Source organism: Carassius gibelio, chromosome B24 (assembly GCF_023724105.1).
Source record: "Carassius gibelio isolate Cgi1373 ecotype wild population from Czech Republic chromosome B24, carGib1.2-hapl.c, whole genome shotgun sequence".
Lineage (NCBI taxonomy): Eukaryota > Metazoa > Chordata > Actinopteri > Cypriniformes > Cyprinidae > Carassius > Carassius gibelio.
Window position 1 is genome coordinate 19,792,790 of NC_068419.1, and position 72,089 is coordinate 19,864,878.

Sequence of the window (72,089 nt, forward strand, 5' to 3'; positions counted from 1 at the left end):
GCCTTAATTGTCATTTGTGGACAGTGTCATTGTCTGAGTCTGTTCGACGCCGGTAATAATCATTTGTTCAGTAGAGTCTTGTATTAAATGGAGACACTTTGTGAAGACACTTCTGCTGCTAGAGGAAAGAAATGATGCAATAAATTGGGAATCAAACTGAGCAAATTATCAGCCTTGGAGTACTAATGCATTGTCTTCAGATGATATCATGATTATTAAGGACGGGGTTTGTCTGTCAAAACATCTTAATGACCTTTTTATTGCTAATGAAAGAAAAGCATTTTCTGATATCAGCGCGCTCTAATTAAAGTTTCGGTTTAAATGATGTGGTCCAGAGCCGTGAGCACAGCCCAACATGCCTGGGCTGATAAAAAGCTCTTGGTTATTTCATTTAGAAAACATTAATTATATACGATTTCATATATTTTAGGTTGATAATAGCATTAATTTGTTTAGCATCTATCCGTGTCTTACTGGTTTCCATTTTTTTTCTAACTTTCCGATTTAAAATCCTCCCAAAAAAAATAGCTACCATGAAAAACTGCACATGTAAATGACCTGTGATCTCTGACCTTCCTGCTTTTAAATGATAAATTGAATAAGTGCATGTATCACATTGAACCACTAGAGGACGCTGCTGCATTGCATTGATGGATAGTGTCACGTGCGCAGTGTGACATAAACCTTTGCATTGCCTTACAATCTTGAAAGTTATGATAGCCTACTTATTAACAGCTGACTAGGAAATGAGAAAAACCTGATATATTGTTTTTTGTACTTGTCTTGCCTCTTGTCAGTCAATATTGTTACATTAGTTTTGGAATTTACGTTTGGAACAGAAAGGTTTGAATTAGAGATATGATGACGTGTCCATGACGTCAGTGACATTAAATCAAGCCAGGCTCTGATAACATAAACACAATGCTGGCCCATCTCAACCTTCCTTAAGGAGGCCTTTTGTGTGGAGCTTAAATAAAGCCTCTTTTGTTGGAGCAGATAAAGGTCACAAAACCTGTGATCGATCTTACATTCTAAACGGCCGCGGCTTGTTTACAGAGATATTGTCACTGCAGGAGATATTCAATAGCTTTTGTAGATCTACAAGTATATTACACACACACACACATGTTTACTTAGCTATCTTAATAGGGACATTCCATAGGCGTGATGGTTTTTATGAAAGTGAAAGTGAAGTGACATTCAGCCAAGTATGGTGACATACTCAGAATTTGTGTTCTGCCGAAATGCACACACACAGAGCAGTGAACACACACACACACTGTGAGCACACACCCAGAGCAGTGGGCAGCCATTTATGCTGCGGCGCCCGGGGAGCAGTTGGGGGTTCGATGCCTTGCTCAAGGGCACCTAAGTCGAGGTATTGAAGGTGGAGAGAGAACTGTTCATGCACTACCCCCACCCACAATTCCATCCAGCCCGAGACTAGAACCCACAACCCTTCGATTGGGAGTCCAACCCTCTAACCATTAGGCCACGACTTCCCCAAATGCTGTACAGACCGTATATTCTATCGCCCTACACCAACCCTACACTTAAACCTACCCCTTTTGGGAAACTTTCTGCATTTTTACAAAAAAAAAAAAAAAAAGGAAAAAAAAAACCTTTGTTTACTTTATTTTTATACCAGTTTTACAAATTATGCCTTCCCCAAAGGGAGTCTTTTTGAGATTTTGTTAGGTTTTGCTCCCTTTTGGGAGCAAATTTGTCCCCAAAATATGGTTAAGTACAGTTGGTACACACACACACACACATTCACACATAGGCATAATTGTTTTAAAAGAGTGTGTTTGTTTTATACTGAATCATATTTTTTGTTTTATGTAACCCAGCATAACTCACAGAATTTCAACAGTGTATTACTGTTCTTAATTACAGTTGCTTAATTGTAAACATCATCATTGTGCATGCTTAGCAATAGCAATATTTAAGCAATGGTCCATATTCCCAGTATGCCTTCTAAAGCACTATTATCCCTATCAATCCCATCTCCAGTGAATGAATTTCTAAGGACTCTAAATTATTAACATACATATATATTTCAAAATTAGCAATTCTTTTATGCCAACAATCATTAGGATATTAAGTAAAGATCATGTTCCATGAAGATATTTTATACATTTCCTACCGTAGATATATCAAAACTTCATTTTTGATTAGTAATATGCATTGTTAAGAATTCATTTGGACAACTTCAAAGTTTTTTTTTTTTTTTTTGCACCCTTAGATTCCAGATTTTCAAATAGTTGTATATCAGCCAAATATTGTCTGATGCTAATAAACCATACATCTATGGAAAGCTTATTTATCATCTATTAGATCTCAATTTCGAAGAATTGACACTTAAGACTGGTTTTGTGGTCCATGGTCACATATATCAGTGGCAAGCAGTGATTTCTTTAACCTGGTATGCTAATAAACTCCATGTCAGGTGTCGATTTTAAAAGTAGGGCTGTTCCAGGAATAGTCATTAGGTGGCAGTGCCTTCCAACATGACTACACACACATACAGAACACAGGTTTCTATGTTTAATGGGAACTTCCCATAGATGAAATTATTTTTTATACCTACTGTACAAACTATATGTTTTATCCTCTTACTCTAAACTCACCCATCACACAAAACGTTCTGCATTTTTAGATAGTCATCTTCATTTAGGATATAGTTTTTCTTATGGTGATAAAAATAAATAAATAAAAATAAATCACCACAAGGTCAAAAATGACTTTTATTTATATTCTTGTGGGACATTTGGTCCCCATAATGTAGGGAATACCCGGCGTGCGCACGCACACACACACACACACACACACACACACACACACACACACACACACACACACACACACACACACACACACACACACACACACACACAATTTGTCAAGCATGGGGAAAACAAATGGTGAAAATCCATCTTTTCACACTGAGGACATTTGAGGGACTCAAACACAACTATTAAAAAAGGTTCAAACATTCACTGATGCTCCAGAAGGAAACAAGATGTACTGGAAAGGGGTCAGTATGCAAAAGATGCTGGAAACTGATGAATCTGCAGGACCTGGATGCATCTTCTGAAGAACTGTGTCAAGTTTAACTGTTCAGTATAAACAAGGTACTCGTGAACAACCATCACAAAACAAACAAACAAAAAAGTTGTGGATCAACCAGTTAACCACACACAGTAATAAGAACCCAGGGTTCCCAAACTTTTGTTTTGTTTTGTCTTGTGGACTATATGTAAACACATTTTATGTAAAATATCAAGACAGTACTAAATAAAAAATAGTGTGTGTTGTACATGTACTTGAGCAGTATTAAATAAACATACTGTAACTGCCATGTCAGAAGCAGCTTCTGTACCATCTTTGCAATGATGTTGGATAAATAAATAAATAAATACATATTGATAACAGTCAATAATATTATGACTGATTGATTGATTGATTGAAGTAACTTGTGAACTTTAAGTATTTTACATTCCTTATTTTTTCCCATTAAAACTTATGTTAAATTTGAATATGATCAATCAAAAATCTGACTAACAACAACAACAATAATAATCATAATATTATTGCTCTTTTCCAGGGCTCAAAGAACTTTACAATCAACAAACATGAAATACATAAAAGAACAAGACAAACACAATAAACAATTCAGAATATACTTTATTCTCCACAAACAATCATGAAATTGTTTCATATGCCAGAGTTTAGCAAATGTATAGACTATATCTGAAAATTAACCATGGTTGTTATCATAGAAAAAGTTTTTTTTTTTTTTTTTTTTTTTTTTTTTTTGCCATATCGTATACCATTTGTCTAAGCATAGGTTTATTACAAATACCATGGTTAAACTATGGTTAGTGTTTAATTATTACTTTGCATGCAGTATATAAACCTACAAAATACAAACATAATATGTGGTTATTCAACACCATGATGCTGAATACAGGGTATTGTACATATAACTTTTTTTTTTAATGAAAACAACTCAAACAGAAAGGTTCCATTGATTGACTAATGTGTAACCAGTTTAACGTGCACAGCCAATAAAAATAGAAATATGCCAGACAAAATATATCAGTCACTTGGCATCCATATCGTATTCATTTTTCATTGTCGTCCAAACAGATGTATCGTGCGGAATGACGTCAGGCGCTGAACCGGAAGCTGTTCCGCGGACCTGTGTTTGTGTGAGTGAGCTCGGTGATACACTGACAGCTGAGCGATACGATGTAACAGCGACGCGGGAATGGAATAACCTACCGATACACACGAGCACGAGAGCAGGCGTCGTGGATTAGGCTTGGTGTTGATTTGCTGAGGGCAGTCGTGATTGTAACCCGCTGATGTCGTTAGACGAGCGTTTCTCACGGGAGTGATCTTCTCGCAGATCGCAGCCCGGGTTTCATCCCGTCATCCGCAGCTGTAACGCCCATCTTCTGCGACGGGGCTCCGTCGATCAGTGCCGCTCGTTGATCCGCACACACCGGGACTCATGGGGAACAGCACGTCCTGCTGCGTGTCGTCCAGCCCGAAGCTCCGGAGGAATGCGCACTCGAGGCTGGAGCCGTACCGGCCCGAACCGGAGCTGAGCCGCGAGGACACGGGCTGCAACCTGCAGCACATCAGCGACAGAGAGAACATCGACGGTGCGTGTGACTCCGTTATTACTGATTTGTGTTCATTAACCACCCGTGAGAGCGAATAACGGCTCTCTCAACAGACAACTCCTCGTGACGGATCTGTATTTAAAGTAGCCACGGTGCTTTCTAGATAGTTTACCACGGTAAAACTACAGTATTAGTAAAGTACCACGTAAACTCCATCATTCCTACAGTATGGTATTACCCCACTGTACCACGATAACGCTCTTCCGTTTATCACACATTGCTATATTAATATCTCTATAAAAATGACCATAGTGCAGTAAAACTCGCTTAATCTGGGTTTTAACCATTATTGTCACGTTTTGTATGATATTCAATGCTACTACCATGTAATAATAATAATGCATTTTTTATCCTATTCATATACTTTGAACTTCTAGATATTTTTCAAAGAGTGATATAATATATTCCCATGGTAGAGTACCGTGGTATTATCATAGTAGAATATTATAGGCCTAGTGCTTCTTTGTGGTTTGTTTTACTCATATATCATTGACCGTACCACCAAAATGCAATATTTGGACATTCATTTTTGATAGTACTGATGATTTTTTTAGTACCATGTAAATGTCTTGGTTGGTCGAAGTACCGTGGTATTACCCCACTGTGCCATTATAATGCTCTTACTTTTTTGTAAGATAATGCAATTTTTTGACATGCACTGTTAATAATACCATGGTATTTTTGGACAACCATGTTAATGTTGTGGCACTCGAGTATGGTTAATACTATGGTATATATTTAAGGATCATGGTTTTACCATAGTACCACCGTAATTCTGACTTTGGTGTTACATTGATTCCTATTGTAGATTTCTAGCCGAATGATTTTGTGCGTGATCGTTACTACAGATAGAGTTGACATGTATCAGTTTTCTGAATCTGGCAGTAGTCTGGTCTGTGGTGGTCAGTTAATGGACATCTGTTGAAGTGGAGAGAGGATCCAGCTATGTTCTAATGTAATTTAACATCTAGCAGAAGATTGAGGCTAATGAGAGTGTCCTGTGACAGCAGGCAGAGCTCATGTACAGTACTGATCCAGGACCAGTTATGCTCACTATCACATTATATTCTTCGAAATGTAAAATCAATAACCAACATATGATCCTACTGAAGGTTGGTTCCATGAAATGTCTTTATATGTTGGTTGGTTCACATGCATTTCGTGACACTGCCATCATTTAGTAAAGGGTGATTAATGCTCAATTCATGCATTTTAATCAAGCTGATGCTACTTCTTGATAGAACTCATGGGTATTTACTTCAGACATTTTAAAACTTGTGGGTAATGTCTGTAGTAGACCTATTATAAGCTATGATATATTGTATACCTGTTATTGCTTTTACCATCATTTTAAATGATTTATTTTATTTTATTTACATTTTCGTTTAGCAATTTTGTTTTTGTCATTTTTATTATTATTATATTTTTTTTTAAGTAGTGTCTATGCATTTTTTAACATTACTTTTTATTTCAGATTCAGTTTAAGTTATTTTAGCATTTCAAGTTAAACTAAATTAAAATGTATTAACAAATTTAGAAATATTTCCTTTGCGGTTGCCTGAAATAAAATAAGTTTATTTTATTTCATGCCACATTTGTTTTATTTTCAAGTAACATTTTAATGTTTTTAGTTTTAATTTTAGCTGAATGTAACAGCCTTGTTTAGCTCCATTTTTTGTTATATAAAAATAATTAAAAACATCTTTATTCAGTATCAGCAATTACAAATGTCTGCCCATGTGCGCCCTTCTAAATTAGTCTCAGGTACACTTCTGAGGATGATTTAAAGTTTGTTTAAAGAAGCATTAGTACATCCCTAAATACACTGACATCCAAGTCCTTTTATTGCACACACCCATGTTACAGTGCACATTGAGGAAGTCCCATGCTTAATCACAGCTAGCCCACCCTTGGCAGCTGAGCTCTGCTGTGTTTTGGGGTCGGGGTCAGTCTGTGCCAGTCTCCTGTGATGGTAGAGGAGCTGTACTGTGATTAACACTGTCCATTGTGATTCAGACAGCTGCTGTGTGAATCCGCTTTATCCCACAGAATAAATCAGTGCTCTAGTTCTCATTCTCTCATTCATGAAAAGCTGCTTCATGTTATTGTAGCTGCAACATAATGCAATGTTTTTATCATGTTATTGCATTGCTTATATGTCTTATGTCTTATTCCGTGTTACCAAGCTCTTTTAACAGCATTTTATAACATAATATTGAGAAACACTTACAAAAAAAACAAAAACAAAACACGGAGGTTGGTTACAGTGAGGCTCTTACAGTCAAGTGAATGGAGCCAGTTTGTTAAAGGGGTCATATGATGCTTTTTTTTTTTTTAAAGATTATTTATTTTGTGTATTTGGTGTAACATAATATGTTGACATGCTTTAATGTTCAAAAAACACATTATTTTTCAAATACCGTACATTATTGTAGGTCCTTTAAGCCCTGGATAGATAACCAGATAACCAGCTTGTTAGAAGTGAGTAGGGCTGTCCCTTTTGTGAAAAAAATCATTTTAGATTTTTAAGACATAAGTGTTCATTGAATCGATTGTAAAATCTATTTTCCATGTCAAAAAAAAAAAGACGTTTCATTTTTCAACGTCAAATAACGGAAGAACGTAAAGAGAGCGCTGGAAACGCACAAGTCAGCAATATTTCTTATTTATTGGCATGAAGTTTCGTGCAGAGTAAAAAACAGCAATAGGAGTGCAACATTCTCGAAAAAATATATATGCAGAGGGGACGGCTGCCATAACAAAAGAAAAACATCACTGCAGGCTTCAACCCGGCTGCATTTATGATTTAGGCAATTCAAAACTCTCCAAGATTATTTTAAATAATGATTCAATCCATTTCAAACAACTGATCAAAAAGAAAACGCGCTCTGACCGCACTGATGTCCCAGCTACACTCAGGTACAGCTGCGCAAAGTGAGAGTATTACTGCCAATTTTCCACCACAAAAGCCGGTCGCTGTCAGCTTGCAGTGGTCCTTTTCATAACTCAGAATCTCCTGTGACCTAGATGCGCGAATGAGGCGAATTCACATCTACATCGCCGCGAGACCTCCAGACGAGACCGAGACCTTACATTGACTTAACATTGAAATCATTCGCGCTTGGTGTGAACTAGGGCTGCACGATATTGGGAAAAAATGACATTGCGATATTTTATTTTTCTGCGATATATATTGCGATATTTTTTCTTACAAACACAAATTGGGTGAGCACACTTACATTCTCATTTTAAATGATTTAAACATCGACACCATCGTGTCAATTGATTAATATTCACGAGGGAGAGAGAGCAAGAGAGCGCTCCTGTTGTTTGAAAATGGCTCGCTCTCTCTCGGTCTCTCTCTCTCGGTCTCTCTCTCTCTCTCGTTCTCTCAATTCAATTCATATTGCTTTATTGGCATGACATACAAAGGTACATATTGCCAAAGTATTGTAGATAGCAGAATAGAAACAAACAAAACTAAAATGCATATATTCATAAGAAAAAAAATTACATGCAAAATAAATCCATATACGTTTCTGTAAACATTGATGGTACTTCTAATGTTCAGAGAGTCTGTCTCTACCTGTCACTCTTGCGCGCTCTCTCTCTCTCCCTGTCTCTCTTGCGTGCGCTTTCTCTCTCTCTCTCTCTCTCTCTCTCGCGCGCTCTCTCTGTCTCTCTCGCACTCCCTCTCTCTCTGCCCTGTTAAACTTGCATGTGGTTTTCAGTCCTGTCAATGATAAACTTTCACTCTATGATGGTTTAGCTGTGCAATTAATCCGCAAATCACATTGGTCAAGGGGCCGGGGAGCAGCTGGCCCGTACAGTTAATGAATAACGGATCAATTACGACAGCCTACATCGCACATCCTGCGATGTGACTATCGTGGATTCGTACATCGCGATATCGATGCTTAAACGACACATCGTGCAGCCCTAGTGTGAACGCAGAGAGGTCGCTTTGGACGTCACTGGGTCTTATAGGCGCGTAAAATTGCTGGTATTTTCTGTCTAGCTTTCGCAAGGCATACTGCACTTTGGGAATTCTTTATTTTCTTTTTCTGCTTGTTTGTGAGTTTTGTTACATCTGTTTTTTTAATTGTTTAATTATTTTAAAATAATAGTGTACATATTTGGTTAAAATTGATTCCCTATTTTAATTTTTCAAAACTTTTTTGGTTGGTCCGATTGATTGTGCAATCGATTTTCGAACTAAAAGTGACAACCCTAGAAGTGAGTTCCGTGCATGAACTGTGTTCCCATTGATATGCTCCCTACTCCCTGAGCAGGGGAAATCTGTTGAAGTTTACCTAAATTCAGAACATTCATTCTGGGATTTACACTGCACAACGTCTTCACACACAGACAAATGTGACATCATATACCTCTGTAAATAAATACAATTTGAATTCACGTCTCGCACACTTCAGTGCAATTTGAATGGAACATATGCGCTCATCTCGGAATCATGGTAGAATATCCTGCGATGTCCACTGTCTGAATAGAACAGAAGTCTGAAGCGATAAGGAAAATTAACAAAATGTGCAGAGCAGGGAGGCGCAAGGACTGAAAATGAGAACTGCTGCATTAAACTATTGTATGACTTCAGAAGTAACACTGAATAATTTGCACAATATAAATAAAAAAAAAATACTATTATTTCTTCTTTGACCGATACCGGATCGGAGAAAAATGGCAGTATCGGAGCCGATACCTGATTTGAATATCGGTTTGGCGCTTCCCTAAGAACAAGTTACAGTGTTGGTATTATAATCAGGTTATTTAATTCACTGGCCTCTGGTCACCCAACATGGTTCACGAGCTACACAATATAAATGTCCTTGGTTTACACATTGATTTCCAAATGCTTTTACTCATTCATATGATTATGTACAACATCTATTCTGTTGCCACACCAGTCCTGCAGTGCAATGTGACTCTAGCATGATTGAGAGTGCAGCACAGTAGGGCATTTGTTTGTGAGTACACTGCCTTAGGCTTGTGTTTAGAACTATGACCCTCTGAATGTGTGACTTGAAGTCAGACATTAGAACTGCTGACTTTCAACCCCGAAGCGTCTGTCCAGAAATCCCCTCATCTCACTTTCCCCAAGTCACCCCAGTGAATCATTTAACATCTGCCTCCATCATCTTCTCACATCTTCTTCTTCATTAGTCTTGTTTTCTTTTAAACCAGTGAGAACATACTTCAGGAATACTGCTCCATTCACTATTCAGCTACAGTATGTACTCCAGAGGCTCTCCTTTTATTATGCTGCTACATAGGAGTCAGAATCCGCTAAGGGTAATAATGTAACAAAACAAGTAAATTATTTTAGGGGAAAATTAAACACAACTTCATCTTTAATTTTTTTAACTTTTAATTTGTCTTATCCAACTACATTTTATCAAAATCACCTGTCAAGTTCCAAAATTTATGCTAATATACTCTGAATTAATTGGATTACAGGAGCTCATCTCAAGATCACTCATTTTAACAGTTCATCTTTTGATAATATGCAAATCACGAACAACAGAATCAGAATGTGTAGTTTGTGCATAAAAATGTCAGTCATAAACAACACATATAGAATGATGTTACTTAACCCAGAAAAGTTATTTTAACTGGATTGGCATTTATTAACTTTACCATGCAGTGTGAAGTATTTCACTGTGTGTCCTGATCATTCTGATTTAATTTCAGCAGGTGAAGAACAAATATATACTCTTGTGCTTTATGTATTATGCACATTATCATGATTAATTTTTCTGCACTCGAGTGGTGTGAGTCTTACCTCTCAGATAGGTCCTTCAAGGTATCTTGGAGAGGTGAGGTGTCCAAGTCACAACATCTAACTACTGGGGTGCCTCAGGGCTCAGTTCTTGGACCAATTCTCTTCTCTGTCTACATGGCATCACTAGGTTCTGTCATTCAGAAACATGTCTTTCCATATTACTGCTATGTTGATGACACTCAACTCTACCTCTCATTCCATGCTTATGATCCGATGATAGCTGCTCGCATCTCATCTTGTCTAACAGACATTTCTTGCTGGATGAAGGACCATCACCTTCAACTCAGCCTTGCCAATACAGAACTGCTTGTAACCCAAACACATAGTTTCATCACAATTTCACCATCTAGTTAGACACATCAGCCATAACTCCTTCAAAAGCAGCCAGAAACCTTGGAGTTGTGATTGATGATCAGTTGACTTTGGCAGACCAATTGTGCTAAAACTGCCCGGTCCTGCAGATTTGCTTTATTCAACTTCAAGAAGTTTAGTTAAGTTTACTCAAGCTCTTGTTCTATCCAGGCTGGACTATTGCAATGCTGTCTTGGCAGGTCTTCCAGCCAGTTCTATCAAACCTTAATAATTAATCCAGAACGCGGCAGCAAGATTTATTTTTAACGAGCCGAAAATAATGCACATCACACCTCTTTTTATAATTTGCACTGGCACCAATAGCTGCTCGCATAAAATTCAAGGCATTAATGTTTGCCTACAAAACCACCACTGGCTCTGCACCCATTTACCTTAATTTGTTACTTTAGACTTATGTGCTCTCTAGATCTCTCTGTTCTGCAGGTGAGCATCGCTTGATTGTGCCATCCCAAAGAGGCTAGTGGTCGACCAATATAGATTTTTTTCACAGCCGATGCTAATGCTGATATCTTGGAGCAGGGGGGTCTGATAGCCAAAATAAAGCTGATATAATTTATTATAATTAAGATGAAAAAATATTTTTACAAATGAATAAATATTAAATAAAAACACAATTAAAAAGGAAGGATTTTGATTGCTTCCATTTTCCTCATTTGTAAGTCACTTTGGATAAAAGTGTCTCCAAAATGACTAAATGTAATTATTTAATAGACAGCATGTTGAAGCTACTATTGGTCAAAATAGTGAAAATATCCGATAGTGTGTTTTCCAGGTAATGTGTCTACTCTCTAGACCTCTGCTCTCATAAATACTAACACATTCCGCCTGTTATTTTTTGACAAACATTAATTTTGTGATATTCAAATGATGTAAATGTGGAAACATTTGGATTGTAAGGTAATAATTAGCTTTCTCTTAGCCAGCAAGTATTTAGTGAAGTGACTGATACCCATGAATGTTTTATGTCAATGATTTTAGTTCTAATATTCCAACCGAAAGCCAGCCTAAGGTTTTGACTGATGTGATAAGGTGGAAATGTGTTTGATTTGTTTTTTTTTTTTTTTTTTTGCTTCTTTTGCAGAATGACATTTATTTCATGGCTTAAATACATTACTTTTTTTACTCAGAGACTGACAGAAACTGCTTGTCAAGAAATGTTACATTTAACTGAAAATCAAGTTCGTTTCAGCATAAAAGTTGTGCTTTTAAAGCACAAATTATTTTTATTGTCTCCTATCACACAAATCTTGTATTTAAACACATGAAAATGCAGATCCTTTTGTAAATAATAGTAACAAGCCACTTTTTTAAATTTTTGTTTCATTATTACCCCTAAAGAGATTTGTGACTCATATACTGATGCCAAAATAACTGAAAGGATATCAACATAAAAATACACAACTCCAGAAGGTGACAACAGATAAGTGACAAACATATTCTATTTGAAGATTCCATTCTAATTCATCTGATGTCACATGATGGCAGTGAGCTCAAACGAGACTAATTTTAGCCAACATTCAGGACTCATATTTGCACTGGCAGTAATTATAGGAAGATTTGTGTTAATTCCTGCTATTGCAACAGAGCGCAGGTCAGGAGATTAGTAGTCATTTAAAATCCTTCTGAAATAATACAGAGACGCTGGCAGTTTGGGATGCATTGTATGGGAAGATGGACACAATGGATGTGCTAAGTGCAAAATATACTTCAGTTTTGTTTTAAAATCATATGGGCATTTAAACCTTTTTAAAGCATGTAAAATCCCATTTGCCAGTGACTACTATGTACGTTTGTGATGACAAACATGTCTAGTTTATTGAAAATAGACCATTTGAAAGAACGTTATATTGTTATTGTGGGCACTTCTAAATACAGTGAATAATTATACTTTATAAATTATTCAGAATTTGGGATGCATTTTAAGAATACTTTTCCCATCAACTGGTGAGAATGCACAACACTGCTGTATGCAGCTTTAAAGACACGTGTGCGCTCTGATGTTAACAAGCACGCAAAGCACATGACAAACACGTGAGAGACGCACTGAATGAAAGCACATTCACTCTCTTGACAGCAGATGGCACTAAACTGCAGAAAATGCAGCCGTTATCCTGGAAACCCCATAAATAACGCAGCTGTCCTACTTTCTAAAATGCATTTAAATAGCCATTAAGATTTGTGGATTTGCTGTGTTGTTCATCACAGCGCCAAATACTTAAATATTTAGACTTAATAGGCTATTCATTTTCAAACAATTTTTTCTTCATGTTAATCTGGACTACAACATGCCCTAGATATTGTTTGAAAGTGTTTTGATTCTTTATTGTTCGTTCACACTTTATATTAGGGCTTTATTAGTGAACATTAGTTAATTCATTAGTTAACATAAACTGCGAATGAAAAATACTTCTGAACATTCATTAATCTTAGTTATTCCAATATTTAATAACATGTTGATAAAATTGAAAATTGCAACTAGGGCTGCACGATATTGGGAAAAAACGACATTGCGATATTTTATTTTTCTGCGATATATATTGCGATATTTTTTCTTACAAACAAAAATGGGGTGAGCACACTTACATTCTCATTTTAAATGATTTAAACATCGACACCATTGTGTCAATTGATTAACATGCGCAAGGGAGAGAGAGCAGGCCAGCGCTTGTGTTGTTTGAAGATGGCTCGCTCTGTCTCTGTCTCTCTCGCGCGCGCACGCTCTCTCTCTCTCTCTCTCTCTCTCTCTCTGTCTCTCTCTCGCGCGCGCTCTCTCTCTGTCTCTCTCGCACGCTCTCTCAAAGTCACTCTCGCGAGCGCTCTCTCAGTCTCTCTCGCGCGCTCTCTCTCAGTCTCTCTCGCGCGCTCTTTCTCTTGCATGTGGTTTTCAGTCCTGTCAATTAATCCACGATTCACATTCGTCAAGGGCCGGGGAGCAGCTGGCCCGTACAGTTAATGAATAACGGATCAACTACGACAGCCTACATCGCACATCCTGCGATGTGACTATCGTGGATTCGTACATCGCGATATCAATGCTTAAACGACACATCGTACAGCCCTAATAGGTAGATATGGGAAGGTCTAAACATGGACTAAACATGAGATAACGTGTACGTGTTCTTTGAATGAACACAAAACGACAAACTTTGATGTTTATGGAAACTCACCTCATAAGAAACAAAAGTATTCTTGCAGATCTCGATGCCTTCAATGAAATAAGTCGTTCGGGCACACTTTCTCTTTGTCGGGGTCTTCTTTGTGGATGTAACCATCTCTGAAGTTTGCACTGTGCATCTGTTTGCCTCTAAATGTTACGGATTTTCCCCATTTCTCTGTCTTTCTCCCCATCAAATGTTACTATCGATATAGCCTCTGATATCTTACGGTCCAACTCGTCTGACGCCAGTCCAATACATTCTCCCTCGTCATCATCTTCGCTCAGTTGTAGATTAGGGATATTATACAGTCTTATTATGCCGCTTTCATCGTCGCTCAGATCGTCTTCAGAATCAGTGAGCGCTTGTTTATAAGCATCCGGCTTGTCGAAGAAGTAGCTACTTCAAAACATTTTCGGTGTAACGGCCACGGTTCAGCTCGTCTGCGTTCATCTTTGCGGCGTACATCTTCATTGAATTTTGATATCAGCTAGAGCCGGCCAGAGCGCTGCATAATAAGTAGCCACGCTTCCCCGCTTCTTTCTCATTTTGCTAGAAAGTTGTGCTGCCGACTTGTGTCACTGGTTTCCGTGACGGGTCACAAATGTAATTATTTAATAGACAGCATGTTGAAGCTACTATTAGTAAAGCATGTTGAAGTTTACTATTAGTAAAAATATCCGATAGTGTGTTTTCCAGGTAATGTGTCTACTCTCTAGTATGGAGCCAGAAGAGTCTCAATAAAGATAAATGCACACACTACAGTCACATATGCACACATAGGATTCATACATGCACACACATGATTCATAAATACACACACAGGATACACAAATGCACACAAAATTCACAAATGCACACACAAAATTTAAAAAGCACAGAAGATTCACAAATGAATACAAAATTCAGAAATGCACACAAAATTCAGAAATACACACACAATTTAGAAATGCAAACAACATTTACAAATGCACTCAAGATTCACAAATGCACAGGACAAGATTCAGAAATGTATTTCTGATGCACACACACATATATCTTGATTCACAAACTGCTTGCGGTCTGTGAACTTCACTGCATTTGTGTGTGAATTTTGAGACTCCCTTGACTTGGCTCAACACACAAATGCCTTTTTTTAAACAGGGAATGATCTGCAACCAATCAGATATCTCCCTTGTTTTAGCCAATCACAAGAATGCACCCCACGTGGGGGATTGTTTACTTATAAGCCAATCAGCGAACGACTCACTTTCCTCACGCAGCGAACGACTCACTTTCCTCAGTGAACGACTCACTTACCTCACACAGCCGGCGACTCACTTTGCGCAGCCAGCGACCCACTTTGCGCAGCGAACGACTCACTTTCCTCACGAGTCACGCAGCGAACGACTCACTTTCCTCACCCAGCGAGCGACTCACTTTCCTCACGAGTCACGCAGCGAACGACTCACTTACCTCACCCAGCGAGCGACTCACTTTCCTCAGCGAACGATTCACTTTCCTCACGAGTCACGCAGCGAACGACTCACTTTCCTCACCCAGCGAGCGACTCACTTTCCGCAGCGAACGATTCACTTTCCTCAAGCAGCGAAGTTGAGCGAACGATTCACTTTCCTCACGCAGCGATCAACTCACTTTCCTAAGCGAACGACAGCCGGAGACCCACTTTTCGCAGCCAGAGAGCCACTTTCCTCTCGCAGCGGACCACTGACTCTCTCTTCATGTAGGGACTGAATATTATAATTAAAGTGACTTCTATATTGCATCCAAAATAATATTTAGATATATTTAAATATTCAAAAAGATTTAATTTTTTTTTTTTTTTACTTTCATTAAAATATTTCAATAAAATGAAATAATTGCCTATTGCAAATTTATGAATCCATGGTTAACTTTTTTTCTGCAGTCACTGGGCTATATGTATTGAGACATTTTTAAATTTATATTTAGTAAAAAATAATAAAAAATAAACCTGAATTGTAATCTAAACATCTGTATTTTCATACAACTTAATACAATTGCTGTGTGAACACGTTCATGTGATTGGCTTATAAGTAAACAATCCCCCCACATGGGGTGCATTCTTGTGATTGGCTAAAAGAAGGGAGATATCTGATTGGTTGCTGATCATTCCCTGTTTAAAAAAAAGCATTTGTGTGTCGAGCCAAGTCAGGGGAGTCTCAAAATTCACACACAAATGCAGTGAAGTTCACAGACCGCAAGCAGTTTGTAAATCAAGATGTATGTGTGTGTGCATCAGAAATACATTTCTGAATCTTGTCCTGTGCATTTGTGAATCTTGTCCTGTGCATTTGTGAATCTTGAGTGCATTTGTAAATGTTGTTTGCATTTCTGAATTGTGTGTGTATTTCTGATTTTTGTGTGCATTTCTGAATTTTGTATGCATTTGTGAATCTTCTGTGCTTTTTAAATTTTGTGTGTGCATTTGTGAATTTTGTGTGCATTTGTGCATCTTGTGTGTGTATTTATGAATCATGTGTGTGCATCTATGAATCCTGTGTGTGCATATGTGACTGTAGTGTGTGCATTTATCTTTATTGAGACTCTTCTGGCTCCATACTCTAGACCTCTGCTCTCATAAATATTAACATCTTCTGCCTGTTATTTTTTGACAAACATTAATTTTGTGATATTCAAATGATGTAAATGTGGAAACATTTGGATCGTAAGGTAATAATTAGCTTTCTCTTAGCCAGCAAGTATTTAGTGAAGTGACTGATACCCATGAATGTGTTATGCCAATGATTTTAGTTCTAATATTCCAACCGACAGCCAGCTTAAGGTTTTGACTGATGTGATAAAGGGGTGGAAATGTGTTTCTGATTTTGATTTTTTTTTTGCTTCTTTTGCAGAATGACATTTATTTCATGGCTTAAATACATTATTTTGTTACTCAGAGACTGACAGAAACTGCTTGTCAAGAAGTGTTACATTTAACTGAAAAATTTGATACCGTCATATCCCTAGTCCAGTGTGAGATTATGCTTTCTTTAGTGGAGGAAAGTATGAGAACACCTAAGATATGAGATGGCTGTGCAAGTAGAAAGACTGCTGACTGACTGCTTTAGCTGATGACAGACCTCAGCAGAAATTCAAGTGCATCTACATAAAATGAGTCAGCGGTGAAAACGCTCTCTAATCGTTCTTAATCACTGTCAGTCTTTGTCATAAATGAATTTGACTCATGTTTGACATTTGACATTATATATCTGAGATATTGTCCTCTGAAGGAAATGACATACAGGAAGTGCATTGCTTTCCCTCCCTCAGCCGTGTCTGTGTGTTGTGTGCTAGATTGTTTCATACGAACTGCAGAAATGTACGGGTTTTTGTGAAATATTCTAAAGTCTTTGCTAGGACTAGTAGATCTCGCCAAACATGTTTAATCTAAAGCCATTTTACAAGATTCAGAAGCTAAAAGTTTGGTTTCTTAATTATTATTATTTTTATTTTTTTTTACTTTAAAGCAAGTTTCCTTAATCAAATTCAAATGTAAAATACAGTAGAAATTGAGAAACAAATGACATGCATGTTTTAGGCTGTGTTAATGATTATATTTACTAGGGCTGTCACTTTTGTGAAAAAATCTTTTTTGATTTTAAAGAGATAAGTGTTCATTGAATCGATTGTAAAATCGATTTTCCATGTAAAAAAAAAAGACATTTCCTTTTTCAACGTCAAATAACGGACGAACGTAAAGAGAGCGCTGGAAACGCACAAGTCAGCAATATTTCTTATTTATTGGCATGAAGTTTCGTGCAGAGTAAAAAACAGCAACAGGAGTGCAACATTCTCGAAAAAATATATATGCAGTGGTGACGGCTGCCATAAGAAAAGAAAAACAATGCAGGCTTCAACCCGGCTGCATTTATGATTTAGGCAATTCAAAAATCTCCAAGATTATTTTAAATAATGATTCAATCCATTTCAAACAACTGTTCAAAAAGAAAACGCGCTCCGACCGCATTGATGTCCCAGCGACACTCAGGTACAGCTGTGCAAGGTGAGGGTATTACTGCCAATTTTCCACCACGAAAGCCAGTTGCTGTCAGCTTACAATGGTCCTTTTCATAACTCAGAATCTCCTGTAACTAGATGCGTGTAAACACGTCTTTACTTTGACTTAACATTGAAATAATTTGCGCCAGACGCTCTATTTGCGTTTGGTTTGAACGCAGCATAAGAGGTCGCTTTCGACGTCACTGGGTCTTATAGGCGCATAAAATTGCTGGTATTTTCTGTCTAGCTTTCGCAAGGCATACTGCGCTTTGGGAATTCTTTATATTCTTTTTCTGCTTGTTTGTGACAATATTTTTTAATTCCTTAAATATTTTCAAATTAATAGTGTACATATTTGGTTAAAATCGATTCCCTATTTTCATTTTCGAAACTTTTTTTGGTTGGTCCAATCGATTGTGCAATCGATTTTCGAACTAAAAGTGACAGCCTTAATATTTACATACTACTGTTAAAAAGTTTGGGGTCAGTACTTTTTTGAAGTTTTCAATATTTTTATTTATTCGATGAAAACTACTGTACAAACTGTAAAATTGTGGAATATTATTACAATTTGAAATAACATTTTCTGTTTGAATATATTTTAAAAGTAAAAGTAATATTTCTATGATGCAAAGTTGAAATTTCAGCATAATTACTCAATGTTACATTTTCAAAATTACATTTTCAATGTTAAAAACAGTTGGAAACAGTGATTTATTTCTATATTTATTTTCATTATTATTTGATAAATAGTTCAAAAGAGCAGCATTTTTCTTTTAATACAAATATTTGTTTACATTATAAATGTATTTCCTGTCACTTTTGATTGATGCGTCCTCAGTGAATAAATACATTTCTCCAATTGAAAATGAATGAATGAAAATAATATAATTCATTAATTAAAAGAAACCTTTGAATATGTTTTACTTTTTAGATGAAACATTAAAAGATTTTAGATGAAATAATTTCTATGTTGTTGTTATGGAGGGTTATTTAAGAGATGTTAACATGTGTATTGGGGTTTACCATATTCATAAGTGACAGTGAGTGATTGCAATCTTTGGGAAGTTTAATGGGCAAATAAAAAGCACTTTAAAATCATTGCATTATTCATGGTTTAGGGTAATCTTGTAATAATTAAATAATATTGTGTATGTCATAATTACCCAACGGGCTTTACTTAGTGTCTCTTTGCTGGTGTTTTTTTTCACAAATTAGTCTCTTGTTTTTCATGTGGAGTCTTTTTTAGAAGCAGTTCTACCCACATCCATGCTGATGTTTCTTTGCCTACTTTCTGAAGTAGGTCTGTAGACAGTCTGGCCTGCACTTATCTGCACACACATGGACAGCTGAGCTCTTTCAAAACCACTTTCTCAGATCCACTCTTGTAGGTCAGCGGATGCCCCTCTTTCTTTACCTCCCACTTTTGTGCGAGTGAATCATGATATACTGTCCCCACTATCACATTTCCTCTATTATTTTATCATACTTTCAGTATGACTAGGTTTTGCTGCAGGAAAGCATCTTAAAACTGATTTATTGCTCTCAGAAAACATCAAAGATGAGCGTGACTGATTCCTCAATGGAGACGTGTGATGTGGCCCACATATATTGCTGCTTTATTCAGTATTGTAGCCCTGGAAACCGCTGATAATGCCAGAAAGGTGCTCTGAATGCCTTCATGACGTGTGGAATATATTAGCTTGTCAGCATTATCCTTCTCTGTCGACGCTGATTTGTGAAATATTCTAGATATTTGTGGAAAATGCATGTATGGTTTAATACGTGATTAACCATTTATTTACTTTTTAGTTTTTAAAGGCTAAGTAACAGTAAGGGTTTTAATACTTCTGGAAGTCTCTTCTGCTCACTAAGGCTGTGAAAATGTAATAAAAAATACAGTAAAATCTGTAATATTGTGAAATATTATTATGATTTAAAATATCTTTTTTTATTTTAATATATTTAAAAAATGTAATTTATTCCTGCGATCAAAGCTGTATTTTCAGCATCATTACTCCAGTCTTCAATTTCACATGATCTTCAGAAATCATTCTACTATGCAGATTTGCTGCTCAAGAAACATTTTGTGATTATTATCATTGTTAATATTTTGTGGAAATACTTTTTTCTGGACACTTTGTTGAATAGAAAGACAAAAGTAACAATATTTATTATTGAATCTCTGATAAGAATGGACCAGTGTATGCCTTTCTATGGGTCAGTTATTTACAGCTTTCTCGATACATTTACACCTGAGACGATCGCAAACAGCAATGGCCAGGTATAACACATTCAAAACATTACACCAGAGCAGATATTCAAATATTAAAATCTTTTGTACCACTCTAAATGACTTTATTGTCACATCTGATCAATTTAATTCATTTTTACTGAATAAAATAATTAATTTCATGCAATAAATAACCCACCCACCCCAAACCTTTATATATTTTTGTGTAAATGGCATTCACAATAAATGTTGTTCATTCAGATGCTTAAACATGTGGAACTCAGTTGACTAGTTTCCAGATAAATGTCGGGAAAAGATTAAAAGTGTGCTCTTTACAGGAAGCACATAAAACCTCAGCATTTGAAAAGGATTGTGGGAATGGATATGAGTCGTAAAGGCAGCAGGAGGGAAGCCTGGGGCGCTGGGCGGCTCTGTTAAAGACTCGTCGTTGAGTTGTGTGAGATCCTCCTGTGAAGCCGTCATGGGAAGATCAGTGAATGTTCCTCAACGTGAGTCTGCACACGTGGATATGTGTTTCAGACAGACGACAAGGCCTTGAGGCAAACCTAAACCCTGCTTTGAGGAGTCTGACTCTGCCAAATAATCGACCGTTTGAAATTCGAGAGTGTTTGATCTTTTGTGGGAAACTTTGTGGTCAGAACCGTCACTCTGATAATATCAGTTTTCAGATGGACTGCAACACTATAGAAAAATCTTTGAACAAAGAACATACTACTACTACTACTACTAATGATGGAGAAAAAAAAAGTGGATATGAATGAATATTCAGCTTTACATCGCAGGATGTAAGTGCAAGTGATAAAGTTTCAAGTAAACTTACAAAAAGTAACTTTGAGCTTCGGAATGAAATACCTTATTTAGTTCAACAAAATGTATTACACATGAACATTTAGGCTACAATGGCCTGACATAAACTATGGAACAAAAAAAGAAGAAAGAAAGTGAGAAACATCTCAGAATTTATCGTTCATGCAATGAAAGTCATTGGTAACCAAATTAGGTTTGTTACCAACATTTTTCAAAATACTTTCTTTTCTTTTATTTGGTGCAAAAGAAAGAAAATCATACAGGTTTGAAACAACATGAGGGTGAGTAAATGACGACAGAATTAACATTTTTGGGTGAACTTTAATATTTTATTATTATTATTATCATCCATTTAATATTTTATTATTGTTATTATTATTAGTAGTATTAATGAATAGTACTTTAAATAAGAAACTAAAACTGATAGCAGTGGCTGTAAATGTCTTTATGAGTCTTTCATTCTTTAGTTTCATTCAAATGGCTGATTCTTTCAGGAATTAGTAAATGGCTCACTTTATTAATGAGTCTTTTGAATCGTTGGTTCATACGATTCGTTCAAAACGTGGATTCATTCAGAAACTAAGCACTGCTGTGTTGCTCGAAGATGCACAACAGTTCTGATTTTAAAATTAAACAGATTTTTTTAGTTTGCTAAATTGAGCAAAAACACAATATTAATTTACTGAACTGTTGTAAAAAAAAAAAAAACATTTAAACTTGTGATGTTCATGACATATATATATATTATTATTTTTATTTTTTTAGACCTTTCATGACTTCATGAATTTCAAACGTAGAACTTTGTCAGCACATCAGACACTGCATTTATATTGTTTAAAGGGACATTGATGTAGTTGTTTAGGCAAAAGGACCGACACTTGAGGGCCAAATGAATCCGAATTGAAACAGAATCAGGCTGTTTGTATGCATAATCATTATGCTAATGGAACCTACTTCAAAAGACTCAATGTGCTATAAACAAATCAATCCTCTCAAACCTCTCTCTTTCTTTTGTGAAGCCAAATGACCAACATAATGAGCTGAATGAAGGAGAAATGTTTTAGCGACAGCTCTTTTAATCTGCACAGTAAGCGTTAGACGTCTAAGTCTTTTGCACTGGTCTGCAAATCTCTGAAGTAATGAAAGGAATAGTCCACCCCAAAATGAAAATTTGCTGAGATTTACCTACCTTCAGGCCATCCAATTAGAACAAGGTCAGAACAGATTTGGAGAAATATAGCATTGCATCACTTGCTCGCCAATGGATCTTCTGCAGTGAATGGGTGCCGTCAGAATGAGACTCCAAACAGATGAGAAGAGCATTGCAATAATGCACAAGTAATCCACACCAGTCCAGTCCAATAATCAATGTCTTGTGATGTGAAAAGCTGTGTGTTTGTAAGAAATAAATCCATCAGGACATTTTAACTTCAAACCATTGCTTCAGGCTAAATATCATGGGTTCACAATCAATAATATTGCTTTCTCCTGTGAAAATCATCTTGTCTGAATCAGGAGAGAAATATGCACAGAACAAGCACTGTTTACACACAAAAACACTAGTCAGACTAATTTATTATTATTATTATTATTATTATTATTAAAATTTTTTGTGAGAGGGCAACAGTGGATGGAAATACTTCTTTGTTTTTGTTTATTTTTTCACTGGAAGGAAGAGTTATTATTAAATAAGAACTCATATTCTTGCCAGAAAGGTTTTCGCTTTTCAGCAAGATGCTAATTGATGGACTGGAGTTATGTGGATTACTTATGGATTTTTGTGATGATTTTATGTCAGCTGTTTGGACTCTCATTCTGATGGCACCCATTCACTGTAGATGATCCATTAGTGAGCAATTAAAGTAATGATAGATTTCTCCAAATCTGTCGATGAACAAGCAAACTCTTAATATTGAATGGCTTGATCGTGAGTACATTTTCTTTGAAAGTCGTATTTTTACCCCAAAATATGTTATTAATAACTAACCCTCATGACATTTCCAACCTTTTAATAATAAAAATATATATATATATAATAATGAGCTGTTTGTCACACTTGGCTTGGCTTTAGCTGTTGTTTAGTGGCCTTTCATTAAAGCACACAGACATCGGGCAGCTGGTAAACCCCCCCATTTCAGACCTCAGCTGTTTTCTTCCTGTGTAGCCTCTCTTCCCTCGAGTCTGCTCTTTTCTCTGTAACATCGCTACAGTAAGGCGTCTCCCCTCCTCCCTTTATAGTGCTATGGAAACGAATCCCGACCCTTGAGCATCTTGGAGGGCGGAGCTTGATTTCTGCTAATTATGCATGGCACTTCCCGCTAATCAGTGTAGGATACGTGCCCAGATTTTTCTCCCTCCCAGCAGTTTTTGCGTCAATATTTGCTCTCGGTGTTTAAACACATTTGCAGACTTTTAACTCTTCAGTCTGTTTAGCTCAAGTCTAATATTCTCCATTGACTTAAAAAGGTTATTTCTCAAGTGTTTAAATCGAAGTCACATGAATATGAAGCGTGGAGAGGTTCGGAATGCTGCAGTGAGATGTTAGAAGTCTGTGTCTCGCACGAACAAAAACTGTTCTCAATTGATTAGTGTCTTTATGCAGTCGAGACGAGGAGGACTTATTCCCATGACATCACTGCAGCTGCCGTATGTTGTTGGGTAAGGAACTGCCACATGAAAGGGAAGCCCTTATGAATATGCAAAATGGGGGTGTGGCTGATGAATGTGTTTGGAGATTGTCTGATGACCTGAATGGAGATCAGAATTCAGTTTAATTAGATTTCATAAAAAAAAGGTTTCAAATGGTGAGGAAAGGGCAATTTGATGACATAATATACATAATAAATTGAGTAGCTTATAGCTATGTTATATCTGTTGTCTGTCTTCCTTCAGTGTTATAAATTGTATCTGGTTCTGTTATCATATTGGGTAGATTGTGTGTAATGCATAGTGTGCGTATTAGTGTAAATGTCAGAAAGGCAGGGGGGCGCTGGCACAGATGGCATCACAGTCAGACCTGCTTCCTTACCAGCATGACACTCACACACTGCAGTAGGAAAACCAATCCTCAAGATACTCAAGAGTATCTGAAATAAAGCCTCCAGGATTCACTCAAGATGTCCCAGATTAGACTTGGTTACCGTTAGCTGATCCTTCACTAATTAACATAGCAACTTTATTAGGACAGTATGTGCTACTTGCTTAACACCTTTGATTTTGTCAGCTGATAGCATAATCTGAAAACCAATTGGTGTTGAAGATGTGGTGCAAATGTTAGCAGGGCTGCACGATGTGTTGTTTAAGCATCGATATCGCGATGTACGAATCCAAATTAGTCACATCGCAGGATGTGCGATGTAGGCTGTCGTAGTTGATCTGTTATTCATTAACTGTACGGGCCAGCTACTCCCCGGCCCTTGACGAATGTGATTTGCGGATTAATTGAACAGCTTAACCATCATAGAGGGAAAGTTTATCATTGACAGGACTGAAAAACACATGCAAGTTTAACAGGGCAGAGAGAGAGAGAGCGCGGGACAGAGAGAGAGCGTGCGAGAGAGAGACAGAGAGAGAGCGATACGTCTTCAAACAACACGAGCGCTGTCTTGCTCTTACTCCCTCACGCATATTAATCAATTGACACGATGGTGTCGATGTTTAAATCATTTAAAATGAGAATGTAATTGTGCTCACCCCATGTTTTTTTATGAAAAAATATCGCAATATATATCGCAGAAAAATTAAATATCGCAGAAAAATAAAATATCGCAATGTCATTTTTTCCCAATATCGTGCAGCCCTAATACACACTGTAAATATTGGTGCTATTTATAAAAAAAAAAAAAAATATATATATATATATATATATTTATATATAATATATTAGGGGTGTAACGGTTCACAAAATTCACGGTTCGGTTCGATACGATTCACTGGTGTCACGGTTCGGTTCGGTACGTTTTAGATACAGCAAAAAGAAAAAAATGGCAGATAAATTTCCTTGATTTAAAAAAAATGTTTTATTTATTAAAACTAACAAAGTATGTTTTTTTTTTTGTTTTTTTTTTACATTGAACAATGATGGAGCTATTCTTTACCCATATTCTATGGTGTTTTCTTAGCAACATACTGTATAAACAAAAACAGCTCCTTATATAAAAAAAAAAAGAATGTAATATTGTTGTAGTAGTTATGAACAAATACAAAGATGTAACCTTTTATATTGAACTCTATAACTCTTTATATTGAGTGTGTTTTTACTCAGTTGGTTCTCTATAGGGCTTATGTTTTTTGGAACAAAGCAGGAATTACTGTCTGGCTGAAATGGGCTCGTGAAGGAATATTGTAACGGTATGTATATATATAGAATTCAAATATACTATATTTCATCTATCTTTCAGTGAAGAAGAACCGTACAGCGGTTAGGCAAAGCTAGCAGTCATAACTAGGTCTTGTTTAAGAAAATGGTATCGGATCGGTCTATGGGTTCATGTACTTGCTGAAGCCAGAATTTCTTGTGGTATCGATGATATTTCCGATATTAGTATCGGAATCGGAACAACTCTAGTTATGGCTTCGTTGAACCAAACGTGCTCCATTAGATGTCGTTCAGTGGACCCTTATCTTTCTAACTAAACCGGGATTTACAGCTGTGGATGTGTTTATGTTTCGTTATTACGACGAATCTGGTATGTACTGCGTTTCCATTATTCTTGTTTTATGTGTACTGCTTACACAAAAGTAGCAAATACAGTCTTTATAAGCTTTCCATTGAAAAACAGCGACTGGTCGTCGATGCTTGAGGCTTAGATCTTTATAATGATATATAGTATGTCAAGATTAAATTTGTCCCGTTTCATTTAATCTTTTCATAAACATTGACCCGTGCGAGTTGAGGGGCATTGAGGACCCCCGCGTCGGGGTCCAGGCTAACAGGTTAAACATGAGAAACCAGAGTTAGTGTCGCTTTCAGTTAAAATAACAACTTGATTTTCTGTTATAAAGCAGCTCTCCAGTGTGGAGCTAGCAAATTATACAATGTTTGTATTAGTGCAAAAAAAAAAAAAAACTTTTTAATAAAGGTATAGTTTGGTTTGCAGAGATCAAAGCTTAATCCAGCTCAGGACTGTTTTGATTATCATAACCTTACAGGGTATTTTAAGTATTTTGAGATTAAGGGCCCTACAATACACCCGACGCAATGCGACGCAAGGCGCAGCGCAAGTGTGTTTGCTAGTTTCAGTCCGGCACCGTTAGCATTTTCCCATCCAGTGCCACGTCATTTAATTAGCAAATGCATTTTTAATTGTTGTGTTTCTCTGTTTTACTGAGCTTTCTACTGGCCATTAAATATTACAGTTATTAAGTTTCTTCACTGACACACAGTCAGCATATGTGTGAAGCTTCATTGAGCTTGTGTTGTTGTGATCAGGCACCTGTTAACACCTCAGCTCTGCACAGATTCTGATCTGAGCTCTAATGCCCTCAGCAGGTGCCGCTGGCCTGTTTTCTGCCCACACATTAACACGAGTCACAGCTGCCACACCACACTGGCACACGTCGCACTGTTTGGACAGCTTGCTCACCATCGCACACAGGAAGCTCTCTGATATCAGCCGTGCAGATTAACCAGCGCCTTTTCATTGCATTTTAGTTGGAAGTGTGAGAGATTCTATTGATTTCTATTCTTTGACGGCTGAGTTACCCTTATCTTCGGCTAATTTTAGCTGTGAACAATAAGCATGTAGAAAAACTGGCGTAAAGTTCAGAATCGGTTTAAACAAACCTTTCATTTCCAAGTAAGAGGGAAATTATTATTTTATCTGAAGTACGCCTGCTCATTTCATTTCACAGTAATATTGTGAAATATCATTGCAAAATACTGGTCTTCTATTGTAAAATATTTTCAAATGTCTTTCATTTCAGTGAGGCAAAGCTGAGTTTTCAGCATCATTACTCCCCCCCCCCCCCCCCCATCCCCCCCATTGTTGGCTTGTGTCCACCTGTAGCTCCAGCTGTCCACTTTCCTGTGTGTTTGCCCAGTGATAGTGCAGCAGTGGTCAGGAGGAAGCACTGAGGGATCGATCGTTCTCCTGCTGTGATGTTTCCTGACAGGGCTGTGAACCCTCAACTCTTCTCACCACACAATCTTATTTATCATTACTTTCCGCACATATACCATGGCCCAGTCATATTTCATCAAATATAACTACTTTGTTCACATCTGCTCATATTACCATGATACGATATCCCACAATTAACCAATAATTTACTTCTAAATCTATTCATCTATTTTGATGTCATGAGCCAATCACATCTTGTCTCAATCAAATCCTTATAGTTAAAATCAAGTCATGCCCTGCCTGTAACTTTTGCTTACATGTACTATATATTAGGGATGTGCAATTAATTGAAAAAACAGTTCGATTTCGACCTCCAACGATTATGAAAATCCAATAATCGAGATAAAATGATGTTTCCGCCCCATTCCACTCCCCTTTGCAGTGCTGCACTTTCGTTCCTCCGTAAAAGCCCAATTTTCCCGTGTAAATCAGTAAAATCATGCAAAGTGACATTTGCAAAATGGGACGTGCTTGATTTATCGAAGTATATTTATTCATGTTTTTAAAAGTGTGAACGAGAACGTGTTAAATAATTGTGCTAACAATATTGACCAAAATAATTGTGATCATGATTTTGCCATGATTTAGATTTTTTTTTTTTTATACCTTTTTAATGGTTAAATTAAATTGTATTAATCAAAAGCATGTTAAATTAAGTAAAATAATTTAACTTAAACAATTTAACAGCCATTTGTAAAAAAAAAAAATAATAATAATAAAAAAAAAATATCTAATTTATTTTTCTCTCTCTCTCTCTCTCTCTCTCTATATATATATATATATATATTGTACTTAGTGTATTTATACTGTAATATAAGGTAACTACATGGGGTAGGGTTAGGTTTAGGGTTAGTACCTAGTTATTACATAGTTATTGTAATTGCTATAATAAGTACATAGTCTGTAGATGAGGAACAGGACTGTAAAATAAAGTGCTACCGTAATATGTTTCTGTCACAGTTTTTTTTTTTAATTTAAACAGAACTTTTATTTTGATGGAATTCATCCAAAATCAGGCAAATTATGTGACATTCGAAATTAAACTTTAGTTTTTGATGACTGGGTTCTACATTTTCCTCAACATTTTCCACATTTCAGAAATCGTAGAGCCTTTTTTAGGAGTGTTCCTGTGGCAAAGTTTGCCTATTCATCCAATAGAGTGTTTGTGAGGTCAGGCATTGATGCTGGATGAGAAGACCTGGCTCACAATCTCCGTCCCTGTTCAGCCCCAAAGGTGTTTGATGGGGTTGAGGTCAGGGCTCTGTGCGGGCCAGTTTAAGTTCTTCCACACCAAACTCATCCAACCATGTCTTTGTGAACCTTGTATTGTTCACTGGGGCCTTGTTTCCTCTTCACTGGAAGTAAGGGGCCGAGTCCAACCCCTAAAATAACAGTCCAATAGCATTATCCCTCCCCCAGCAAACTTTACAGCTGACACAATGCAGTCAGGCAGGTAACACTCTCCTGGCATCCATCAAACCCATACTCACCCATCAGACTGACAAACAGGGAAGCATGATTAATCACAGAACAGGTTTCCATTGCTCCAGAGTCCAGTGTCAGATTTCTTTACACTACTCCATATAGTGCTTTGCATTGTACTTGGTGATGTGAGGCTTGCATGCAGCTGCTCAACCATGGAAACTCCTTCCACAAAGCCCGTCACACAGTTTTTGTGATGATATCATTGCCAAAGGTAATTTGGATCTCTTCAGCTATAGAATCAGCAGAGGGTTGGTGACTTCTATGCACCATGTGTTTCCGCACTCATTGACTCAGCTCTGTGACTTTACCTGGTCTTCTGCTTCATGGCTAAAGTGCTGCTTTTCCTAAACATGTCCACTTGCAGTTGACTGTGGAATATCCAGCAAGGATGATATTTCACAAATTAACTTGTTGCAAAGGTGGCATCATGTCACAGTACCATGCTTGAATTCACGGAGTTCTTCAAAATGCCCATCACCCCAGCCCCAACACACACACACACACACACACACACACACACACACATATATAATTGCAGACTGCATGCCTAGGTGCTTGAATTTAAACACTTGTGGTGATGGGTATGATTAAAACACCCGAACAACCTATATAACTTTCTTCTTTTGAGCAAAAAAAAAATTGTTGGTGACCAAACCGTTGACTTCCATAGTATTGGGGTGGGGGTGGGGGTGGGGGGGGGGGGGGTGGATATACAATGGAAGTCAATGGCTACCGTCAACTGTTCGATAACCAACATTCTTCAAAATATATTATTTTGTGGTTAACAAGAAAGAAGCTCATACGTGATTAGAACAACTTGAGGGTGAGTAAATTAGGACAGAATTGTATTTATTTCTTTATTTTTTGGGTGAACTGTCCCTTTAAGGGATGTATCCCAATACTTTTGTCCATATAGTGACTGATTAGGGATCTAGAAATATAGTTAAATGTTATACACATAAAGTGACCAAATACAGTCGATACATGCTCATAGAGATGTAAAGAGGCAGTGCTGTTGGCTGGACCATTAATAGAGAGCAAGTCTGCTATCCTTTATCTGGCGTTTCCATGGTACTGCTGCCCAGGCGACGGGCGAGGACGCAACGACATGACAGAACAAAGTATTAACACTGGCTAATTACTGCTCTCCACCCCGCTGAACACACACACACACACACACAGCATCATCCATATCCATCAGGATGCACTACATATTTACTTGATTTGTTAGTTATCCACGTCATTGCTCGAATATCTCAGTTTCAAAAGAATGATGGCCCCTTTGGATTTGCAATAAATGTTTCTGAGACTCTCTCTGAGAGAATCCTGTAAGGTTTACGCAGAGGAGGTGTTTGAATGAAGCCTAGGTTCTCTCTGGTGTAGGAAACACAATTGACTTTCCTTCCTCTCTAATGGCTGCAGTGCGTCAGCGTGTTCACTGCGCGATCCTTTGATTTATTTAACCCTTTCTGAAAAGCACTGCTGGAGATGAGGAGGGTGTTGGCCGTTCTGCTGAGAATAAGTGTGTGGTTTGTATCCCGATGCAACCACATACACTCCTCTGCTCTTTTCTTCATGTTCATTAAAGTAATAGTTGACTGCCATTCAAGTTATGTAATCACTTACTTACTGCCACGCAGCTTCATACCTGCATGTTTTTTTTTTTCTTCTATTGTGGAGCACAGAAGATTAGCAGAATGCTCAAGCTGCTCTTTTCCATACAGTGACCAGGACTGTCAGATCTGGTATTGAGTGTTATTGATATACTATTATAGCATTTATTAATATTTTGAATTGGCTTTTATTTATATATTTTTAAGTTGAATAATTAAAATGATAATTAAATTATATAATTTTGTTATGTTTATACTATTTGTAATTTCTATATTTCTTATTTTAAGTTATTTGCATTTCAATATATATATTTTTTTATAGTTGTATTACTTAAAATTTTGGTTACACTGTAAAAATTGTTTTACAATTTAATTTTCATTTTTAGTTTTAGTTAACGCCATCAAACTTCAAGACAAGTTGGGGAAAAGTTATCACTTAAATCTTGAATGAAAATATGAGCACTATAGTGGATGGTAGGATGTTTGGTTAATATTATACAATTTAAGATCTAATTTGTGGTCTTGCTGCTTGAAAAAAAAAAAAAATCTAATGTGACAAAGCCTTAACTCATTTGGACTACACACATACACTACTGTTTGGGATCAGTAAGATTTTTATGTTTCTTATATTTTTCTTTTCTTAAAAAAAAAAAATAATAATACCGTAAAACTTCAAATAATAGCCCGGGCTTCTATTTACCCAAACCGCCGAACTGCACCGGCTTGTATTTGAGACCGGCGTCTATAAGAGACAGGCCTTTAATTTAGTGTTGAGATGTTCAAGCATGACAGCAGGAGGTTACCACATTATACTACGTTTTATTTATAATTCATTTTAATGTGTTTAACAAATCATTTAATGTAAGAAATGTCTTTGGCTATTGGCAGCATAAAAAAATATATAAAAAACGAAACGATGTGACAGCAATGGGCAGAACAATAGAAGTTACCGCTAAAATCCATTGAGCATATGAACTTGTTGCCCGAAACATATCAACAAGAAAGAATGATGGCTACCCTGTAAAACAACTGCAATCATGTGATAGAAAATTACTCTATTCATCACTATCATCATCCCCGCGATCCTCAATTACAAGTTCATTGGCGAATTCCTCCTCCACATCGCTCTCTCCTCTACTTCTCCCTCTCCAGCTTCCGCTAACTCTGCCTTGCTTGCACTAACAGCTCTCGCACAGTTGCGCACGGCTCTCCCTCTTTGAAACAATGGTGATCCTCACTTCCATCAGAAGCTACTGTCAGGCCACATACCTAAGGATAACATCCTTAAGTCAATGAAATATATTATCTCCTCTTTCTCCCTCGCGCGCACACACACGCGCGCGCAAGCATACCTTAAAGGAATTTTTCAGCCGCTCCGTATCCAGCTTTTCCCACGCTTTAAACAGACCAGGCCTCTATTTGAGACCGGCCTTTATTTACCCAAACCTCTCGTCACACCAGGCGTTTAAAAGAGACAGGCGTCTATTTGGGACTCGGCTATTATTTGAAGTTTTACGGTAATAAAAATTAATGCTCATTAAGGCTGTATCTATTTTTTTTTTTTATTACTAGTGGTCAACCGATAAATCGGCTGGTATTTGGCATTTTTCAAATATCCGCATCGGCCGATAAGATTTTCTGCTTGGCCAATGTGTTTGAGACTTTTATTTTGAATTGCACACAGTGCACACACTCTCTCTCTTGTTCCTCGTCGTTATTAACAGTTCTGTCTAATATGGATAGAAGCATGTCTAATAATCAGATTTAACGGTTAAACAACGGAACTAATGTATACAGACTATATTATAATGATTGATTTTATATTAGGCCTATTAGTAGTAGAAAAGCAAACATAATACTTTCTCTTTTGCCGTCAGCATTAGGCAAATATGCATTAATATAATTGAAACAAATCTTTAAATGTGTTCCTGTGGCTCAGTTGTAGAGCATTGCGTTAGCAACACAAAGATTGTGGGTTCAATTCCCAGGGAACACATGTTAGGTAAAAAATGTTAGTCTGAATGCTCTGTAAGTCACTTTGGATAAATAAAACGTCTGCTTAATGCATAAATGTAAATGAATGACTAAGGAACATTTTGAATTGAATGATTTAAACTTTAAACTCTAAATTTTAATCATATTTTCATTAAATATTTATTTATTTGTGAAAAATACTGTCATCTAAAGTATAAGTAAGTATGTTTCTTTTACATATTTATTTTTAATCCATTGTCATATGATTTAAAATATATTTAATTTTAATAATAATAATTTTAAAAAATTATATCTGCTTTATATCGGCTATCGGCCTCCCTGCTTTCCAAGATATCGGCATTGGCATCAGCAACAGCTGTCAAAAAACACTTATCGGTTGACCACTAAATATTATTGCAATTTAAAATACAAGTTTTCTATTTTAATATACTTTAAAATATAATTTATTCATATGAAGCAGAGCTTAATTTTCATCATTAAGTCTTCAGTGTCACATGATCTTTCAGAAATCATTCTAATATGCTGATTATATTCGATGTTGGAAACAGTTGTGCTGCCTAATATTTATTATTATTATCATGATTATTATTATTATTATTTTATTTTTTATTTTTTTTGATGAACTGTGATACTTTTTTCAGGATTCTATTAAAAAATGTAAACAAAATTTAAGAACTGTTTATTTAAAATATAATTTTGTTACAATTTACACTACTATTCAAAAGCTTGGGGTCAGTAATTGTCTTTTTGTTTCAAAGAAATTAATACTTTTATTAAGCAAGGGTGTGTTAAATAGATACAAAGTGTTTATATTGTATAAATTGTTATAAATGTATATATAATATTATATATAAATGCTGTTCTTTTAAAAATATTTATCAAAGAAAAAAGTATCACATAATTTTTTTTTTTATAAAATTTAAAAAAATTATTATTTATTAATAATTACTACACGGGAAGTCGTGGTCTAATGGTTAGAGAGTCGGACTCCCAATTGAAAGGTTGTGAGTTCGAGTCCCGGGCCAGCAGGAATTGTAGGTGGGGGGGAGTGCATGTACAGTTCTCTCTCCACCTTCAATACCACGACTTCGAACCCCCAACTGCTCCCCGGGTGCCGCAGCATAAATGGCTGCCCACTGCTCTGGGTGTGTGTTCACAGTGTGTGTGTGTGTGTGTTCACTGCTCTGTGTGTGTGCACTTTGGATGGGTTGAATTTAGAGCACAAATTCTGAGTATGGGTCACCATACTTGGCTGAATGTCACGTCACTTTTTCACTTTAAATTAAGCAGTGCAACAGTTACATTACTGATAATAAATCAGTATATAAGAATGATTTCTGAAGGATCACGTGTCACTGAAGACTTGAGTAATGTCTGAAAATACAGTGCAGTGTCAGAGAAATCAATTATATTTTAGAAAATATTAAAGTAGGAAACTGATATTAGAAATTGTAATAATATTTCACAATTTTATTATTATTATTATTATTATTATTATTATTATTGTTATTATTAGTAGTAGTATTATTTCTGATCAAATAAATACAGCCTTGATGAGAATAAGCAAACAAAAACAAAAAAACAATCTTACTGATCCTTTGACTCTGGAACAGCAGTGTTCATTCATTCATCCATTCATCAGACTATCAAACCCCTCTTCTCATGGCATCTGCAAAGCTAAAATGGATGAGGTTTTGGCCCAATCTGTTGTACGGCCTTCCTTCAGACCATCCCGTGTGCACACAATTGAGCCGTGTTTTCTTTTTCTACACCACACCATTGTTTACGCAACAGCTTTCAATGACCGCCAAAACATTAAATCCAAAGAGAGGATATGATGTCGTCCCCTGAAAGGAATTGGGCTCACAGGAAGTGTGATCGGGGCATGTGGCAGGCCACAGATGGCACGTTCTCATCAGATAATGACTCAAACAGAAATACCATCACCATCCAAATGTCTGTCCCAGTATGCTTTGGGCACAAGGGCTAATTGAAGATGCAGACGCTATCTCAACGATTTTTTTTATCATATTTGATTTATTGACAATCCTTGCACGCATGCACTGAATGAACTCTTTGTGCAATGTAAAGGTTGAGAGCAGGATTACAGTGAGGAAACAGCACTCTGTCACTTCCTGTAGTCTGAGGATGTTGTTTGCTGTTTGTGTTGAGTGGCCACCCTGTGTGTTTGTGTGTCCAGTTTAGCCTGTTGAGGACCACTGTTGTCATTCTGGGAACTAAAACTAAATCTACGAAGGGTTTTTGATCATTTAAATAAAGCTAAACTGAAATATGAATGACGTAAAACTTAAATCGAAAAATCTGAAAATAAGAAATGTTCTAGCATGCTGATGTTAAAATTAAACCAAGTAAAGATTGATTTAGTTAATTGAAATTGAAATGCAAAAATTGAATGTAAAATCTGAAGCCAAAAATAAATGAGAAATATTGCCAAGGGAACTATCTGAAGTAAAAGGCTTAAGCTGAAGAACTAAAAATAAATAAATAAATAAATAAATTATTTAAACTAAAATAAAATAAATAAATAAAAAAAGACTGAGAACCTAATAAGAAGAACAGAGGCACGTAACAAAATGACTAAAACTTAATTCAAATGAAAATCTAAAAATTAAAACAATAAAAAAGTTTTCAAATATTTACAATTCTATAACAGTTTATAAATAATAAAATGACATCAAGGATGTGAGGAAGGTGTGGTGTTTAAAAATGATTTGATCTTTTCAGTCTTTTCTCTGAATCTGGCTCACAAAAAATGGTCTGAATGATGTGTAGTTAACTCACTAACTCAATCATCTGGTTACAGCGGTTTAGATTCATTGTAATCGCATGGGAAATAAAGAACAGCACTGAATTTCAAGAAATTAATTGAAGCAATTGAAAATGAATTTTCATTTATAAATAAACTTTTCCTTAAACTGCATCAAATAGAAAGACAGAAAAACACATCATGCTTTTTTAGAAGTAACAAATGTGGTCTCGCTCCAAACTCAGTGTTGTTGTGACCATTCAAATAAACAGATTGCGGTTTCATTCTGCTCCTGCAGTGCTGTACAAATACACACTTCACCTTTAACTCTGATGATGGAGATGGATTGCTTTGTTGATGTTATGATGGGCTTCATTGTGTCTGTGCAGTTTTTCAGGCACATCTCATTTAGTTTCATTAACTGCCCACATCGTTTCCAGAGCTGGGAGGCAAATCAAGTTTTTTCCTCTTGTACCAGCCAGGAGAAAAAGAAATCAAGAAACCAAGTCCAATTTAAAGTTGCATTTCCTTTCTTCATGACAGGTATCCAAATGGAGTGCTCTGGCTATGATTTAATTATAATATTGAATACTGAATGAATGCTGTGCATTATATAATATACATACAGGGGGGTCATGCAGGTATTCCTTGAGGGGGCACAAATTAATTGGGGTGGGCTTATGTTTAGAGCTGAAACAACGAATTGATTTAATCGATTAAAATCGATTATTAAAATAGTTGTCAACTAATTTAGTAATCGATTCGTCGCTAAATAAATTTTATTTGCCATAAGCGGCTCATTTCGTGCATATTTCAAATCTGCGGTGACCAAAGTGTGGCAGTAATGAGCCACCGGAGGTTTTACTCAGCCAGTACAGCAGGTGAAGTAGCGAATAGCCAATAGCTGGCCTCGTTTTATGTCACGTGCTTCCCGAACAGCGTCTCTGCAGCATTCAGCGGGAAGTGGGAGTACTTTACTTTGAGCCTTTAAAATGAAGAGTAACCTGTAAACTCTGCACTACTGAACTGTTTAAGGGGCCGTTCACATATCGTGTCTTTTGCGTGCTCAAGTTCGTTATTTCCTATGTAGGCGCGCAGTATGCACTCTCATAATGGAAGCGACGCGGTCGCGACACGCACGCAGTGCGATGCGCCCGTTTTTCCAGGCGCGTCCACACCGCATCCATTTATCCTTTGCTGAAATTTCCGGGTCTTCATGGAGAGGGCACGTCATGGTTGCTTAGCAAAGGCAGACGCCTCAGGGGCGCTTCTGCCCGAGCGCTTTGGAAAGAAGGAGAAAGCGGCGCGACTAGCGTTTTCCACGCGTTTTTAGGTGCGATATGTGAACGGCCCATAAGAATTTTATTTGTGCAGATTCTCTAGTACAAGGTTGTTTGCAAATGTTTAGTCGTAAAAGCTGATAACATTGCTTTTTAACAGTTAACATTTAAAGCTTTACAAAATGTTATGTGATCAGTTTGTCGTTTACCAGTTCATAATTCAGACTTGCAGCCTAATTATGACTGAATGAGAGAGGTAAATGTTTGAGTATATTTAAAATGCACTTCTTTTCTAAGTATTCACTGCTCTTTTTCACACAGCAGGTTTTTTGTGTGTGTCCCAATTTTTTTTTTCTGGACAACCTTCTGATGGATTTTACTTTAAATTGTGAGTTCCATTCAGGTTTCATGCCATTGGCACTTTTTTTCGAAGGATTGTTTACAATTTCACAGCATAAGCTATAAAGCTTTTTCCCAGTAAATAATAAAATACAATGCACTGCAATTTTATTCTGTTTTATCCTTATACTTCGTGAAAATATTTTCTCAAAGATTCCTTAAGCTTTGTTTGGGATGTTAAACTACTTTAGGAGCTCTAAGGACTGCCATGGTGAAAACAATATTTGAAATCTCCTTGTGAATTTTGCTAGAGTATGGATCAGTGTTTTGATTGCAGAAGAGTTCGACAAAGGATTACTAACATAATAAAACAACTCCAGGTATATTTTTGATGAGGATATGACAATGCAAAATGGTTAAAATCTCTTAAAAATCTATGCTGAATGATAAAGACCCTTTATTAATAATTTACTTGGGGAAAAAATGGAAAAAACTAAAATATAAGTACATAAACCAATTAATCGATTAATCGTAAAAATAATCGACAGATTAATCGATTATCAAAATAATCGTTAGTTGCAGCCCTACTTATGTTAGTGTAATCTGTTAATTGTATGCTAAAAAAAACAGGCATTTTTTACTTTAGTACCAGATATGTACAGAAGAAAACACCGGATCACGAGCTGATCGCATAAAGAATGTGTGCACTTCGCTTTGAAACTTTAACTTAATTTTTTTGCGCATTAGCTCCTCCCACTACTGAAAAAACCCATCAGTTCTTAAAAGCTGAAAAAAATCATAGGGAAATACAACAAAGTATATTGTTTACATGTAGCGCGTCAATTCTGCATGTACGTAAGACTCTCGCGCTCTCTCTGCTCTCACCAAAGCGACGGCGAGTGGTGCGCCTTTACAGTAGAGTTTACGGTACGTCAAACACAGGTACGCTGTGCATCCATTGAGATGAACGGAGAAATATCACAGATCGCTTTACGGAGAGTGAAACACTGAAGCCTAAAGTCAGAGAGTGTTCGGCGAGTGAACATATATCTGAGCTAAACTTATACTTAGCCTCCAACGCACACACTTGCGAGTAAAACCTGAGAATTTATTAGCCTTTGGCTAATATCAGACATAAGTTAGTCGCCAGAGTAAAGATTTAGTCGCAATGTAGAGGGTTGGTTTGGTCTATTGGTCCGTGCAAAGCTACTGTCCTGGCATGCATTATACAGCGTGCTTAGTTGGGTGTGTGGATCCATGGGGATCATTTCTATTCTATTGTTATATATAGACTCGTCTATATGCAAAACCGCAAAGGAAAAACTTCAATTTTTCGTACATTTGCTGTTGTGTGAAAGTACCGTTAGCAGTCTGCACTGAAATGGAGTTGATCATCTCTGTTGATGTTCATCGGTGAGATCTGACACGGCTCTCTCACAGACTCTGTTAGTGAACAGTCAAGATCTGCAGAGAAGGAGAAGCAGACTTGTGTGTTGAGTGAGACATCTGTCAGCATCAGCAGAGAGCTCACTGAACACCTCCATCATGCTGCATGTGACTCACACCCTGGAGACTTTAAAGTGCACACAACTAAAAGTTAAGAAACCTTCTGGAAAAAACAAAAGCCCTCCATTTTAAAAGCAAATCACAATCTATGTATCTCTCTCTCTTTATCTCTCTATCTATCTATCTATCTATCTATCTATCTATCTATCTATCTATCTATATATATATATATATATATATATATATATATCCAATAATAGTCAATAATAGTCAAAAGTAGATAAAAATATTATGACTCTCTTAATCTGATATGTGTTTTGCTCAGAGCAACCATCTGCATGTTTCATGAACATTATGAAATTAAATCATATTTTGGAGGCTAAAAAGGTCAATATTTTTGTAAAAATGTTGGCCACCATTGTATTTTTTTAATTTTATTTGTGTTAATGAACAAGTTGAACAGATTTCCTGAGATAACTGTGACACTGACTGAAAGTATTGTGTTAATGGAACGGATCTCAACACTGTGGAAAAGAGCAGCTACTGTATGTCTTCATAAAAGAGGAAGTACATATTTCACAACTTCCTTGAGTAGCTCATGTGACAAGTAGACTTTTCTGATCCTGTCATGTGGTTTTGTGTCAGTGTTTGGTATTGAGTTTAATGTCCAGGTGTGTGTGTGTGTGTGTGTGTGTGTGTGTGTGTGTGTGTGTGTGTGTGTGTGTGTGTGTGTGTGTCAGCAGCTGTGCCAAATACACACGTACTGGAGGATTTATTGTACAATTATCTTGCTCTTTTATTATTTTATTTTCAGCTTGTGGTTTTGGATATGCAAGTCTAACCATATATATATATATATATATATATATATATATATATATATATATATATATATATATATATATATATATATATATAATTACTTTTGAATATTACCAAATTCATTTATTTATCTCAATGTTTAGACAAAAATAGCATTTTGTTCTAGGTTTTTTTTCTTTTTTTTAAAGGTATAGTTCACTCAGAGTTGAAAATGGTCATCATTTACTAAAGCCTCTCCCAATTGGCAGATAACAGATAGAGAATACAAATGATTTTATCGAATGATACAGATGATCGGCTGATACATTAGCTCATCCCTAAAACTAAAACCATAAAATATGTTTAGATCTTTTTAATATTTTATTTCAGCTGTATGCCATGGGAGCATTTATCATTATTAACTTGCTGAAGTAAAATAATGAACTAAAACAGAAATATAAATTTATGGAAAACTATAGACATAGTTAAGAAACAAAAACTAATAATAATTAAAAAAAAAAAAAAAAAAAACTTAAAAAAACTTTTCAGTGAAAATGTTAAATTATTAACTATTTAGAAAACTATAATCATTTTTTTAATATCACTAAAATAAATAATTTTAATATATATATATATATATATATATATATATATATATATATATATATATATATATATATATATATATATATATATATAATGTGTATCAAATCAGTGATTCACTGATGCTCTGTTCCTGCCGACCTCAAGGTCCTTCAACACCACTGCAGTGTCAGTCTCTTACTGCTCTTGACTGCATGATGTTTCTTTTAGTAAAATGTTATATTGTTGTTTATGGAGTAATATTATGTAGTACTAATAGTAGTGTTTTTTCTGATCATATCAGAAATTATTATTGTATGTTATTGTTATTTTATGTTAGCTATTTTGGTTTTATTTATGTCTTAGAACTTTAAAAATAATATACTATCAGTTTTTTTTATGGTATGCTAATATTGATCACCCCTTACTGCAAATGTAGAAAAAATGTGTTTGTGTCGGCATAGTCAGGTCGACTGTCTGGAGTTCAGGAAGCTGTTTTTCCAAGCAAACCAAAGCATCTGTCTGATTCTGCACAAATCATCTTCCATACGCATAGTAGATGGATCCCATGATGCATTAGTGAGCAGACATTGGCTGTCCTCTTCATGTGGCTTTGCTTTTCTCTGCTGTTTCTGGAGTGTGTTCTCTCTCTCTCTCTCACACACACACACACACACACACACACACACACATGCCTGTACTGAGCTCGGCTGCCCTCATTCATCCTCATGTTTTATTCGCATACAGTATGCAATATTCTAATCAAATATTAATTCTATTACTTAATACAATAACTCAAATAACTTTATTTAATTTTGATTAAACCATAAAAAAGGAATAAAAAAATGTAAAACTCTGAGCTTGGTTTAAAATTAATTATAATAAAAAAATAATAATATAAATACTTAATAATGAATAAATAAATAGGGTGCTAAACACTTTTGCACATGCTTTAAAGATGTTATTGGCTGTGTGAAAGCTGTAGTGTGTCCTGAGTGTGAGGAAGTGCTGGGCTGATCAGATCAGACCCCCTCCGAACACTCGAGACCCTCTTCACAATATACACAGGGTGGGTCACAGGAAGAGAGGAAATGACTCAATCCCATGGAAAACTCTACTGTTACCGCACACTCTGCCATGAGTGTGCACATTCTTCCAATAAGACACATTAATGTTAAAGCGTACGTGTCCAGCTTCTCTGAGATTCACCGTTCTCTCCCGGCCTTTCCTGTTTTCATCCATCTTCCAGGTCTCTCTCCCACACAGCTCCATCTTTTATTAATCAGTTTTCCTCCTCACCCCAGAGTGCTCCATGCGTCTCACGGTCGAGAATCCTTTGAGATTCAAGTGGCTCTTCCGCATAAAAGACGCTGCTTCAAAAGACTGAGAACACAATGCAGCGGCCGTTTCTGAGCCAGGTTTCACTGTCAGGGGTTTGTTAGAATTCACAAATCTCAGCGCACATGATGCAGCTGACACCTGACCACTGCAGATAGAAATAAAGACGTGTGCTGCAGGATCGGCTGTTTCAGGTTTAGAGGCTGTGAACTCGGGGCTCCTAGTTTCCTGCTCAGGGTGTGTGCCTTAGCTCTTTCCTCTGATGACATCATGCACGCGCGTGTGTGTGTGTGTTAGTCACGGCAAGTTCAGTGTGGGGATTTGTGGGAAATCTGATCAGAAGGAAAGTTTCAAGTCTCTGTATTTATGATGACAAAAAAAAAAAAAGTATATATATATATATATATATATATATATATATATATATATATATAGTACATTTTATACATTTTACTATATTAGCGGCCTGAAGGTCTGGGTTGTAAAATTAAATTACATTTAATTTAATTTAAATTAAAGTCTCTCTGTTGATGATGACTGGAGTATTGGTGGTAGACAAAATACATAAATATTACTACAAGCTATACAAATATAAAAGCAAACACAATATGTATTTTGTAGTATATATTACTGTAAAATGAAATAAAAACTACTGGTGGAGGAAGGGTTATAGTCGAACTGTTCTTGAATCCCACAGTCGCTGGCTCTGCCCCCTAGTGTTGGCATAATCACGTAACATGGTTAGAACATACTATTTTTACAGTGTTTATGCTGTGCAATGAATAGACATTTTCATTATGAAATGATGATTAAAATACATCAAACACAATTTATTTACACAGTAGTACAGTGGTGTGACAGTTTCAGACAATATAATATTATTATTATTTTAATTACTATTATTTTTGCATAACATATATATATATATAACATATATATATATATATATATATATATATATATATATAAAAGAGCTGTAATAAAATAAAAATCAAAATATAACATTATTTAGTTGTATTAGATTAAATAGCTTGATTCTTGCTTTGGCAATCAACTGAAATCTATTTTAAATTGAAGGACTAACATAACTAAAAATTACTGCTGATTATATTAAAAAAAAGTCAAAATCACATAAAAATTAGAAAGAAATTCAAAAATAAGAAATTCTGAATAATAATACATATTGTAATAGTACATAAATTCTACGTAAAAGAAACCGTTCTCAACACAGTCAGAATTTTTCTTTCACATATCCCCGTATGCTATGTGTTTGTGTTTTGGCTCGCCGTGACTAAATGATTTCCATCATTCTGTCAGAAATAGAAGATTCTTTTTTGGGTTGTTAATAGTAAAACTAGAATAGAAATTGAAGCCTCACTCTTAAATAATAAATCGTCTTTCTCTTTTTCTCTCCTCAGAGCTCAACATGGAGTACAATCCTTCGGACCACCCGCGCGCCAGCACCATCTTTCTCAGCAAGTCTCAGACAGACGGTGAGAGACTCCATGTCTTCTGACGGTCTCCCCGTAAGCTTGAATGCTGGAGGGGAACGTTAATTAAAACTAAACGGCAGTCAGGACTGCTTCGGCCTGATCCAAACGAATCAGGAGGCGACCGCACAGATGGCACTGACTTAGTCAGACCGAACATCCCCTCCTCGGAGAAGACTTGAATAATAGTTTGATTTAACACGATTCCCCTGGGTGCTGATACTTTAACCGTCAGCTCTTCTCAGAGGGGGATATTTCTACCCAGGCTAATCATATGATATTTGTCTGGTTTCTCAGTGAATTGTTAGCGTAACGTTTTGTGACTGTGGTCTCTCAGACGTCTTGTGATTCTAGAGACGGTATAAAGGGGAAATTCAGTGATATAAACTAAATTAGTGGAGTATGGACTGTAGAGACAGGAATAAGTAAATGCCGGCCTTGTTATCCATGCTCAGATTTAATTTAGAAACCTTTTTGTTTTTCAGTTATTTTACCCAACAAGAAAGGTACGTTTGATCTCAGCCTGTTTGTTAGTCTGCTGCTGTGTTGTGTCGAAGCTTTATAGATTCTAAATGTCTTTAGTTTCAATTTATGTTGCAAGCTGTTATTTGTTCAGGAATCTTCTTCGAAGCGTTAGCTTGTTAAGCTACAAGCTACTTCATTTAACTGCACCGAAGCTACACTTTTGTAGATAGCTATGCTAAAAGCTAACCAAAAGTTGCTAATTATTTTGCAGCTGCTTAATGGGGCAACAGATTAATATCATTAAATATAACCACAGCGGTATTTTCAGACATTTACACACAGTTTAGCATCATTGAGGGGTAATGCATGTTGACAGTGTCTGTGAATCTGTCCATTTGTCTGGCTGTGCAGCTGATTGTTTAGATTCATGTACGCTTTTCTGTCATCTGTAGATCTCTAGTGCTGTAGTTTAAATTAATAGGTATGATATTGATGAAAAATAGTCAAACTGCTAATATATGAGAAGAAACACTAGCTTTCATATTTGTGTGTGTGTGAAGGGCTCCAGGGACTTTGGTAAAATGTCTATCCCACATGACCGCACACACAATGCCTCTTCACTTACACCTGCAGTCTCAGTTTGGGTCAGGCTTTTAGCACATTACCTGTCAGTCAAAGTAACTGGCCCCGCCCATCTTATTGGTAAGATGTCTCAGAGGTCTCTTTTGTACAAGCTACCAGACAAACCAAATCGACATCAAAGAAAAACGATGTGCTTAAACACACCGCAAATAGCATCGGGAACTGTTGTAAACGAGATTCAAAAAATCCCAAACCCAGCTGGGCCTTTTTCCAGTACTTTTCCTCTCTGTGTAATAACAGAAACATTTATTTCATTGAAAACAAATAAATAAGTCCAAAGCGTTCAATTTCAGCTTCTTTTTCTTATTTATTCAGAAATTTTACACACAAAACAAACTAATTCTGTCAGAAATAATAATATTCCAAAAGTTCACTGGTTTTAGTATAATTATTTGATTATTTTGCGGTATGGGTTTGATGAAGTGTGCTAAAAAAAAACATTTTCAAAGTTTTCGAAACTTACAACCTTAATCAGTCTGTACGTAAAGAAATGAATGAATTCATTAACTCATCTTAAAATTGAGTTTTGGACTGGCAAACTACTACTTTGCAGCCGATTCCCAATGGATTTAGAGGACAATTACTCCTAGTCGCCCCTTCATTTAAAAAAAATAATAATAATAATAATTTTGAGTGTGAAAAGTGTGAAGGTATCGTCCATTTGGGGAGATGCACACACAGTTAGCGGAGGTTCACGAAGCGTAGCCAGAGAAAAGTATAAACAAGGTGTTTACACACTGGACGAAAAGCGCAGCGCTGCCTCATGTTCACTTCAAGAATTAATAAAGTTGTGTTTATTAAAGAAAAAACTGAGCAAATGGAAAGAGATGGTTCTCTATATAAAGCATACGGACTGTATTAGCATCACAGAAAGACCAACATTTTGCTGAAAATGCACAATACATCCACATAGGATGAAGTCATTATTTAAATATTATACCAATATAATGAGATTTTATGGAAAACTATGTGAGTGGTGTGGCAGGATTTTGAACCGTCTCTGCCAGTGTGAAAACACTCATAGAAAACAATGTGTTCAAATTTTAAAGCCGTGTCGCGGCGCTTTGCTTCTTGTCCGGTGTGTGACCCCCCTTTACTCTCATGCCCGGATGCATTCCGAAATTTGCTAGTCTGGAAATTTGATTAATTTAATGCGAATTGGTACTCTGTAGTACCAATGTAATTCGGTCGGTGCTCTTAAAAGTACCAAGATTCTTACCCATAAACGCAATTACTACAGATTTTATGCATGAGAGGAAATAACTCTCCATACCAGCAGAGGGCAGTTGTTTGTATTCATCATTTAAAAAGAGAAACCTAAAAGGCTAGGATTGCGGATATACAAAGCATAGCTTACCATTTTCACCATTGGCTTGATGTCACAGCCTTCTATATGTACTTCTATATGTAAATGACCTCTTTATGTTTGGTTAACCTCATCAAGACAGATACTGATATATAAATATTCATGGGCTTAAACTTACATGCTCATGGTTCTAATCTTAAAACCACAATCTAAAGAATGCTTTTGTGTTTTAAAGAAGCTTTTGAGAATGTAACAGTATGTGTACTTAGTAGTATGTATGTGCTCATTAAACATTGTTCCACAGAGACCAATGATGGCAAATAAATAGAAAGGTTTATGAAGCTTTTAGAGAGCAAACAACTTTTGAAAGTATTAACTCTTGGCAAACATCACCAGCACAGGTTATTAGGTTGTGCAACTGCTGCATGATCATTTTAGTAAAACTTTACTAATTAGTTTAGCTAAATTGTGGCCACAAATAAAAAATGGGTTCCCTCACTTTGATTTCATTAAAATTGAGGCACATATTAGTATGGTCATGATGCACTGAAATGAGGGAACAAATTTAGTCTTCAGATTGAATTCTTAATTTATCAAAAAATAAATAAATAAAGTAGGAAACTGATTCTTTATCCGTGGCCACAATGGATTTTTGTCTGAATATAATGTGCATGGCTTGATAGTTAAGAGAGAACACGACACTTGCTTAAATGCCTATAACAACATTTGTATCGCTTATAACTTATGGAGAGAAATTGTGAAGACACTGTACAACGATGAAGCATCTTAGCATGCATATGTCGAGCACTTTCAAACACGTGCAAAAAAATTAAATAAAAATTGTATACTTTGAAAGAGTATGGTTTCGGCCTTACACAATCAGTAACTGTTTGCATCAAAGCTTATTGTATTTCTTGGCTAGAATAACCCCCAAATTGGACCAGACGTCATGCTGATAGTCAAAGATCTTTCTAAGAGACTAACCTGCAATATTATTTTAGAGAAATATTAGGGACAAATTAATTAAAACACTTTTTTTCCTTTTTTTTTCATTTATCTGCCCCCCAAACTGTTAATGAAATACTGTCCGACCGTTTAAGACCTCAGATTGTTAGAAACATCCCTCTTGATATTACTGATATAACTTTAACTGTGGCCCTTGTCTTTTTGTCTCTCTCTGATGAACTGTAGTGACTGCTAGAGTTATTAACTATGCGTTTCTTTTAACAGTTCGGGAAAAACGGAAAAGCCTGTACGTCAACCATGTAAGTAGCAGCGGCCATGACCTCAGTGGACATTTATTTTCTGTTTCTCATAATGCTTGTGTCTGTGATGAAGATGTCTCCTCACATGTCACAACACCCACAGAACTAATCAAATCCCACACTCAGCCACATGGGAATGCAGGAACCAGTGTTGCATGAGTCTCTGAGCTTGTGTTGCATCATTAACAGCATTGCTTTTCTGTTCCACTCTTGTGCATTCTAATGTAATTGTTGTAAAGAAGTAGTTCACCCAAAAATGACAATTTGCTGAAAATTTACCCTCATGCCATTCAAAACGAAGAAGGGTTTGTTTTTCATTGGAATGAATTTGGAGAAATATAGCATTACATCACTTTCCCATCAATGGATCTTTGTTAGTGAATGGGTGCCACTGCCAACAGAGTCATCTACATCTTGGATGGTCCATGACTGGCTACATTTTCAGTGAATTTTCATTTTTAGGGGGACTATTCCTTTAATATGCATGACTTCATTTTCTTCATTTCATTACCGCATGCTATTCATACACGATTTGCAATGAATAGCTTATGTTTTGTTCCTATTTTAACGTCTTCTATTACTTTGCAAGTTAACACACATTGCGGAGTCAAAGGTAAATATTTGCTCATTGCTCTGTTTACTTTCCTTAAACTGTGATATTGTGTCTCTTTTGACATTGTAATGATTTATTTGCATTGTTAATGTTGCTTATCGGTTTGAAATCTTGCATAATACATTGCTGTGTTTATATTGTAATGGATTGGGATTTGAACCCACACACACACACACATTAAGTGAGAATCACTCTCAGGAATGAATGAGATGATAATGGCTTCTCTGGGGCTGCAGGTGGCATAATTTTCAGCCCATTTGCTAAAAGTGTGTGTTTGTATGTGTTTGATGATAACTGATATTCTAATTTGCACTCTGTGTGTCCTTGTTCTTCCAGCAACATCCATCTGGCCCAATGAGACGCAAGTACAGCTCCTGTTCGACGATCTTCCTGGATGACAGCACCGTTAGCCAACCCAACCTCAAACACACTATTAAATGGTACTGATTGACAAGGCCCCTTGTTGCATTGATTTATCCAGGAATAGTTTATGAATGACACTTTGCATCATACATACTGTAGTATGTTGTGGAGTCCATATTATTCACTGTTCTGCTGAGTGATAAAAACAACAGCATATTCTTTCATATGCACGTAGCAAAGTTTGCGAGGACAATGCAATAGCAGCGCAATACAAAAGACAACCTCTCCTTCAGCTTGAATTTATTTGATGCTTTATCATGTTGACCACCGTTTTATCAACTTCTTTCTGCTATTTCTTCTGTTTGCAGTGTTGCCCTCGCAATATACTACCACATAAAGAACAGGTATGTTTTTCATTTCCCTCTACAGAGAGATATATCTCCCTACCTACCAACCATACTTTTATATCGTCTTTTTCTCTGTCTGGCTCTATTTTAAATCTGTAATACCATAGAAACTCTCAATGCGTTATATAACCTTCAGACTCCAAGGCTTCAGAGCTGCTGAGATATAACTTTTAGACAAGGTTCCGGCAACGTATGAATACAGTGCAGAATAAGTATCAGTCTTCCCATATATAATTCCAATTCACCCTTCTTCTTTCAGAAATGTGGACGGGCGAATGCTGTTAGACATTTTTGATGAAAAACTTCATCCGCTTTCAGTAAGTGGTTCATTTCTGCAGCTCATTTATAAGACATCTAGTTACAAGTTTGAACGTCCCGAAACTTCCTCTTCCCTCAGAAATCGGAGGTGCCGTCAGACTATGACAAGCACGACCCAGAACAGAAACAGATCTACAGATTCCTTCGTACGCTCTTCAGTGCCGCCCAGCTCACGGCTGAGTGTGCCGTAGTTACTCTGGTGAGTGGAAGGTCATGTGACTGGATGGCGGACAAATGAAAGTTCATCTGTGTCTTTTTGGATTGGCTGGTAACAAGTTAAAATAGGGTTTACCAACAGTGAAGTGGATTTACCATCACTCAGGTGAAAATGGGTGTCATATTTAGCGCTTTATTCGTGGGCACTAAGCCCAGCAGCTGTCTGAGGGTCACCGTTCCTCCTTGGTGATGAAATCCTTCTTTTGAAGCCTCATCCCTTCTCACTTCTCCAACCAAATACCTTCCAGAGCTGTCATTAAACAAGTTGTAGACATACAAGGGGCTGTGAATGCTTGAAGAGGGCTTAAGTGTGTGTGTGTGTTTAATAGGGTTTTAATCTGTACTTACAATCCAATGGAAATGTTGTCTCGACCTCTGATTGTTCCAATGGACTCTTCACATTCTCATCTGATCTATTGCAAATAAAAAAGAAAGGCAAGAGTGTCTAATCTAATTGGTTTTAATCAATTTATTATCTTTAGATGACTGAAATATCTGACCTAAAAATTAACATAGATATCCCTATGATTACTTTACTATTATTACTTGTAAAACCTTTATCATATACCTATTATTATTATTATTATTATAGTACCACCAAAGATTTCAGACCTGTATATCATATGAAACGCTAACTGTGGTAGATTAAGTTAAATATCAGTCAGTCTCTTTCTAGATGGTTTAATAAAAACTGCAAAGTGGACCAGACTTGATACATATAGTCAAAATCTGAATTTGATAAAAATTCAGTTTTGAGTGCAGTTTTAGTGTAGATATTTTGTATGAGTTTGGGATCGGTGTTGTGTTATCTGTACACTAATAGACTTCTCAGATGAACAGATTGTTTGTCTTTCTTTGTTTCTAAATGTAGATTGAGACTGATTTAGCCTGTTCCTTGACCTGTAGGGGGCAACAGGTGCGGAGATGCTGGTGAAAGCTGATTGGCTGTTGCTGGTTGCTTCAGTTATTGAAAGGAATCTATGAGTCACTGCAAACAGTGAACTTCATTGGAGACTGATTGACTTGAAAAGCACACTATCAAATAGGGATGCACGGTAAATATCGCCTGATATTTAATGCGCATCTTGTCAGTAATGGCGGTTCTGTAATCAGCGGTAAATTTCACGAGGAGCAGCTTTACTACACAGAGCCGTTGTTCACTGACAAAATAATTAATTATTCAGTACTATGAGTAATATATCTCCCTATTTATCATGACAACAAAATAGTGTTTTTATTGTTAACTAACACTAAATCATTTTTATTACTTAAAATATAGCTGTATTTCATTTGGAAACCAAGGTCCTAGAGTCTGGAGGAAGGGTGGAGAAGCTCATAGCCCAAGTAGCTTGAAGTCCAGTGTTGAGTTTCCGAAGTCTGTGATGATTTGGGGTGCAATGTCTTCACAATTAAAAGAACCCAAGACTTATTTTCTTCAGACTTTAGTCTGTGTGCATTGAATTTATTTAATACACCAGTTTCACAATTTGAGCTGAATTACTGAAAGAAATGAACCCACGGAAGACCCGCAGAAACCCTGTTAATGTTACCTTGGCATCAAAATAAAATACATTTAAGCTAAAGTACTGCAGTTTCTAATACTAAATCAAAACTGAAATGACGCAAAATATAAATATATATTTAAAAACATTTTTATTATTAATATGACAAAAGCAAATAAAAATGACACTAAAAAAAAAAAAAACTAAAAATATTCCAAAATTTAATACATATGAATAATTTAATAGTATATAACTAACCCTTATATAACACTTTATGGTAATTTGTCCTCTTAAAATGTTTATGACTCATCTGAATCAAAACTGAATGATGTTTTCATAGCTCTACTCTGGTTAATGGTTTCTATTAGGCTGCTGACCAATGTCCCTGGAGAGTTTTTGTAGGTTGTTGATTTATCAATTGTAGGTGTGTAATTTTTTCCCATTTGCTGACACTTGTTCATCTTGAACAGTGTCGAGGAAATTAGCTCACAAACATACTCTCATAAGCACATATTTAATGCACCGCTGCCCACGGGTGAGCCGGAGCCCACGGGTGAGCCGGAGCCCCCCGGTGCAGTGGAAGCAATTAAACGTGTGATTTCTGTCTTACACTTTGCACAAACAAAATTGAGCTCTTATTAGATTTCATTCCCACTGTGAGAAAACTAATATTATTTGACATTGTTTTCCCCAATTTGTGTGTGTGTGTATGTGCATTTGCGCTGCTTAGTGCTTCTACATCTTTTTTTTTTTTTTTTTTGCATCGCATTGCATACATCATGCGTTTTTCATTTCATAAGGTCTTCTTTGTTCGCCTACATCCATCAGCAGTGTTTATGAATGCATAAGACGCCCATGGCTATAGCATAATGTCTTACTCCACGTCAACAGAGCACATATTTACAATTCTACCACTCAATAAGTAATGTTTATAACTTTTCTTTAGAAGTACACAGAGAAATATTATTGGAGTTACTTAAGAAGCCAACACTTTTGCTAGTGATCATCCTCATTTATTTTTTTGCCATTAAACATATCAGTTGCCTTTGTTATGTTACTTGTCCAAAAGACAGTAAAAGTACATAGAATCATGTAGCATGTTAAAAAGAGGTGTGCTATTTTTTTTCATAATGTATTGCTAAACAATCTTTAAAGTGTATAAAACAGAATAAAGGGCTCCGTAATCTACCTGTTCTCCTTCAAAATTTCTGTGTTGTCAGTAGACGGATAATTTATGTGCACCTCAGGAAGCAGTTTGATCAGAATATATTTTTCTCTCATCTTTATGATAGGGAAATAATGTATCCGTGTGATTTTGGAGTCAGTGGTACAGAGTGAGTTTTTGTTAGGCAAGTGTGTATTTTTGCCTTATTTTTCAAAAACCATGAAATATAGCAAAAATTCCAGAGCCAAGATTAGCCATAATCTTTTAAATACTGAAAAATAACTTGAAGCAATTATCAAATCATTGCTTTCACATTCATTTGTATAATGCATTTTTGAAATGTAGATGGCAGAAAATGTTTGTTGCAATAATTCGTATTGGCTCCTTATGAAGAGAATCTTAAATTTAATCTCAATGAGGCCCAGTGAGCAGTCACAGGTAACGGTGTCAAGGTGGTGAAGTGTTGGAGAAAAACCTTAAAGAGAACCAAACTAACCTAATCCAAATTTTTGTTCATATTTCCAAAGGGCAGCATGTATATTGAAAACAGCAGGGGGCCTAACACAGATCTGTGTGACACCCCATACTTACTAATGTTAGATTTTCTAGTTCCATGTTTAAACAAATTGGTAACAGTCCATTCTAAACCAGCTTAAGGCAATGCAATTCTCTAATCAATGTTAGAGTATGATCATGATCAGTTCCTGTGGCTCCGTCGTAGAGCATTGCATTAGTAGTGCAATAGGTTGTGGGTTATATTCCCAGGGAACACACATACTGGTAAGAAATGTATAGCCTGAATGCACTGTAATTAGCTTTGGATAAAAGCGTCTGCTAAATGCATAAATGTCGATGTAAATCTATAGTGTCAAAAGCACCCAGCTCTAGTAAAAATGGAGTGAAATGCAGTCTTGGTCATATACCAGACGCAACTCATCTGTAATTCTAAATGCAGTCTCTGGTCTATGATGGGCCCTGAAACCTGACTGAAATTCCTCATAAACTTTGTATTTACATAGCACTTACAACGTTTTTAAAGGATTCATTGTTCATGTCCAAAAAATTACTTTTCTATTAGTGCTGTTAAACTGAATGGTGTTTGTTTGCAGTTATTATTATTATTTTTTTTACCAGTGGGGCATCAGGTGTTTTTGTTGGTTGGCTGAGCATGTCTGTCTGTTTGTCTTTCGGCATTCATGTCCCATGACCTACGTGTCAGTCTTGCAGTAACCACATATTTGCAGTGACGCTGTTGTAACCTTGCTCCAAAAACAGAAATGCTAGGGTCAGTCACCAGAATCTAAAAACAAACATTGGTTTCTTCAAATTTGACTTGATGGACAAGATTCTCATAATTGGCATATTAGTCAAATCTCTTTAATGTTTAACTTAAAATGGATGTACTTTTTTTTTTCTGTCAGGTGTATCTGGAGAGATTATCAACATATGCAGAGATTGACATTTGTCCTGCTAACTGGAAGAGGATTGTTTTGGGTGCTATCCTGTTGGCATCAAAAGTGTGGGATGATCAGGCTGTATGGAATGTTGACTACTGCCAGATCCTCAAAGACATCACCGTTGAAGACATGTAAGTGTGTGTCTCTTGCACCGCTGAAGTAATTTAATACTGTATGTAGGAAAAAAAGCTACAGTGGCTTTGTCGGTTCCAAACTTCCATTTTTATTATTGATACTTTGCACCAGTTTCCTTGGAAGCAACACGTATCTTGAACACAATAGTTTTGAAAACCAGATGAAAACGGTGCTTTACTCATTAAAGTTTTATGTAATATTCCAATGTTTCATACAAGTTAAATTCGCTTTGGTGGATGGAAACAAAACTTTGCTGCTCAGCCTTCAAACATTTTTTTAATATATGCTGAATTACAGCTAACGTAAAACTTTCATGATGTAACAGATTCTGCATAATAAGCAAGATAATCACCTATAAATAAAGCAATAAGGAACAGGCATTATAAGGGTATGTTTTATTATTATGTTGAACACAGAGGTTGGTGCCCTCCATAAATCATGTATTGTGGTATAACATTTACTTTATCTATTGGCAGCTTTTCTAAGGTTCTAAGCATAAATAGAACTGGTATGTACGATTTTTATGATGTTCTTCAGAAACTACATCCTAGAGACCTTAAGGTACAATACATAATATTCCAGAAAGCAAGGTACCAAGAAATTGAGCTGACACATATAAAGAGTGATACTTGAGACTTTCAGCATGTTGTCACATCTGCCCTTTCAACTCCTGCTGAGCACAGTTATTCTAAAGGCCGTCCTGACTAAAGATTCAGTGGAGGCGGCAGTCATATTGTTCTCAAAGCACACCACAAACAGCATGGAGGACCATAGAGAGTGGGTTTGTGGGTGTGTGTTGTCTTTTTATTGTCAGTGGCTTCACTGATAGTTATATTAAGCTGGTTGGTTTCTGCATGCGTTGGAATAATTATGCGGTTGGTAGGAAGGGGTGACAATACATTGTTTATTTTGAACTTTGAGGAGTTTCATCTGTGGTAAGAAATTTGGGGGTGAATAAAGTAAGATTTTTAATATGAACAGATGATCAGGGCTTGTCTTTTTCAGGATTGAAGTTTTAAAATGAAAAGACATAAATTTTCATTGAAACATGCTAAATCAGAATTCCCTTGAATAGCTAAGCTGTCAAGATTTCCTTTTTACTTATTTCCACCCACTGACAAATGTCAAAAGCAACATACGCAAAACTAATCATCTTTGCTTTCTCTCTCCCACCAGGAATGAGCTGGAGCGACAGTTTCTGGAGCTGCTGCAGTTCAATATTAATGTTCCATCAAGCGTCTACGCCAAGTACTATTTTGACTTGCGTTCACTTTCAGAGGCGAACAACCTCAACTTTCCCCTTGAGCCTCTCAGCAGAGACAAGGCCCAGAAACTTGAGGTGAGTGGTCGATACTACTCTAGATCATTAGCACACATTATATAGCTTAAGATATTTATCTCCATTTGTCACTCAAGATCTCTTCATATCCCAGTATGTTGTGGTTTCTAGGTTTTCATGAGAAGTCCAATATTTCAGCAAATTGTAATACTGAATCTGTTAGTATTATTCCAGCAAGTTACAAAGAATATGTCAGTAAGACTTGAAGGCTTGCTTTGGTCCAGCTTTCACTAAGAAGGGATATCATGACATGTTGTATTTGGTCCATTGGTTCAGTAGCAGCAGGCTGAGTAATTACCTCGGCTGTATCCCCATGTGTGCCTTATGCCAGAATTCAGCCTTAATGCTGCCCAATTACAGTCCTGACAAGACCAGGCCTATAATGATGTTAGTTAGTTCAGTTGTGTGTGTGTGCGCACAGTTACCTTTGGTGGAGTAATAGCCCACTAGCCCATCTAGAGTCAGTGGTCTGTGTGTGGACAGCTCAATCAATCAGTAGTGTGTGATCTAGTTCTTTCATGAGGACCAGTCACCCTGCTTCCATCTTGCACTAGTCCTCTTTATACGCTCCCACACACCATCACCTGTCATCTCAAAATAATGGACACAAGTTGTATCTTGTCTCAAAAATGACACTTTTTTCCCACTTATTCTTGGAGGTTGTGGTACTTGGAAATTTGGTTCTTGCATCAGAAAGTACAGGTTTGGCCCATACTTTTTCTGTGACACCTTCAGTTGTATCAGACTTATATATTATATGACATTTATAACTCTTATAAGTCAGCAAATAATGACTTACAGGTTAATAATAATATAAATGTAGAAAAAGAAAAGGGCCAAAAACAGAACCCTGGGGAACACCTTGAGTAAGATGAGCCTTGTGTTATTTCCACATTTGTGGATTTTTTTTAATAAATAATAATAATTGTAACATTCTGGGCCTGAAAAAGTCAAGCTAAGAAATGTATAAAAGCTGTTGAAGTCATAAACATTTCTAAAAATATTTTTTTATACAAAATATAGAGTATTAAAATGTTTCTTGTGTTTCTTGCAGGCGATCTCCAGGCTTTGTGACGACAAATATAAAGACTTGAGAAAAGGAGCCAAGAAGCACTCAGTGAGTGCAGATAACCTGACAGTGGTCAGATGGTCCCCGGCCATCATATCCTAATAATGGTGGACATTGGGGACTTTCACGAGAGACTGAGAGAAAAAGACTGTCTGAAGAAGCGTTCTCTAAGAGGACACATACGTGCTTAGTAACTCCACTAGACTCTTGAGCCAGAGGTTTTTGTTCGAAAGAGTTTCCTTGCTGGTCGTACGGCTGCTGTATATACAAAACATCCACACAACGATCACTTTCCAACCTGTGGCTTAGAGAAGAGAGGGGGACACTGCTACTGCAGTTCAGAGAAAAATAAAACTGGAGTATGTGAATATAAATGAGGTAGAAAGAAGCCCAATGACTGGAACAGCATTCCAACAGCTCCGTGTCATACGTGTTTGTTATTCTAGGTGAGGACGTGTTCGTACTGTGTTAACTGATCTCGTATGGTTAAAACAAATTCCACCTGGATGCTCAAGGTTGTGTTGTATCAAGATCAAGAGCCAAAATCAACCACTTCATTCCTTAAAGTATTTCTCTCCAAATAGCTGTGAGCTGATCAAACTATAAAATTACCACTGTTCTTACATAGTTATTTAACATTTGATCTCATTAAGATTTATTTTAAATTAAAGATATCCGTAATGATGGTTAAAATTTGTCTAACAATGCAAATGAATGGGAATATATACAATCTGGACCTCTTTATTTAGTCTGATTATTTTATTGTTTTGTTTTATTGTGTTTATTTCCTTCTATTTGTTATACTCAAAGGCAGTTTGCGCCATTTAGTCTCATCGTAGAAGAGTAAAGGAAGCTGACTTTGTATTTTCAGAAGGAAAGTGGTGTGGAGGGTTTCCATATGAAGTGCTTGGGACTTTACTTTTGGAACACAAGATTCAATAATTGAATGTCTTGAAATAATTAGTTGCAATTTAAAATGTACAATGTCGAATTGACTAAAATTGGAAGTTTCAAAACGGAAATGAAAGGTTTTTCTTCTGTAAAGTCAACAATGACATTCCATCTTCAGTGACCATGAACGTGTTTATTCTCGTCACCATTTTTTAATAACCTCAACAAACACCAGATATACACATGCTGTGTCACTCATTTCCAATTCTCAAAGCAATAAAATGTGCGTTTTATCTATTCCGTACAATACCCATTAGAAAGATTGGAGGTGATATTTAATGATGATTAAAGGCTCCTTGGGAACTCTCAGATAACATTGCGCTAAAATTGGTGCGTCAAAGTCAAAATGCTTATTAAAGTTGAGGCTCCAAGTGCCACTATGATACAAATGTTCGGACTGATTGCAGAGTTTTATTTCTCAATTATGATGTGTTACACAGGAGACTAAATTGAATTGGTGAGAAAGAGGAATTCCTGCTGTATCCACTGCCATCACCTGCAGTGCCTGCATTTAGCGGGAAAATGACCTTAGATGTAGAATATGAAATTAATCATTTTATTTTTCTCTTCTCATTAAGACAGCAAAACATGTTTTCGTACTGCTGTCAAACGATGAATCGCATCAACAACAACAACAAAAAATATATTATTATTATTATTATAAATAATTTGTTCTGTGGATATTCATTATGCACACATACAATATATTTTGAAAAAAATACATGTATTTCCATGTCTATATTTATAGTCAAATTATTTGTTATATCTAAATACATTTAATTTTCTCTGAAATAAATTCATGCATTTGTGTGTGTTTATATATTCATTATAAATATACACAGTGCACATATAATGTAAACAAAAACTTATTTTGAATGTGATTAATTGTTTGATAGCACTCGATTTTAGACAGCAGAATTAGATTTAAAATCAATTCTTCCCAATTCAAAGCAAGTGTTATGTCATCAGATGTGTGTGTGAAAATGATTCCTTATCTTATCTGTTGAGAGGAACTGAGAAATGTTCATTTGTGAGACTTCACTCTGAAACACCTTGAAAATTAGAACTTCCAAACGTCTTTTGTATATTGTACATACTTAAAGAAATTTAATTATGATCTTCAGATATTTATTTGTGACCAGTGTTTACTTTTGTTAATTCCTTAATTCTGGATAAAAAACAAGAAAAAATATAAACATGTCAGTTATTTTATCAGGAATACGTACATCTGTCATTGAGGTGTTTTTTTTTTTTTTTTTTTTTTTTCTGTAATCAGTTATATTTCCAGTTGAGTTTAACCTTTTTTTTTTTTTTTTTTTTTTTTGCATCACAAAAGTGACAAAGCAATTTAACAATGTTTTGTTGATATGAATGTAATTCTGCAATAGATTTTTTTTTTTTTTTTTTTTACTTTAGCAGCAATGAAAACAGCAATTTATTTTATTAGTAATTGCTTCACATGGCATCAAAATTGCCATTTTTTTTAAGCAGTATGTGTTTATTATTTTATTAATTATAGTCATTTTTTTCTTCTAGGTATTTTATCTCCAATGCCCAAAAGCGTCTTAATATTTTTACTTGAAAAGAAAAAAACTAACAAAAAAATAGTTGTATCTAAATATAGTGCACACTTTGTGTCTTTTGTATAAAATACAGTAAGAAGGCTATTTGTGATGCCAACATATCCGACTGGACATACAGGTTAAATATTTCCTGCAAAATCAAAAGCAAAAATTATATTTTGCAAGAAGAAAATTAAGCCCATTTTAGGATGAGAAGATTGTATTTGTCATGTTTGTGGGCTCAAAGGGTTAGTTCACCCCAAAAAGAAAATTAACTTACCCCCATGTTGTTTGTAACACTTAAAAGCTTCATTTGTCTTCGGAACACAATTTAAGATATTTTGGATGAAAACCGGTAGACTTGAGACTGTCCCATAGACTGACAAGTAAATTACACTGTCAAGGTCCAGGAAAGTATTAAAAGCATCGTCAGAATAGTCAGGATCTGTCATCAGTGGTTCAACCGTAACGGTATGAAGCGACGAGAATACTGTTTGTACAAAAATAACAACTTTATTCAACAACTTGTCTCCTCTGTGTCTCTCCGCATCACCGTAGCATCATTTCGGAGAATATCGGCCGGATGCATATTCTCCAAGATGGCGCTAGAGTCATGCAAGGAGACGAATTCTTGAATAAAGTCATTATTTTTGTTTTCTTTGTGTACAAAAAGTATTCTTGTGGCTTCATAAAATTCAGATTTAACCACTGATGGAAGATGGACTATACTGGCAATGTGTATTTTTTTTTTTATATATATATATATATATATATATATATATATATATATATAATTTTCTGGACCTTGACAGTGCATGATACTTGGCAGTCTATGGGACAGTCACAATCCAAAATATCTTAAATTGTGTTCCGAAGATGAACAACGCTTGTACGGGTTTGGAACAACATGGGGTTAAGTGATTAATGACAAAATTTTCATTTTAGGGTGGAGTATCCCTTTAAATATCTTATTCATGCAATATATAATTTTAAGTTTCTTTAAATATTGTGGTGAAATATGACCTAGACATGTTCTTGACAGGTTTGGTGAGAATCACTTCCTGAGCAACTCGTGTTTAGATTACGTTTTGTCAGAGATGATACTAGACAAAACGTGCAGTGAACCCAGATGTCTGTTTTAGTTGATTTCCTTAAGATGAAGGAAGACTGACCAAAGTACTTCTCAAGGAAGGTCTGCTTCTTGCAAATGGCGGTGCTTTAGACTCCCTTTCACATTCTAAGAGTTTTGAAATCAGGAAAAAAACATTTGAGAAAGTGTCTTTGGGGAGGCAAATGGAATCATGAATGGAAAGACTGATTTGAAGCATTGAAGATTGTATTATTTTATTTATTTTCTGAGCATGTGAGGATGCGGCCCAGCGTTGGATCTGAAGACGGTGTTATAAACTCGAGTCGTAGTGATAGGAGGCAGTAGGCAGCGAGTTTTAGCTGTGTGCACTGAACTCTACCTCTGCATAGAGTCCTTGTTTCTTATTTAATACCTCTCTCTTGCTCTTTCCATCTGTTTCTCTGTAATCTTTCTCATTTTTCATTGGAATTTCTAATGACAAATTCAGATCTTTCAGAACATTTATACAATAAGTGGTTTCCTGTGAAAAAAGAAAGAAAACTGCTGTAGCTGTGATTTTTATTTGATGTTCGGTCACTAATTGTATGCCTGTTCTTATGAATAATACATTGTTGTTGTCATTTGTTTCTGTTCCACAGGTCAAACCCTTCTTCTGTATGTTTTCAGTGTGTGCCAAAGGCTGAATCCTATCTCCTGTGTATGATCTTAGTTGATTCTACTTTCTGTTTAACTAAGTGAACCCAGTCACCTGCGGCCGTCCGCCCAGGATCTGGAGGCTACAATGGTTGCATGCAGTTTTTTTTTTTTTTTTTTCTCGAACTATTATTTTAACTGATGCTCCCAGATCAGAAGCAATGTTTAGAAACCGCCACAAGAATAAACTTTTAAAAGTTGCAATAAAAACTGATCTAATGTGTTTTTAATGAGTCTCATCACATTACATAAGATGAATAGAGGGGACTGGGTCATATTTTTCAGGGTAGGATTTTTATTTATTTTATGTATTTTAGTCAATTTCTGCAGAACATCTTGTGCTGTTAAGTTACAGCTTTTGAGTTGGCTCTTTGTTTTTGTGCCATTTTTGTCATTTTTAGTATGTATTGTCATTTTTACATTCTCTTCTTCATTCTCTCAAATCCTTGCATGGGTGAAATGGATTTCTCACAATTATTCCCAGTGCTGCCACAGTCTAATCGAGATATATAAAACTAACAGCCAATAAAAACAAACTTTGACATTTTGACATTTCAGATAGATGAAGAAACTCAGCAAATGAGTCTCAATTTTGAGTAAACTGAGTTTTAATTTTCAGAGGTTCTTAGGCATTTCACATTTTATTTTGGCAAATTGCATGGAATGGGGGTCGATGTTGGAGGGTGTAATTTGCCATACTTTATCAATTAGAAACCACTGATAGAGATAATACAGGGAGTGCAGAATTATTAGCCAAGTTGTATTTTTGAGGAATAATTTTATTATTGAACAACAACCATGTTCTCAATGATTCCAAAAACGCATTAATATCAAAGCTGAATATTTTTGGAAGTAGTTTTTAGTTTGTTTTTAGTTGTAGCTATTTTAGGAGGATCTCTGTGTGTGCAGGTGACGATTACTGTGCATAATTATTAGGCAACTTAACAAAAAACAAATATATACCCATTTCAATTATTTATTTTCAGCAGTGAAACCAATATAACATCTCAACATTCACAAATATACATTTCTGACATTCAAAAACAAAACAAAAACAAATCAGTGACCAATATAGCCACCTTTCTATGCAAGGACACTCAAAAGCCTGCCATCCATGGATTCTGTCAGTGTTTTGATCTGTTCACCATCAACATTGCGTGCAACAGCAACCACAGCCTCCCAGACACTGTTCAGAGAGGTGTACTGTTTTCCCTCCTTGTAAATCTCACATTTCATGATGGACCACAGGTTCTCTATGGGGTTCAGATCAGGTGAACAAGGAGGCCAAGTCATTAGTTTTTCTTCTTTTAGACCCTTTCTTGCCAGCCACGCTGTGGAGTACTTGGACGCGTGTGATGGAGCATTGTCCTGCATGAAAATCATGTTTTTCTTGAAGGATGCAGACTTCTTCCTGTACCACTTCTTGAAGAAGGTGTCTTCCAGAAACTGGCAGTAGGATTGGGGGTTGAGCTTGACTCCATCCTCAACCCGAAAAGGCCCCACAAGCTCATCTTTGATGATAGCAGCCCAAACCAGTACTCCACCTCCACCTTGTTGGCGTCTGAGTTGGACTGGAGCTCTCTGCCCTTTACCGATCCAGCCACGGGCCCATCCATCTGGCCCATCAAGACTCACTCTCATTTCATCAGTCCATAAAACCTTAGAAAAATCGGTCTTGAGATATTTCTTTGCCCAGTCTTGACGTTTCAGCATGTGTGTCTTGTTCAGTGGTGGTCGTTTTTCAGCCTTTCTTACCTTGGCCATGTCTCTGAGTATTGCACACCTTGTGCTTTTGGCCACTCCAGTGATGTTGCAGCTCTGAAATATGGCAAAACTGGTGGCAAGTGGCATCTTGGCAGCTGTACGCTTGACTTTTCTCAGTTCTCGGGCAGTTATTTTGCCCCTTGGTTTTTCCACACGCTTCTTGCGACCCTGTTGGCTATTTTGAATGAAACGCTTGATTGTTCGATGATCACGCTTCAGAAGCTTGGCAATATTAAGAGTGCTGCATCCCTCTGCAAGATATCTCACTATTTTTGACTTTTCTGAGCCTATCAAGTCCTTCTTTTGACCCATTTTGCCAAAGGAAAGGAAGTTGCCTAATAATTATGCACACCTGATATAGGGTGTTGATGTCATTAAACCACACCCCTTCTCATTACTGAGATGCACATCACCTGATTGCTTAATTGGTAGTAGGCTTTCGAGCCTATACAGCTTGGAGTAAGACAACATGCATAAAGAGGATGATGTGGTCAAAATACTCATTTGCCTAATAATTCTGCACACAGGGTAAATGTGTGCACTTTGAACACTTAACAACAACTAAATTTGGTCTCATAATTATTACCAAGAAAATAGTGTTTATTTAGTAAATACTGTGTATACAATCACATTTATTAAACATTGTATTAAGATATGGAATGTTGGATCTAGAAAGCTTTGATGCGTTTTACTTGACCCAACAAATTCAGCCATAAATTGTACTGCACCTCATTTTATGAGATAAATACTTCAATGGATGTTCAATAATAGACCATCAACTATAACAGCAAGTCATTCTGAACCGAGAGCATATGGCCCATGCGTTTCCATTCTAAGTCTATGGCTTTGCACCTCTAAATGTGTCCCTAGTGAACTACAGCGCTGTTACATTCAAATTGTCTTTATTTAGCAGAGCTTTCCTGCTAATCCAATTACAGAGATGCAGAGGAGAGAAAAAAAGACTATGATAAAACATCTGGGACACACAGTATCTGTTCTAAATTGTCAGTCACCACATATGAGGGAAATGAAAAGAACTAATTTTGTTAGACTCGCAGATGCTGTGTGATTTGCATTGTCTCTACAATGCAGGCATATAAACTGTTGTTCGCTTATTCCGGATGCAATTTGCTGTACTCCTAGTGTAATCAATCTCATAAACGCAATCCAAAATAAGAACTAATTTCCCTACTTGACTATCCAAGACAGATTAATAATAATATTTAAGCAGAGCATTGGACGCAAAGTAGCCTTTTTTTTTTTTTTTTTGCTAATATTTCTTGTTAATGAATGCATTATTATTAATGAAGTGATTGCATAATAATTCTCTAACTTACAGACTTAATTTAAGTTCACCACAATTTCCCTTACTTAATGTGTCAAAAAAGTGCACCGCCCAAGCAGCTGCCAGTACAGTAGAGTACAGTAACCCACAAGTCTCCATTCATTAAAACACAAGTCCTTCAAACCCTCTGTCCAGATGTCCCTCATTCAGAGGTCATTTAGACAGAGCTAAAAGCTTCTAGAGATTCCACTATGATCTCCTCTGATCCCACGGTATTCAGTCATGCCAACCACCTCAAGGACAGAGCTAAAGAGGGGATTCGTTTTAATAATGTAATAATATTAGAACCACCTAGTGCATCTCAATCAGAGGCCAACCAAAAAAAAAAGTCTTTGTTCATATAAAAGGTTTAATTAATTGGCTGCATGACCTCAGCACCCAACAAAAAACTTAGACACAAGTATGCAAAAGTCTTCAGTATCCTAAAAGTTTCCAATAAATAAAAATCAGGTCAACACAAAAAGGCTTTCCGAAGGATTCTGCCACCCAAGACCTCATGTGGCTGACATTGAACTGTCACTGAAATGCTCTCCATCATAAATGAGAACTGAATACGGTTATTTGATGCCTGATCCAGCTAGTAATTCTCCTGTAAGGACAAACAGAGCCCATATATCACAGCAAGGCCTGCGTGCCGACATGCCTTTGGTGGGTAAGAATAGCCTCACAATGGAGCTCACATCTCTTGTCTTCTGTTGTCTGGGAACAGTTGTTGTCAGGGCAGAGGTGAGATGGGAAGTCTGGTTGGTGGATATGCATGAGCGGAGTTGTCATTGTGGATTTCCACCGACAAGGTGTGTAGGACCTGACTGGGAATTTGAGTGTTTGTAAAAAGGGTTTATTTTTAATTCCCACTTGGACTGAGTTTAATACACACCAACAGATATTTTTCTTGTGTGGAATCAATTGGGCTGTGAGTTGACCGGTGGGAAATCCTACGTTTGGAGGCCTAAATCTGCTGGCATGGCTAAACAGACGGCATCTGAGATTATCTTCATAACTTTGAATCACAACATCACCCTCACAGGTATGTGCACGGTTTTGGTATTTTAATACAAATTCATACAGGAGCTCCAGACAGTATTTGGGCACTCGTGTCATTATATTAGATTTTCACAACATTTGTTTTAAGGATAACACATTTGCACATGGTAAACATTCACAGATGCCTCTTATGTTTCCTTAATTATTTTGCAATGACATTTGTACATTCTGAACTGCCCAATGGTTTTTTGTTTGTTTTTGTTTTTTTTTGTTTGTTGTTGTTGGGCACTATTTTACTGTATATTGCATGTGGACAAAGGTTATCCACTAGTTTCCACAGGTAATGTATAAAATAAAAAAATATAATCCGGGATGTTTGCCAACTCTATCTCACGACCAATTCATATGTATATTACAAGGTTGCTAATTCGTACGAAATTGTATGACCTTACGAATTTTGTATGATTTCTGTTAGGGGTAGGTTTAGGGGAGGGGTCGGGTCATTCATATGAACTCCTATTAATTTACCACCTTGCTAAATACATAAGATTTTCCTCAAATTGTTCTAATCCGTACGAGTGAGGTCTTACAAATTTTTACAAATTAGCCACCTCATAAAATATGCACGAATTGCCGTGAGATCAGGTCGTAATTTTTACTTGTATAAATCTTATATAATTTATTTCTAAAACATATTTTTACTATTAATTACTATTAAGAGGCAAATTTACTTTGTAGAAGAATATAGTAAAAAAAAAAAATGTTAAAGCAAAGTCATATCATCAAGGACAATATCCACTGAATATCAAGTGTACAGCAGATATGATCCTACCAATGTTCTGCTACAGATACGCAACACTGGGCCATATCTTAGATGTTGTCATTTAAGTAATATTTAAGAACAGTCTGTCATACCGGACAACATACAGCATTTCCAGGTCAATTTTAACGGAACATTATAAATGATAAATTAAACTGACAAAGAACTGTGTGCTTTTGCTCCTTTAGGGAAAGCATGGCTCGTCCTGGTGGTGTTCATTCGAATCCTGGTCTTGCTGTTTGCTGGTTACCCCCTCTACCAGGATGAGCAGGAAAGATTCGTGTGTAACACCATTCAGCCCGGTTGTGCCAACGTGTGCTACGACATGTTTGCCCCTCTTTCCCTCGTCCGATTCTGGCTGGTGCAGCTCACCACACTTTGCCTTCCTTATGTGGTGTTCGTCATCTATGTGATCCACAAAGTGATTTCTGGTCTACCTGCTGACAGTGAGACTTCTGAGTCCATAAAAGCAGACTCCATCTATAAGATCCATCCAGAACCGTTCAGGAAAGCATCTCTTTGTAAGACCGTCATGAAGGCGAAGGGCCGGGTGCAGTACTTCACAGGAGCCTACATCTTGCATCTGTTGCTTCAGATACACGTAGAAGCTGGATTTGGAGCTGCACATTATTACTTGTTTGGCTTCCACATCCCCAAACGCTTCATGTGTCAGCAGTCACCTTGCACAACAATGGTGGACTGCTACATCTCTAGGCCCACTGAGAAAACCATCATGCTGAACTTTATGTTGGGGGCAGCTGCTTTGTCCTTGCTGCTAAACGTGTGCGACCTAATCTGTGCCATCAAGCGCTCCATGAGACAAAAAAGCAAAGGAAAGATGCTAGTAGAGAAGATGTACACCGAGGAGCAGTACTACTTGTCCGGGAATGGGAATCAAGACACCAGCATCCAGCCAGCTCAAGATGTGATTGGACCGGGAGGGTTCCGCAAAAGAGGGACCAGGAACTCAAGTGGCGATGAAGCTGCTTCTGTTCTTTTGGACGATGACCCTCCGCAACCTTCACCCCTTGCTGGAATGCCAACAATTGCTGGAATGCCTGGTTCCAACAACAATGACGACAGCAGCAGCTACCAACCCACCCAAGAAGAGGGGATGGTAAGAGAGGGCAGTGAGGTGGCACTGTACCCCACTGAGCCTTCGGGGACTCCTAGATCCGTCCGAGTTAGCAAACGCAGTCGTCTCAAACCTCCACCACCTCCACGAAGGGACAAACTAGCTGCTCAAGGTGCAGTTGATGTCTCGGGGGCAACAGCAGTGTGTACCAGAAGAGTAGGGCAATATACTCTGGTAGAAATGACCACTGGTGAAGACGTACCAACTTGCAATGGAGACGCACAAGAAAAGAGGTCTGAATGGGTTTGATTGTCTCTTGAATCGTCGCGAGTTGATTGGGACTTGACTGAAACAGAGTGACTTGACTGGAATAGATTGCTTGGAGAACAAGGTGAAATGAGAGGTATTATTAGATGCCACCGTCATGGATACATGCCAACCCTTGGATCAGCTATGCCCATCAGCATCCACCTGCCTCTCATGTTTGTGTTTGTGCATTCTGTCGTTCTTTCACAAGCCAGACGGGCCTTGACCTGCCTTGCCCCTGCGACAATCAAGGGACTGCGAAGGCCTTTCTAAAAACAGGCCTGTTGCAACCACCCAGGGTCTCTGAGGTTAAGCTAAGACTGACATACTTTCTGCTTCAACAGGGGCGGCCACCAAACAAGAACAACCCTGAGGGTACAAAGGTGCTTTAAAGCCCCTCCAAAATCCTCCAGCCTGAAAAAACTCAGGAACTGTCGATTGTCAGTCAACTGGACCCCATCATAAAGCAATTACTGCCCAGGCTGCTTTTGTATTTATGGAGGTGGCTTGTAACACTATCACGAGGACCTGATGGGGTTTGGTTTGGAGCTTTAGAACAAACACTTAAAATAGAGTTTCATAATCTGGTGTAAGACGAGAGCAAGACGATGTGTGCCTTCCAGACTCTCAGAAGCAAGCCGCGACATGTAAACGATTAGACATGTTAGCTTTGGACAGTCACCTAGACTGCAGCCCTCCTGTCCTCACAATGTCAGTCATGTGTCTTATTAGACACAACAGGGACTTCTGGGATTGACGATTTATGGAATTTCCTTTTGCATCACTGATGAGATTTTGTAGTTATAGTTTTTGTCTTTTCTTTTGCTGATAGATGCAAGGGGTCTTTTGTCTGATGTCAAATAGTTTGCAAGTTAGAGACTCTTTGGCATTGTCTTTATTTTATTACCTGACCAAATTACACCCCACCCCCTTAAAAGGGCAGAGAAGTATTATTAATATTGCACATATTACACAACTTTAAACTGGTGACTATTAAATAAAGGAAAGACTGCATGAACTCCTGTATCTCAAAATGCAATGCATTCAATTTCACCTAAATTTAATTAAATTAAAATGTTGATGATAGCTGGATTTCAAATGGAAAAGAACCATTTCCAAAATGATAACTGGATCCCAGTCATGTGAGTACAAGTGACCACAAAGTAACATATTACTTGGGGTCTCTAGTAATGTGCTGATGAGTCAACTCCGGTGTTTTTGTTAAGAAAAATGAGTACTGTTGGTATGCCACCAGAAACAGGGTTGGGAAAACGTACCATCCTTTTAAAAACTGACAAATCATGCCCTCCAGTGGACAGACATGCACCAAACTCAAGTCTAAAGATGGACATTTCTTCACTACTGCAAATGTTTGTACATCAGTGTGCAATAAATGCAATTACTTTTGCATATTATATGTTATTTCAACTGACACTTCTCAGGGGCACACAGAATGTTTAATATATAGGATTCTATAAATTTAACCCTCAATTGCTCCCAGGGCGTTGGAGCATTAGTGTGTGTTCATGGTGTGTGTGTGTGTGTGTGCGTGTGTGTGTGTGTGTGCATTTGGAGTTAAATGCAGAGCACCAATTCTTGGTTACCATACTTGGCACATGCCACAACTTTCACTTTTTAGGAAACACAACCCAGGGGGTGTTTATAAAGACTACAACAAAGTTACAGTTTGCCAGTTATCATACAAGTTATTTTGGGGTGTGCGAATTTTCCTCTAATTGCTACAAAATTAGACAGTGCATGTGATTTTGATTATTAATAATGTTTATCATTATATTGTCACCCCAGTAATGAATTTAAGTAGGCTACACAATGTATTTTCAAGAGGAAAACAACTGATAGTTGTATTTGAACACTGCATAATCGGTTTGTTCTTGATGTAACAAATGTGAGGTGAGATCTAATATTAAAATAAAAGATGTTTTGAAACTAAGGAGCTTGGAAACGTACCTGTCACATGTGCATCTTTTGCTGTTATTGCTCCCATTGAGACTCAGTGCTCTCTGCTGGCAGGAGTTGATACTGCACTCCTCTGGCTTATAGACTCTTTATTGAAATGGTAACATGCATTGTGGCAGGGGTCGTAAAATGGGCGTAATCTAGCGCCCCGGAAGTTATCTTTAATTGGTCATGTAACACTGGGCTAAATAAAAGTAATCTTATTTTAACTCCTCCCTCTCTCCCTCTCTCTCTATAAATATATATCGTTAAGAATTTCAGACTTATTATTCAGGTCTTATTTATTTTCCGGACCACAGCACTAGGAAGTGTCACGTGGTATATGTTCCTTTACTCAGCACTGTGAGTAAAAGCAAAATTTAGTTTATTCATTTTATAGACATTTAATTTGCGTGTCAGATAATTTTTTTTAAAGATGACCTATTTGTTTTGAACTTTTCTCTAATAAGGCAAAAACGTCTGGATATTGCATTGTAAATGGTTTTGCTTTCTGAGCGACAGCACTTTTTTGAGAAATACAACTTCTCATAGACAACATATCACCAAGTGGTTTTTAGAATGTCTAAGTTTGTGAAGCGAAAATAATAGCACATGTTGTACTTATATAAACCTGAATAACCATTACTTAATTAGCCTATACCATTAGCTCACAAGCATAAACATACAGCTCATAAACAAAATGGGAGGACTAAATATTTCACAATATTTTTACTTTTAAACTTGTTCCACACTTCCTTATGGTTAACTCTTATGGTATTTACGACTGTCATTTTATGGCAATTTAATGTTCTGTCAATTACATTGTTATAGCCTCATAAAATACACAAGGTTTAGTTTCTGAAGAAAGCAAGCTTCCCGCAAAACCACGTTTATTTGTGAAACAGGAAACAATTTTAACCAACATTTCCACACTTTCTCATTCAAATGTAACTGCGTGATTCACTTAATGTCCCTGGCTATTGCTCTAGAATTTTACATATCTGCAGCTACTTAATTACAGCTACCAACTAATTGGTGAGTGAAAACAACCTAAGAAAATATCTGATAACGTGCAGCTATTGATGTAAGACGGTAAAGTAAATGTAAAATTAAGATAATCAGCTGGTAAACAGAACTGTAATTTTTTACATTGACCACTAGGTAGAGACACAGTACAGAAAAAAAAGAAAAGAAAAAAAAGAAAGAAAAAAAGTTGTTTTCGGAAGTTTAATAGGAATGCGCTCTAATGTATATAACCTTATTGTTTAAAATGACATGCCTTTGAATAAAATACTTTACATTATTCTATTCCATTATTATTAGGTTGCATTCTCTTTCAAATCATCATGAATCCACTTAAATGTTTTATTTGTGTAAAGGTATAGATGGAAATACCAGTGGAAAAGTGTGACAACTAATTTAAAAATAAAATAACCTTGGAATGTTTAAAACTAGTGTATTGGAATCGATCAGTGTAATGAATTACATTGTAATTAGTGCAAAGAAATAGTTGTCTGCAGACCATTGTACATTTGTTAAAAAAAAAACGAAATACTGCAACAGGACATTCCAAGTTAGATTACAAAAAAAAACTAACTGACGTGTAATATGACACAAAATGAACCATTCTGCAACAATTTCAATGTCATTCTTTGTCTAAGAATCTCCACTGGAGTTTCACAGAAAGGCTCTGTGGATTACGTAAGGGACCACCTGTAGGTCTTCATTCACCATCTCTGTGAGTGTACCTACTATTAACACAACTGAAATCCAAAAAGGACGTTTTTGATAGTGTTAAAAAAAAAAAAATCAAACTGTCACAGGTTTTCTCTTAACAAAACATAGCTGGGGCCCCGAGCTTCAAAAAAAATTTTCTATAACGTCGATCAAAGGACAACGGTCTCAAATTAGACATTAAAAACTTGGCGCATCAGTCTAAAGGTTCTATCTACATGGCACCTTTATTCTAGACTTTAAAAGAAAGATCAAAGTTTCCCCAGATGAAAAGGACCCGTTTCCTGCATTTAAACCCCATTCCCCAGCCCTCTTTTAGTAAATTAAGTAGCAAGCACGTGAAGGGTTCAACAATTATGGAGATTCTCCAACACAAGGCCCCTGTCTCTAATTAGGCCTCAGATAGCTAAAAGAGTTTCTCTGAACAAACCCACAAAAGCATCTTTGCAAGGCATCTTCAATGGGAATGACCACAAAGAGCCGACGCGGAGCACTCATTACCAGAAGAATCCTCAGCATTAAAGCAGCACTTGGAGAAATTCAGATTCATCAAAAAAGTTTTTATTGTCAAAATAAAAGTCATATTTGCTTTGCGTGTGGCATCTCTACACTATATACAAATGTACAATTATCTTATAAATCATCTTTTATACACCATTTACAAGTTCGTATAAATACATTTCGCAAAAGGAACAACAACCCGTATATAATAACAACAATAACAATAATAGGGCACTAAAACATTAAGGCTTATTTAAACCATCTTTGATTGTTCAGACAATTCAAAACGTGTCTTCCAACAACACGAAATGCTGCAAGTTGGGGACATGAGTTACTCCACTAGGAACAATGTAATGCCCAAACTCTCCTTAAGAATGACTGATTGCATGTCATGTCCATATCAATAGAATGGAATTAGCGCAACGTAATTGTTTCTGCATCGCTGCATTGTTTCAACCAGTTCGTCCGCTAATAGAAACCGTCAACACGTTTATTTGTATGCAAACGACTGAAAAGACTAAGAGACCCCCCGACAATTAAGAGGGTTTTCTTGTTTCAGACCTGGGACAAAGGCATCTGCTTGGGGCAGGACACCGAGCTGGCGGTCCCGGACCTCCACGTTAATCCCGTGCTCACGTCACTGTACATGGAGCCACCGGAGCCCTTGCTGCCCCAGCAGCAGCGCGTGCAGAAACTCCTCCAGGACTCCAGGGTCTTACCGGACCAGGTCCAAACTCCAGAGGTGATGCCCACCAGAAGGCACATGAAGTATTTGAGCATGAAGACGGCATAGTCCGGCCTCTTGATCTCCTGCTCCAACAAACACGAACAGTTATGAGTGATCTCCCAGCTCTGTCTGTTGTGCTGCTCGTAGAAGTAGCACGCCACGATGATGGTGGCGGGAACCGTGTAGAGCACCGTGAAGATCCCGATTCGGATCATCAGCTTCTCGAGTTTGTCCGTCTTAGTGCCTCCCTGCTTAATGACACTTCTGATCCTAAACAGCGACACGAATCCGGCCAAAAGAAACATGGTGCCGATGAACAGGTAGATCACTAGCGGCGCCAGCACGAAGCCCCGCAGGTTGTCTAAGTTCTGGTTGCCCACGTAGCAGATCCCGGCGACCGGGTCGCCGTCCACCGAGCTCAGCGCGAGCACGGCGATGGACTTCATGGACGGGATGAGCCAGGCGGCCAGGTGGAAGTACTGAGAGTAGCCCGCGATGGCCTCGTTGCCCCACTTCATGCCCGCAGCGAGGAACCAGGTGAGCGAGAGGATGACCCACCATATGGAGCTGGCCATGCCGAAAAAGTAGATCAACAAAAACACAACGGTGCACAGCGCGGGGCCGGTGGTCTCGTAGTGGATGTGCTCCACGTCGTACTCCCGGTTACACGCCACTTTTTCGTGCCCGGCTATTAAACGCACAATGTAGCCGATCGACACAAACATATAACACGCCGAGAGGAAAATAATCGGGCGCTCGGGGTATTTAAAGCGCTCCATGTCGATTAGAAACGTAGCGACGGTGGCGAAGGTGGATATGAAGCATAACACCGACCAGAGTCCGATCCAGAAGGCCGTGAAAGTCCTCTCGTCTTGGGTGAAATACGGGTTGTGACACGGCATGGCACAGTTCGGGATCTGACCCGTCTTGACGCGGTTGTACAGCGGGTGTCGGTCGCTGTTCACTGCCACCATCGGCGCGCGACACTGGCAGCCCGGCTCGCAGGGTTTACTCGCTTTGGGTCCAACACCCGGTCGCCCGCTTTTCTTTTTGTGCGGATTAAAGGCTTTGCTCGGGTAGTTGGTGGGTTTGGACAGCACAGGCGACACCGTGGTGGAGTCGGTTCGGTTGTAGTCCATGCACAGCGTGTCTGGTGCCCCCTGAACAGGCAGCAGATCGCACCTCATTCGATCCGGCCAAGGGAAGCCGTACTGCCGCATGAGCGGGGCGCAGCCCGCCTTGGCTCGCTCGCACACGCTCCGGCACGGCGGCAGGGGCTTCTTATAGTCCTCCAGGCATATGGGGGTGTACATGCTGCACAAGAAGAACTTGAGATCCGGAGAGCACTGGATCTCCACCAGAGGCCAGAACTGGTGCACCTCCAAGCCGGCTTCGTCCTGCGTGTCGTGGTTGAACTGGTTGGGCATGTAGGTGTAGTTGTAGCCGATGCCCTTGCACAGAGGAACGGCTATCTCCTGACAGGTGATCTCCTTGGCCGTGGCTCCGCTTGACCTGGGCAGCAGCGCGAGCGCGAGGAACAGGTAAATCCCCAACAGGTAGCACTCCATTCTTTTCTCTCCCTCCTCTCAACAACACAAGCAATGCTTCGCTGTAAACAGTTCAGTTCAGATCTTGAGGAGCGAACCCATCTCCGCTTCACTTGTTTGGCACGGACTCGCGGTTGGGTTGCATACCGAGAATAAATAGCCCTCGGTCGGGTGCAGGCAAAATGGCTGAGGGAATAAAAGCAAGCGTCTCGTAGCTATTTCCTCTCCTTGTTCCCGCTCCAGCGACTCGTTCAATAGTCTAAACTTCTCTGGTGTAATCCCGGTGTAAACGTGTTTTCTACGTTCGTTCCGTTCTCGACAGTCTTTCTCATACAAATCAGTGCCGTGGAGTAGG

General features: G+C 37.2%; 3 protein-coding genes across 6 annotated transcripts; 2 read left to right on the forward strand and 1 right to left on the reverse strand.

Annotated features, from left to right (window-relative positions):
- The first annotated feature begins 4,190 nt into the window (after positions 1–4,190).
- Positions 4,191–59,185, forward strand: LOC128013055 (cyclin-Y-like). Of its 4 annotated transcripts, XM_052595778.1 has the most exons (12): positions 4,191–4,673; positions 42,346–42,420; positions 42,903–42,923; positions 46,061–46,095; positions 46,685–46,708; positions 47,045–47,148; positions 47,440–47,475; positions 47,738–47,795; positions 47,876–47,995; positions 52,101–52,267; positions 53,448–53,610; positions 54,665–56,019. In XM_052595778.1, the coding sequence occupies exons 1-12, from the start codon at positions 4,520–4,522 to the stop codon at positions 54,779–54,781; spliced, it is 1,074 nt and encodes a 357-aa protein (XP_052451738.1). In that variant the 5' UTR covers positions 4,191–4,519; the 3' UTR covers positions 54,782–56,019. The 4 variants fall into 4 exon arrangements, with proteins under 4 accessions (XP_052451738.1, XP_052451740.1, XP_052451739.1 ...); XM_052595780.1 differs by lacking the exon at positions 46,685–46,708; XM_052595779.1 differs by lacking the exon at positions 42,903–42,923.
- Positions 59,186–62,472: 3,287 nt separating this feature from the next.
- On the forward strand, positions 62,473–67,197 carry LOC128013050 (gap junction delta-4 protein). The gene is made up of 2 exons (XM_052595767.1): positions 62,473–63,111; positions 64,077–67,197. The coding sequence occupies exons 1-2, from the start codon at positions 63,048–63,050 to the stop codon at positions 65,270–65,272; spliced, it is 1,260 nt and encodes a 419-aa protein (XP_052451727.1). The 5' UTR covers positions 62,473–63,047; the 3' UTR covers positions 65,273–67,197.
- Positions 67,198–69,498: 2,301 nt separating this feature from the next.
- On the reverse strand, positions 69,499–72,083 carry fzd8a (frizzled class receptor 8a). Its single transcript, XM_052595759.1, has one exon. It carries the CDS (start codon positions 71,753–71,755, stop codon positions 70,016–70,018), a length of 1,740 nt encoding a protein of 579 aa, XP_052451719.1. The 5' UTR covers positions 71,756–72,083; the 3' UTR covers positions 69,499–70,015.
- Between the last annotated feature and the right edge of the window lie 6 nt (positions 72,084–72,089).

Excerpts from the sequence above, each read along its gene's own strand:
- LOC128013055 (XM_052595778.1), top strand. The coding sequence starts at position 4,520 with ATGGGGAACAGCACGTCCTGCTGCGTGTCGTCCAGCCCGAAGCTCCGG. Across the intron at positions 47,149-47,439 it reads CTCAAACACACTATTAAATG|TGTTGCCCTCGCAATATACT; the intron begins GTACTGATTGAC and ends TTCTGTTTGCAG. Across the intron at positions 52,268-53,447 it reads GACATCACCGTTGAAGACAT|GAATGAGCTGGAGCGACAGT; the intron begins GTAAGTGTGTGT and ends CTCTCCCACCAG.
- fzd8a (XM_052595759.1), bottom strand. The coding sequence starts at position 71,755 with ATGGAGTGCTACCTGTTGGGGATTTACCTGTTCCTCGCGCTCGCGCTG.
- LOC128013050 (XM_052595767.1), top strand. The coding sequence starts at position 63,048 with ATGGCTAAACAGACGGCATCTGAGATTATCTTCATAACTTTGAATCAC. Across the intron at positions 63,112-64,076 it reads TCACAACATCACCCTCACAG|GGAAAGCATGGCTCGTCCTG; the intron begins GTATGTGCACGG and ends TTGCTCCTTTAG.